This window comes from Choloepus didactylus, chromosome 19 (assembly GCF_015220235.1).
Source record: "Choloepus didactylus isolate mChoDid1 chromosome 19, mChoDid1.pri, whole genome shotgun sequence".
Lineage (NCBI taxonomy): Eukaryota > Metazoa > Chordata > Mammalia > Pilosa > Megalonychidae > Choloepus > Choloepus didactylus.
The window spans coordinates 32,060,625-32,121,572 of NC_051325.1; the positions used below are offsets into that span (position 1 = coordinate 32,060,625).

General features: G+C 49.8%; 5 protein-coding genes across 6 annotated transcripts; 2 read left to right on the top strand and 3 right to left on the bottom strand.

The window, feature by feature from the left end:
- The first annotated feature begins 6,717 nt into the window (after positions 1–6,717).
- Positions 6,718–9,014, top strand: LOC119515423 (vasopressin-neurophysin 2-copeptin). The gene is made up of 3 exons (XM_037811375.1): positions 6,718–7,000; positions 8,400–8,601; positions 8,765–9,014. The coding sequence occupies exons 1-3, from the start codon at positions 6,881–6,883 to the stop codon at positions 8,941–8,943; spliced, it is 501 nt and encodes a 166-aa protein (XP_037667303.1). The 5' UTR covers positions 6,718–6,880; the 3' UTR covers positions 8,944–9,014.
- A 7,180-nt stretch (positions 9,015–16,194) lies between these two features.
- On the bottom strand, positions 16,195–17,148 carry OXT (oxytocin/neurophysin I prepropeptide). The gene is made up of 3 exons (XM_037811718.1): positions 16,946–17,148; positions 16,419–16,620; positions 16,195–16,334 (listed from the first exon to the last, which is right to left on the bottom strand). The coding sequence occupies exons 1-3, from the start codon at positions 17,063–17,065 to the stop codon at positions 16,279–16,281; spliced, it is 378 nt and encodes a 125-aa protein (XP_037667646.1). The 5' UTR covers positions 17,066–17,148; the 3' UTR covers positions 16,195–16,278.
- A 16,490-nt stretch (positions 17,149–33,638) lies between these two features.
- Positions 33,639–35,826, top strand: LOC119515260 (arginine vasopressin). The gene is given in 5 exon segments (XM_037811135.1): positions 33,639–33,763; positions 35,210–35,415; positions 35,580–35,620; positions 35,622–35,717; positions 35,719–35,826. Coding segments are annotated over 5 exon segments (576 nt in total).
- Positions 35,827–41,906: 6,080 nt separating this feature from the next.
- LOC119515646 (oxytocin-neurophysin 1-like) lies at positions 41,907–42,806 on the bottom strand. The gene is made up of 3 exons (XM_037811744.1): positions 42,642–42,806; positions 42,117–42,318; positions 41,907–42,008 (listed from the first exon to the last, which is right to left on the bottom strand). Exons 1-3 carry the CDS (start codon positions 42,759–42,761, stop codon positions 41,953–41,955), a joined length of 378 nt encoding a protein of 125 aa, XP_037667672.1. The 5' UTR covers positions 42,762–42,806; the 3' UTR covers positions 41,907–41,952.
- Positions 42,807–54,511: 11,705 nt separating this feature from the next.
- On the bottom strand, positions 54,512–56,159 carry MRPS26 (mitochondrial ribosomal protein S26). 2 transcript variants are annotated; one of them, XM_037811778.1, is made up of 4 exons: positions 55,914–56,159; positions 55,662–55,808; positions 55,449–55,572; positions 54,512–54,739 (listed from the first exon to the last, which is right to left on the bottom strand). In XM_037811778.1, the coding sequence occupies exons 1-4, from the start codon at positions 56,123–56,125 to the stop codon at positions 54,605–54,607; spliced, it is 618 nt and encodes a 205-aa protein (XP_037667706.1). In that variant the 5' UTR covers positions 56,126–56,159; the 3' UTR covers positions 54,512–54,604. The 2 variants fall into 2 exon arrangements, with proteins under 2 accessions (XP_037667706.1, XP_037667707.1); XM_037811779.1 differs by having other exon boundaries at positions 56,007–56,155.
- Between the last annotated feature and the right edge of the window lie 4,789 nt (positions 56,160–60,948).

Genomic DNA, 60,948 nt, shown 5'->3' on the forward strand with positions numbered 1-60,948 from the left:
GGCCACATTCTGGGCCACAAAAGCAAGTCCACAACAAATTCCAAAGAACCAATAAAACACAGGCCACATTCTCTGACTACAACAATAGTAAAAATCAATACTAAAATAAATCCCAGTCTTACGGAAAATTAACACAACAAAAGCAAAAACAAAACAAAACCGAAACACACTACTCTACTAAATAAGTAATGAGAAACAGATGAATCACTATGAAAACTATGAATGCTTAGAATCAAATGACAAAGAGAGAACTACAAGTCAAAATATGAAACAAAAGAAATGTTAAAGCCTTAAAATACAGATATAAACAAAGAAGAAAGATTGAAAATTAATGGGCCAAGCATTCAACTCAAGAAGCCAGAGAAGGAATTACAAAGTCAATACAAAGGAAACGGATGCAATGAAATAACAAAGATAAAAGTATGAATTAAAGAAACTATAGAGATTCAACAAAACCAAAAGGTGGTTCTTTGAAAAATCAAATAAAAGGCACAAAGAGAGGGGCCTGTGGACAGGCCTGGAGGACGTGCAGCAAAGCTGCCTGCAAGCGTGAACCCAGGGGGCTGGGGACCCCAGTGTGGTTTTCAGTGGGAGGGGACATAGGTGAGGCTCAGACCTGGAGGCCCCTTGTCCTGCTAAAAAGCTTGGGCATTGCCCAGAGAGCTGTGGAGAGCTGCAGGTCAGAAGGAAAGACACCTAAAGAGTTATCAACCCACGCCAATACAAGTGGTGGGGTTGCCAGCAAAACATGACTCACGCAGGGTCTGATGGGAAGATGCTTTATTCACATGGAGAAGAGACAGAGCAAATTCAGTTTCTTAAGAGGGCTTCGGTTCCCCATAGCCTGCAGGTCTCAACCTGAGGCTCTGCAGGGAGGTGTTTTGCATAGCACCCTCTCTTATGTTCAGGAGCTGCACGGTGGAGGGACCTGCTCCCTCCCCGCCAGGGACAGATTACCACAGGGGCGGTGGGGCTTGAGCTGGGTGCCTTAAAACCTGCCCACCAGGGTCAGACTGTCTCCAGTGAATGTTTGCACATGCTCCGGACGATAGGGAAGGAAGGTCCCCACGGGCCGTATCTACTAGGGGATTGTTTTATGCCTCAGGCTGACACACCTGGTCCTGAGCACATGATGTTTGTGGGTTCCAGGGAAAGGCAGCAGGTCGGGCTAGGAGTGCCCCCTACCACAGGAACAGGCTTGGAGCAGGACACACTTGTGGGACCACAGTTCCCGAGACCACCCTCACTACTGGCACCAATGCAATAGGCATTCCCCAAGACCACACTTAGGTTCAATAATTCTCTAGAAGGACTCAAAGAACTCAAGGAAAGATATTATACACACAGTTACCAATAAAGGAAAGGATAAAATCAGCCAAGGGGAGAAGCACAAGGGGTAGAATCCAGAAAAACTACCAAAGTGGAGCTTCCATTGTCCTCACCCCTGGATTAAGCACACGGCTACTTTTCTAGCATCCATGTGTGACAATATGCAGGGAGCACTGTCAACCAGGGAAGCTCCTCCGAGTACGAGTGTCCAGAAAAAAAATTTTGGGGGTGGTGGTGGAGGTGGCTCCATCATCTAAGCATGGTTGATAGCCATGGCTGATCTTAGTTTCCAGCCAAGGAGGCCAAGTTGACACAACGTGACCCAAAGTTCCGACCCTAAATCACCTTGGTGTGGCTCAAAGCTGCCTCCTCAACTCACATTCTAGAGGCCCCAGGCAACTCCCCCGCGCGGGCGAATCCTGTCCCTGCACGATGGCCTCCGCTTCCCACACTCATCCAGGGTCCCTCAGCCTCGGACGCCGGTCCCACACTTTCTGGATCCTGCTCCGAGTACACGGGGCAAAGTGGGGACTTTTCTACGGTCGCAGAACCCCCGATCCGCGGCCGAGGACGTTGACACGTGCGCACAGCCCTCCCAGAGTCCCGCTCCCTTGACCTCCACGCGCTCCCCGCGGCGCCAACGCTCCGGGCCTGTGTCTCCGGCGGGAGCGAGCGCGCACGGGCTGGGCCGGGGGCCTCGGCCCGGGCCGGCTTTTCTCCGCCCGCGGAGGTCCGGCAGGCGGGCGAGTGGGGACCCAGGGCCGGGCGCCGCCTCCTCCAGCCCCAGCCGCGGTCCCTCTCCACTTCTGCCACGCGCCGGGGGCCCCGGGGGAGCTGAGCGGGCCGCCGCCCCCGCTGATGGCGCTAAGTGATTCCGGGCGCCGCGCTCCCGGAGGCGCTGACCCGCGGGACCCGGGGGGCGGCGCTCATGCCGCGGTTAGCAGTCTGCGCACAGCGCGCCTGGGCCGCCGGCTTCCGGCCTCATTAGGGGCAGTCAGGGAGGCGCGGCCCAGCGCGGCCTACTTTGTGCTGGCCCAGGCCGCCGGCTTCAGGCCCGCGGGGTCCCGAAAGACCACGAATTTTCCGATCTTCCTTTCTGATATTTCACTTCTGCTCCCTACGACCCACGGATATTTCTTGCCCCTTTATCTGGCTGTTTCGTGGAGCAGGGAAGAGGTAGATCTGATTCTTCCCAGCCCAGCCAAGGGCAACACCTGTCTCCTCACTCCCCCAACCCCTCAACCCTGTTTTCCAGTCTCCCACCCCCCCATTCCCCGAGGCCGGAGCCATTGTCCCCAGCGGGTGGGGCAACCCGGGTCGCACGTGGGGACTGGAGCTGGGTTTAGGGGTCCCCGGACGTTAGCTCACCCATCTGCCACGGTATAGGCTTTTAATATGTAAAAAGAACTTTGTCAAGAATATTTTACCTACTGTATTTGGTTTTTATTTAGGTTACTTCTGCCAGTAAGAATTTTTATGAGGTCTTTTTAGTTATGATTTCTTTTAAGCTTAATGTAACCCCCTCTAGAGAGCTGATGAATATTTAAATCTAGCTCACCTCTCTTTATGTGATTCTATTTAGCTCTTCAATCCATTTAAGATGTGCTTTGGCATTGGGTGTGGGTATAAAAAAACGTGGGGGCTTTTCTTTTCTTTACTTACCCCTGGAGTGGACCCCTTGCAGTCTTACCCATCTGCTGTCTGCTCAGGTCCCCCTTTTCTCATCTGTTGGTTGTTCATGCTCAGCGCACCCTCTTAGATTCAATTCAGTCAATGGCTCTTGGATTGACTCCTGCACCTTTTGCTTGCTTTTGTTCACCTCTTCACAGTTTACAGAACATTTGTGAGTATACAATATTGAGGGACCTCAACTAAGACAACTGGAAAACAGGTGCATAAAGAGAAAGCTTTACTTGCTGCTAGCCACAGAGTCCTTTGAAAATGAGGCCATTTAAATGAGGCCATTGTGTAGCAGAGATTTCCTGTGGTGCAGACATTGGGCTGGTCCTGAGAAGGGGGGTATAAAAACAGGAGTGGGGGTGGGGTGGAGAGGGCAGATGCTCTAAGATTAGTTAACTGTTACCTCTTTGCAGGAAAGATTGTCTAAGGGTAAGCAAACACTTCCAAGAACATTATGGGATTTGGGATTTAATCTGGAGGCATGCAGCTCTGTTGTGTAAGGACTGCAGAACATCTGAACCCTTTACAGCATCATCATCTGATTCCCTCAAAACCTCAGTGAGATGGGATTGGGGTTAGGGCATCCAGCAAGTAACGTTGGAAGCAAGTGTGACTTGCCCAAGACCACAAAACAAATCCCTGTAGAGCTGAGGCTGGAACCCAGGCCTTTTGCCCCTCCCTCCCATCCTGCTTTCCATAATTTATTGAGGATGAACTGTGCAGCAAGCACTGAACCAGGAGGGGCCACAGCACTGACCATGAAAGATGGAGCCCTGTCTGCCCTGGGAATTTCATTCTAGTGGGGCTACAGCCAAAAACAAACAAATGAACAAACAAAAGATAAACAGAAAATAAATGAATTTCAGGTTAAGTGCTGTTAAGCACAGCAACATACTCCCAGGTTAGAGGTGGGGGTGGGGGTGGGGGTGGGGAGCTCTAGAACGAGGAAACAGAAAGCCCTAAGGTCCCAAGGCTGGAGCAGAAAGAAGCAGAGAGATTTGAGATATACTGCAGAAGAGAAGGAGGCTGGAACGAGCCCTGGGAGACTCCAACACTCAGAGTCAAGGACAAAGAGCAGCTCCCCGCCAAAAAGCAGTAGCCTGAGAATATTGTCCAGAGTGAGAAAAGGAAAACCAGGAGAGTGTGCCATCAATGGAGCCAAGAGAAGTGTGTGTTTGAAGAAAGGACGAGGGCTCACCCATGTCAGATGCTGCCAGGGGACTATGTAAATGAGGATGTGGACATGGCCACCAAATCTGGCAGTTAGTTGATGGCCCAGGTAATAGGAGCCTCAGTGGACTGGGCTGGACAGGAGCAGGAGGGGAGAGGGCTGAAGGGCACATGTTGACTTCTGGATCAAAATGGCAAATGGGCCACAAATGAAAAACCAAGAGCAGAACTAATGCAGGGAACAGTAAAGTTGCACAGAAATGGAAAATTCCCCATCATATACTACATGGTTCAGCTTGGAAAGGCAGATTTGCCATCTAATGTGTTGGACTCATCTAACATTTATGACATCATCATATGAACAAGGTGGTTAGTGGGGAGAGTGCTTGAGTGTGGGATAAAGAGCTACATGGTCTGCTTTTTAATGATGCATGAGTCAGGACCCTTAGCTGAGAGTGGGAAGGGGAAGATGTAAGGATGGAGAGACAGGAAGAGTAGTTTTGGAAAAGGTGTGCAGACAGGGTGTGGGGTGCCTTGAGGGCCCATGTTCTTAGCAGGCAGCCGGGCAGCAGAGCCATGAGACTTTCTCCAGCCAGTGCAGGTTCTGAGAAGGTGGATTTTGGGGGAAGCGTCTGGTGTCTTTGCAGAGTGAGGTTAGGGGTCTTCAAGGGAGCTTAGTGTGGGAGGCAGGTCTTAGGACAATGATCCGGGTATGTACGGCTTGTCGGGGTACGCATGTCCTGGCCTTCCCCCCAGCCTTGCCTTCATTTTATCTAGCCCCATAGTTTTCAGATGATAACTCAGACTGGCTGTCCAGAGAGGGAGAGGTACCGGGCCAAGGCCACACAGCTGGCCTAATCTGGGCCTCTGGCTTCTTCTCTCTGTCCACCCACAGCCCAGACAGTCTCAGCAGAGCAACAGCTTTGGGGTCAAGCTTTGTTTCCAGGCCATGACTGAAAGGAAATGTTCACTTGGGCCCACATCGCCACTGTCTCCAGAGACTGCTTTTCCTGTGTTCATAATAACAGTAGATTACTAATGCAATACTGCTGTTAGCTAACTTCACGATGGGGCAGGCACTTTTCTAAAAGCTTTCAGTGGGAGAGGACACAGGTGGCTCAGCAGGGCAGACCTGTAGGCCCCTTGCCCTGCTGAAAAGCTTGGGCATTGTCCAGAGAGCAGTGGGGAGCTGCTGGTCAGAAGGAGATGTCAACCCACTGGAACTGTGGTTTCAGTCCTCAGTACAACCTTGGGAGGACAGTACAGAGAGGGTAAGGGACGTGCTCAGGTCAGGACATTTCCAGCAGCAGAAGCCAGGCTCACATCCAGGCTCCGGTGTCCCCGTGGTCACAGCTGCCCAGCACTGCCTCACAAAGTGTCCTCTGAGCCCTGAGGGGATGTTCCTGAGAAGCCTGGAGGCAGGCCCTGAGTGGGGGGATTTGGAGATGGTTGGAGGAGCCCCCCCTGCGATGCCATGTCCCTCACTGCACTTGGTGGGGAGGGGGCAGCCACGAGCCCAGAGCTTCCTGTACAGTCCAGCACAGCTCCAGGAGGAGGGTGGGGTCTGCCTGGGGGTGGTGGGAGAGCTGGGCCTGTGCACAGACTGAGAGGCCTGGGGTGGTCAGCCAGAGTCCCAGGAGCAGAGAAGCAGGCTGGTGGCCTGGGGGAGGGAGGCTGCCCCCCGTCACACCTGCCAGCCGGGGCCCCTCTGGGTCTCCCTGGTCATGGACCAAAGGCTGCCTCAAGGTGGGGCCATGTGGTTATCCCCACCCCAGCCCTAGCCCCAGAGCCCCCGGGCACCACTCCCAGCCCAGACCCGCACATGACCTAGTCCCTTCTAATTGGGGTCCACTGGGCAGGCAGAAAACTTTGCTGGGCTTGGATTTCTCTTCTTCATAACAATTGTACCTGCCATGTTCCTGCCTGTGAGGGGTGATGGAGGGCAGAGTAAGACACTGTCCCCAAACTCCAGTCCAAGACCTATGTCCCTGGTCTCTGCTTTGTGGGTGCATGGGGTGGGGGTGGGGGGTGCTGGGGATAGGGTTGGAAGAGTCCTGAGATTCTCCCAGAAGCTGGCCCCACCCACCCACTGGGCACAGCACCCTCTGATTCTGTCTGTCCCTTGATTTTGTGACTATGTCTGCCTGGTCCTGCAGCCTACGAGTGGAAATCCCCTTTCTTGGTGTAGCTGGGGAAAATTGTCTCTTTGCCATCCTGGGTGTGTGCCGTTCTTGGTCGCTTTCCTCTCACAGGGGTGACCCGCACCTGACTGTCTCCCTCCCCACCACTTCCGGCCAGGTACCTCTCACCCACTGGGAAACTAGGCCTGGCGATCCCCAGCCTCTTCCAGGGGACCAGCGGCTCAGAGACTGTCTCCAGGCGACCAAGCCTCTCGCTTGCCCTGTGTCTTGAAAGCCAAAGTCACACTGCGGCAGCTTCAGTGTATACTGCTGAAGGCAGCCAGAGACTTGCCACCCCTCCTCCTCCCCCGCCACAGAGAGGCCCACGTGCGTCCCCAGATGCCTGAATCACTGCTGACAGCTTGGGACCTGGTGGCTGTGGGCTCCTGGGGAGCCACTGGGGAGGGAGGTGGCAGCCACGTCACCTCTGAGAGGACACCTGCGGACATAAATAGGCAGTCAGCGAAGGCAGAGCAGCAGAGCCCACGGAGAGCACTGCTCGCTGTGCCACCTGCACCAGGATGCCCGACACCGTGCTGCCCGTGTGCTTCCTTGGCCTGCTGGCCCTCACCTCCGCGTGCTACTTCCAGAACTGCCCAAGGGGCGGCAAGAGGGCCATGTCTGACCTGGAGCTGAGACAGGTACAACCGAGGCCCATTGGGGCTGTCAGGAGTGTCAATGCCCCAGGGCTGGCACCCCAGGACAGGGGCCAGCAGAGAGGGAAGGCGTGGGAAAAGGCAGGCTGAGGGGAAGTGCCCAGCAGGAGAAGGGAGGCTTGGCATGGCTGGCAGAGGGGCCAACAGGGGATCAGGCTACCAGATGGCCTAGGAGAGGCTTGAGGTTCCTGGGCACTGTCCCCTTCCAGAGAGGAGATGCAGGAAAATGAAAGATGTTTCCCCAGGAAACAGGCTTGGGATTAGCTCAGGGAGAAGCAAGTAGTGAGGCCTGCTCTGTGCACATGGGGTGTTTGCTAAGGACCAGATAGGGTATTGGATGCTCTGTCCTGCCCAGCATTTAATGTCTTCTCCACCAAGCTCCAGCCTCTCCAAGCCACAGGCACCCTAGCCGCATACACAGAATGTCGCCTTAGATCTGAGCTCTCCTGTGCTGGGGCTACCACCCAAGCATCCTGCCAGGCAGTTCTGCTGGATACCTAGTCAAATTCTTTTGTGCTGCATGTCCAGCCGATTGCCTTTAGCCCATTTTCAGCAGAGCTTGAAGGAAACCTGCTCACCATGGTCCATTCTGCACGGGCCACCAGGTGGCTCAATTTGGGGCTGTTGAACATATTAGAGATGGCAGCCGGGCAGGCCCAGGCCCAGCCTTTCCCCTGCTTGGCTCCTTTGAAGGTCCTGGGCCATCTCAGTGCCTTGTGCCCTCCTCTGGGGCTCAGGTCCCTGCCACCCACCAGGTTAGTCCATAGGTGGGTGAGTAGGGTCAGATCCCTGGTTGGGGCCCACCAGCCTGGGGAAGAGGGGTTGCTCTCAGTCTGGTGGCCTGTCATGAGAGGAGGAGCAGGTCAAGTGGGGAGACAGGGAATAGGGAGATTTTGAATGTGTTCTGGTGGGGGCAGGCATGGGGTGGAGGTATGCTAAGGACCATGCTGAAGTAAGGGGAGTTGGGGGCTTGTCAGAAGAGGAAGGTCTGGGTTGTGGGGTTAGTAGGCAGCAGAGAGAGAGTCCATACCACTGAGGGCCCAGAGCTGGGGAGGAAGGTCTCTCCCTGATGTAGCTCCTTCCCCAGAGGGTGAGGACCCAGAGCTAGCTGTTCCGGAGATCTGGTCCTAGGTCACCTGGAAATAGAGGAATTTAGTAGATTTCCAATCACGCTCCCCCCTTTTGGGGGCTGAGAAAGCAGAGGAGTGATCTAGAACCTCCAATCCCCATTCTCTGTCCCCCAGCTCAGAGTGGGCTGGGGCTCCCCCAACCCCAGTACCCTCCCTGCTCCCCCAGCCTGGTCCCGCAGGGCCCCTCAGATGTCCCCTGCCCCAGCCTCCCGGGCCTCGCCCCTCACCCCGGCTCCCCCTCCGGGTCCCCGCAGTGCCTCCCCTGCGGCCCCGGGGGCAAAGGGCGCTGCTTCGGGCCCAGCATCTGCTGCGCCGACGAGCTGGGCTGCTTCGTGGGCACGGCCGAGGCGCTGCGCTGCCAGGAGGAGACCTACCTGCCGTCGCCCTGCCAGTCGGGCCAGAGGCCGTGCGGGAGCGGGGGCCGCTGCGCCGCGGCCGGCATCTGCTGCGACGACGGTGCGGGGCGCGGGCGGGCTAGGGGCCGGGGGGAGCGGGGCGCCAGCGGGAAGCGGAGGCTTGGGGGGCCGGGGCGGGCCTGGGGCGAGGGCGGGCGAGGCCGGGGCGTTGCGCCCCCACCCCGGGAGCGCCTGCCCGCGCGCTCACACCGGCCTCCCCGCAGAGAGCTGCGGGACCGCGTCCGAGTGCCGGGAGGGCGCGGGCTTTCGGCGTCGCGTCCGCGCCAGCGACCTGAGCAACGCGACGCAGCTGGACGGGCCGAGCGAGGCCTTGCTTCTGCGGCTGGTGCAGCTGGCGGGGGCGCCCGAGCCCGCCGAGCCCGCCAAATCCCGCGTCTACTGAGCCGCCGGGGGCCGCCCCCGCCCCGGGCGCTGACGCCCGCCCTGCCCTGGCAGCAAGAACAATAAAGCCTTGAAATGCACTGGCCGCTCGCCGTCTCTGCCTCTGAGTGTGTGTGTGAGGGGGGAGCAGCACGCGGACCCTCCCTCCAGGCCTGGCCCTAGACCGAAATCCGTGGGCGGATCCACCCCAGAGAAGCGACAGGCCCTGCAGGAGGAGAGATCTCGGCCCAGCAGAGGGTTCTAGACAGCAGGAGGGTCTGGGCGGCCTGGGGCTGGGGCAGGGGAAGGGGAGAGGCGAGAGGCGCCCTGGAGGGGGCGGGCTGGGGGATCAGAAGGACACAGAGAAAGAGAGGGGGAAGACAATGGTGGACAGGATAACAAAAGGGAACAGACAGGGACAGCAGAAAGATGGAAGGCCAGACGGAAACTGAGTGACACAGAGGAGGGGGGGGCAACACGTGGCCATGGCAGAAGCAGCCACCTCTGTGGAGACAGCTCCAGAGCCCTTTCCCGTGGCCTGAGTTGAGTCAGGCCTCCCCACCCGACCTTGTTCCTTGGCTGAGAGGAAAGTTGAGGTCTTCAGTGTTATAAGGAGGACAGAGTAGAGACAAGGGTCCCTTTGCTCCTTTTGTGAAAGGGAAACATCTGGAAGGACAGCAGCAGATAGGAATGCTGCAGAGCTTCCCCGTGGCATCATCCTCCGGCGATGAGCAAAGCAGTGGAGAGGAACTCCTGCTCCCACTTACTCCCCAGGAGACTGAGGCACAGCGTCAGGGACCCTCCCAGGGTTCCAGGTCCCCATCCAAAATCTATTTCATGCAAGTGGAGCTTGTGTGAAGGGGGGAGGTGGGGGATGGGGGTGCAGGGAGATGGTGGCAGGGTCAGCCAGGTAGAAACCAGTGGCAGGAGGAGAAAGTCTGCGGTGGGTGCATCACCCAGACCCTGTCTCGGAGCACCAGGGGCTGTCTGTCCAGGATGAAGCTAAGGGCCACCATTAGGGCCCCCCAACCACAGTGGGAGACAGACCCCACTGAGAGCCAAGCTACATGCCCCCCACAGACAGAATCAAACAACCCACACAGCAGTTGCCACAGAATGACAAACAGACAAAGGAATAAGGATTAGGGACATGCCTGGTGTCCCCAGCCACAACCACTAACATAGTCACATACAGAAACACTGACACACCCCGACACAACCCACGGCATGACAGATGGTGGCAAGTACACACACACATGCACACACACCCACACTTTTGCACTCACATTAGCTCTGGAACACGAGGCAGCGCCCTTTGACAGCTGCACCTTCGGAGCTAGGATGTCTGCCAGCACTTGGTCTTTGCTCCTCTCTGTCCCCACTGTCCCCTCTGCCCTACTTCCCTCTTTTTGCTTGGATCCCATCTGCCCCTTTATCCCCTTTGCCTCTCACTCCCATCTTTTCCTTGCCCCTCCTGGTCCTTGGCCCTATCTTGTTTCTCTCCTGTCCCACTATACTCCTCCCTGGCCACTTTTAGTCCCCTCATCCCTTCCATTACCTCCTGTCCTTCTCTCTTCTTTGCTCCCTCTAATCTCTGCATCCTCTCCCTGGCATTGCTTGCTCCATGTTTTGGGACCACGAGAGGCTGCAACTCCTTCGGGATCCTCCCCAGACTGAGAGACCAGGAGGGAGGGCAGGCAGAGAGAAGTCACTCTCAGTCCTGACCCCAAGGCCAGGCCCTGGCTTGAGGCAGAGCCTCGTGGCTCAAACAGCGGAGTCTTAGTCAGCGCTGCCCAAGTCCAGGTGCCAAGCCAAGGTCAGGCCCCTTGGAGTTTCCCTCGGCTCACCCCGCCCTGCTCAGGCAGCCTTTGATGGTGGCGGTGTCCAGCGTGATGAAGTCTAGCCAGGAGGCGGCAGGGACCACGCAGGCTCCTACCCCTGCCCTGACGTCCTCCCTCTCCCCCAGCGTGGCCCACTTGGTGCCAAACCCAGGTCAGTAGGGCTGGGCTAGGACAGGACCAGAACTGATAGGAATTTTTTTTTTTTATTAAATTCAGTATTATTGAAATACATTCACACACCATACAATCATCCATGGTATACAATCCACTGTCCACAGTATGATAACATAGTTACGAGTTCATCACCACAATCTATCTCTGAACATTTTCCTTACATCAGAAAGAACCAGAACAAGAATAAAAAATAAAAGTGAAAAAAGAACACCCAAGTCATCCCCCCATCCCACCCCATTTGTCCTTTAGTTTTTATCCCCATTCCTCCACTCATCCATACACTAGATAAAGGGGGTGTGATCCACAAGGTCTTCACAATCACACTGTCACCCCTTGTAATCTACATTATTATATGATTGTCTTCAGGAGTCCAGACTGCTGGGTTGGAGTTTGGTAGTTTCAGGTATTTACTTCTAGCTATTCCAATACATTAAAGCCTAAGAGGTGTTATCTATATAGTGCATAAGAATGTCCACCAGAGTGACCTCTCGACTCCATTTGGAATCTCTCAGCCACTGAAAATATTTCATCTCATTTTGCATCCCCCTTTTGGTCAAGAAGATACTCTCAGTCCCACGATGCCGGGTCCACATTCATCCCCGGGAGTCATACTCTGCGTTGCCAGGGAGATTTACAACCCTGGGAGTTGGGTCCCATGTAGGGGGGAGGGCAGCGAGTTCATCTGTCAAGATGGCTCAGTTAGAGAGAGAGAGGGCCACATCTGAGCAACAAAGAGGTACTCAGGGGGAGACTCTTAGGCACCATTACATACAACTTTAGATTCTGATAGGAATTTTTTTAACTCTTTATTTTGACAAATTTCAAACTTACAAGACAATTGAAAAAATAATACAAGCCCCATATGGAGAAATCCGACAGATATCCCATCCAGATATCTAGACCCACCAATTTTAACATTTCTCCTCATTGGCCATGCAATTCTTTCTCTATCTATCTATCTATCTGCCTATCTATCTATCTATCTATCTATCTATCTATCTATCTATCTATTATTTTCTAAACCTTGGAGAACTGGGTATATATATTCTGCCCCTTGAACATGTAACACTTCCATCTACATTTCCTAAAAACAAGGATATTCACTTATGTAAGCATCTTAAGTACATTTATCAAGTTATAGAACTTTAACATTGCTATAAAGTTTACTGTCTCTACTCTAATTTTCTCATCTGTCCCAGTAATGTCCTTTTGGGCATTTTCTCCTCCATTATTAGAGCCAGTCTAGATTCATGTTTTGCCTTGTCTCTTTAATTTGTTTTTGTCTCTTTAATCTGTTTCTCATTTTTATATTGTAGAAGCAATATACAACCTAAACTTTCCCATCCCAACCACTCCCAAGCATACAATTCAGTGGGATTAATCTCACTTACAATGTTGTACTATCCTTAACACCATTCCTTACCAGAAGTTTCTCATCACCCCAAATAGAAACTCTATACACATCATCCTTTAACTCCTCTTTTACCCCTTTCCCAGGCCCAGTAACTTGTACTCTACTTTCTGTTTCTATGAATTTGCATATTCTAGCAATTTCATGTAAACTGGATCATGCAACATCTGTCCCTTTGTGTCTGACATTTCACTCAACATCATGTCCTCAAAGTTCACCCAAGTACTAGCATGTAACATTCCATTATATGCATATACCTCCTTTTGTTTATCTGTTCATATCCTGATGGATCTGTGGGTTGTTTCCACCTTATGACTCTTGTGGATAATGCTTCAATGAACATTGGTGCACAAATATCTCTCCAAGTCCCTGCTTTTAATTCTTTGGGGTATACACCCTAGATGCAGGATTGCCAAGACATATGGTAGTTCTATGTGTCACTGTTTGAGGAATGAGCTGCCTTTTACATACACAGCAAATTCTGGATGGCAAACCCAAGGTGAGTCTCCTGGTTCAGTCCCTCAGGCTGCGACTGGACAGACAGACACAGACACCTGCTGCCAGTATGTGTGTGCAGATTATTCTGCTTCCCCTGGAACTGCAGCCATGGACGGGCGCTGGGAGTTGGGAGCACAGGCTCCAGCCAGGATACACAGGTCCATTTTTTAAATTATTGTATTTTATTTTATTTATTTGATCTACCATTTTAAATTGGCATTTTTCTTGATTCAGCACTCTCCCTGATACTGCATCCTTTTAATTGCTTTCTGGAGTTTTTAGAAAGATGGTTCTTCTCACTCTAACTTGTAGCTTACTGCTTCTGTGAGGAGCCAGAGAGAGGCTTGGCATGGCTCACATCACCATCGGGATGACCAGAAATATATTGCAAGCAATTTTATCCCACGTGTGGATGCCTGTAACCACCACCACACCAAGTGCAGAGCTGTTTCACCACCACGAGTTCCTCCTCCTCCCCCGTTGTGTTACACCAATTCCCGTCCTTTCCTGCCCCTCTCCCAGAATCACACTTCATTCAGGCATCCACTCATTTTTTCTCCAACTCTAATTTTGTCATTTCAAAAATGTTATATGAATAGAACCATACAGAATGTAACCTTTTGAGATTGGCTTTCCTCACTCAGCCTGATTTACTTGAGAATTATTTTCATGCATGTGTCTGTGTCTTATTTAATACCTCATTACTTTTTTATTGAGGATTATTCAGGGTGCCACAGTTTGTTTAATCATTCACCCATTTCCAGTTTTGGGCTATTACAAATAAAGCTTCCATGAATATGTGTGTATGCTTATGTGTGTGTGTGTGTGTGTGTGTGTGTGTGTGTGTGTGTGTGTGTGTGTGTGGACATTTAATTTCTCTGAGCTAAATGCCTGGGAATATGATTGCTGGGTTGTAGGATTAGTGAATGATTAGTTTCTTTTAAGAAACTGCAGACTATTTCCAGAGTACCTGCACCATTCTACATTCCCACCCACAATGCATGCACAATGCTCTGTGCTCATCCACACCAGCACTTGGTATTTTCATTATCAAAAATTTTAGCTGTTCCAATAGATGTGTAGCGGTAACTCATCTTGGTCTCTATTTACATTTCTCTAATAATTAATGATGTTGAACATATTTTCACGTCCATATTTGTCAACCATCTATCCTATTTAGTGAAATGTCTGTTCATTTCTTTTTCCCATATTCTAATTGAAGTGTTTGGGGGTTTTTACTATCAAGATTTGAGAATTTTTTATGTATTCAAGATATGACTCCTTTGTCATATTTGTGGTTTGCAAATATTTTCTCAGTCTGCAGCCTGTCTTTTTTCATTCTTTTTCAGGATCTTTGCCAAGCAAATGTTTTGAATTGTGATGAAATTCAATTCATCAATTTTTTCTTACATAGTCTTAAGTCCTGAAGATCTTCTCCTATTCCTTTTTAAAAAGTTATATAGCTTCACATTTTACACTTAAATATATGATCCATTTTGAATTAATTTTTGTATAAGGTATGAGGTTTAGCTCATGGTTATTTTAATTTTTTTTTGTATTTTTTGCCTGTGATGTCTAGATGCTCCTTCACAATTTGTTGAAAATATTATTCTTCTTCCATTGAATTGCTTTTTCACTTTTTCGAAAATCATTTAGGCATATTTGTGTGGGTCTATTATGAAGTCTGTATATTTTTTCCACTGATATCTGTGTCTGTCTCACCCTCAATACCACACGGTCTTTATTACAGCTGTTAGAATATGTAAGTCTTAAAATTGGTTAGAATGAGTCTTCCCATGCTATTCTGAAATTTTAGTATTGTTTTAACTTTCTATTTCCTTTGCCTTTCCATATCAATTTTAGAATAAACTTATCTATATCAGCAAAAACTCTAGATGGGATATGATAGGAATTGCATTAAATGTATACACTGATTTGAGGAGAATTTATATCTTTACTACGCTTAGTCTCCTAATCCATGAACATGGGATACTTCTCCATTCCTTCACATCTTTTTGGACATCTTTCATCAGCATTTTGTGGTTTCCAGCACACAAGTCCTAGGCAACTGTACATGTTTTCCTAGATTAATACATGTGTATTTCATTTTTTAGGAGTGCTTCTAAATGAAATTGTGCTTTTAATTTGTTTCCAAATGTTCATTTCTAGTATATAGAAATAAAATCACTCTTTATCTTTTGATCTTTTTATTTCCTTATCACTTATTATTTCCAGGAGTTTTTCTCCGGTTTCTTTTAATTTTTTCCCATGATTTCCTTTACTTCTCTGAGACTATTTAGGGCAGTTAATTTAAAGACTTTGCCTAGTAAGTCCAATATCATGCATATTTTCTGTCAGTTTCTTTTTCTTTTGAATGCACCATACCTATGTGTTTCTTTGTAGCCTTGTAATTTTTTATTTTTTATTTTTTTGAAATCTGGGCATTTGGCTACTGTAATTCAGTATCTCTGGAAATCAGATTCTCCCCCTACTCCAGGGTTTGCTATTATAATTGCTGAAGACTGCAGCCACCTCTTCAGTGCCTTTTCCAAAATATTTTTGGAAAGACTTTATTCCTTATTGCGTGTAGTTACCAAAATTCCTGTTCCATTCTCTCAGGGATTAGCCAGTGACCCAGCAGAGATATTCTTGGATGTCTGGAGTCAAATTGTGTGTGTGTGTGAGAGAGAGAGAGAGAGAGAATAAAATACTACTCTCTCAGTCTCTGCAGCTTGACTCTAAGCTGGGGCACTCCTTCAGAGATAGCCAGACTGCCCACAGCTCTGCCTTTACCTTCACTTCCTGCTTGCGCAAGCCCCAAATCTGCCAGACCTGCAAGCCTTGACTGGCTCTGCAGCTGTCCCCTCCCCCAGGCACCCAGGACCGCAGGTCACCTCTCCTCTCTCAACTTCCAGGAAGGCCCACAAGTGTGTCTCCGGCCTCACAGTGGCACAGTGACATTCACTCTTCAGGACAGCATCCTGGTCCTCTGCTAGCTCAGCTTTGACCTTTATCTCCTTTTGGACATTTGTCCTTCTAAGACCAGCCTGCTGTTTGGAGTCAGGAACTGGAGGCTGTTTCCATCTCCTTCACTGCCAGACCCTGCAGTCCCGCTTCTTCCCCAGCCCCTAGAGGATTGGGATGGGGGGCCCTGCACCCTTTCCCTCTCCTCCCACCAGCAGGCCAGAGAACTTAACCACTTCGCTGCCTGTGAGGCTGGCCCTGAATTCCTGTTCCTAACTGTCTTGAGCCTGAGATGCCGGCCCTGGTGGCCTCGATGTTCCTCTTGACAACACCCTCCCCTCCCCTTCGTGATACAGAGATGCGATCTGCATTAGAGGGGGGAAATCTGCTTTATTTCGTTTTCATTATTTCTGGGGGTGGATATGGAGAGCGAGGGGTGAGCTCCGACAGTGTCCGGAGCTGATCCGGCTCAGCGCTGGGAAAATGAGACCTCGGGGTCGCAGGCGGGATGGGTGCGGCAACCGTCTGGAAGGACAGAAGCAGATCAGGACAGCCCGCCCCGCGCCCCCCGCCCCAGGCTCGCCCGGCCCGCGTCGCCGCGGGGCTCACCCGGGCTGCAGCAGATGCCGGCCGCGGCGCAGCGGCCCCCGCTCCCGCACGGCCTCTGGCCCGACTGGCAGGGCGACGGCAGGTAGGTCTCCTCCTGGCAGCGCAGCGCCTCGGCCGTGCCCACGAAGCAGCCCAGCTCGTCGGCGCAGCAGATGCTGGGCCCGAAGCAGCGCCCTTTGCCCCCGGGGCCGCAGGGGAGGCACTGCGGGGACCCGGAGGGGGAGCCGGGGTGAGGGGCGAGGCCCGGGAGGCTGGGAGGCCCTGCGGGGCAGGGTGGGGGGTGCGGGGGCAGTGACGCTGGGGCCCGGGAAGTCCCTGCAACTCTCTGCTGGGTGAGGAGGGCGGATCATCGCGGGCCTGGAGGCTCTGGGTCGCCCTGGTGCTTGTGGGCCCCAAAGCGGTCAAGGGAGGGGAGTCGCCGTGCACCAAACTCTGGGTGCCATCCAGGCCCGACGGCAGGGGCGAGCCTGTGCCTGGGGGCCCCCGGGTCCACCGAGCGCCGCGGGGGGAGGGCTCGGGCCGCTCACCTGGCGCACGTCGAGGTCCCGCGCCGCCCTCTTGCCGCCCAAGGGGCAGTTCTGGATGTAGCAGGCGGAGGCCAGCGCCAGGAGCGCGAGCAGGCAGCAGGCGACGCCGGGGCCGGCCATGGTGCGGGCGCGCTGGCTCCGGGCTCGGGCGGCTCGGGCGGCAGTGGCTCCGGCCGGGCCTTTTTATGCCGGGCCCCGCGCCGGCCGAGCCCTGTCTGAGAGGGCGGCCGCATGACTGGTCACAGCGGGTCGCTGGGGGTCAGGCCGTGTGCGCCCGGCGTGCGCCCTCATTTGCAGGGGCCGCGGGCGGGGTCAGGGTCGCCGCGTGGGCTAATGGACCCGGCGCAGATGTGGGGGCCCGAGGGCGAAGGAAGGAGGAGGCTGGGCTGGACCAGCCCGCGGGTGCGACAGGGACGGGGGCTGCCGGACCAAGGACTCGGCAGCCAGACCCGGGATACCTGGTACCTGGGGGCGGGGAGGAGGGAGGCGATGATCGGGCCCCTCCAGGTTGGAAAAGGATCAGGCAGGAGTTTTATTATTTTAGTCTCTGTCCGCCAGAGACTGTCCCAACTGAATCTCCCCCACCCCCTTTTTTTTTTGTTGGCTACTTTAATATCAACCATGTGTCTTGAAGGTGTCAAGGAATTTGAACAGAATCTTCAAACATAGGGCAACAAGAAATTAAACCTATAGACTGATAATTACAATTAAAAGCATAGATCCAAAATGTGCTAGTTGTGCCCATATTTCCTTAACCCAAGAGTCTAGATCATGAATTTAAATCTGTGAGTCTGACTGAAGATATGGAAACATCTTAACTTGTTCTTTTATAATATTTATCAAGTTTATTAAAATAGAAGCAACATTACTGGATGCACTAAAGTGCAAATATCTACTTATTTTTGGCATTGAGATATTTAGAGTCTGTTTTGTGAAGACGTTGATGTGAAGCTGTCAGCTGCAGGTGGGCTGAAGAACACAGCCAGGGCTGGTGAGGCTTTGCTCCATGACCTTCCCTAGAGTAATTACTGCTGGGTCAAGGTCATATGCTCCTAGGTAAAGTATGATGGTCTGTGGGAAAAAATGGAACCAGAGCCCTCTACTAAGGTAGGTCAAAGGACTGGAAATATTATCCCTTTTTTGTTGGTTGGAGGCTCAAACCACAAAGGTTTTTTTTTTTTGTTTGTTTGTTTTAATTTTATTTTGAAATAAGTTCAAAGTTATAGGAACAGTTGCAAAAACAATACAAACCCCATATACAGAACTCCAGCATACCCTGACCCCCCTCCCCTGAAACCCCGATCCACCAACTTTAACATGCTATCACATCGCCAATTCTCTTTCCCTCCCTCCCTCCCTCCCTATCTATCATCCTTCATCTGTTGCTCTGTCTTCTGAACATATGACAGCAAGCTGCACACATCCTTGAACAAACACTATAATTCACATATACAATTCCCATGAACAAGAACATTCTTTTATGCAATCCCATAAGTGCAGCTAAGAAGTTCAAGAAATTCAACACTGATACAAAGCTTACATTCTGTATTTCCTTTTTTTTTCTTTCTTATGTCTCAACTGTGTCCCTTTGAGCCTTGTGTCCTCCAGAATCATCCTTGGCATTCAATTGTCATCTGTTTAGACTGTCTTCTTTTTTGTTTTTTTTTTTAATTGTGGAAACATATATACAGCCTAAATCTTCCCATTCCACCCCCTCCCTAGCATTCCATTAGTGGGATTTATCACATTTAGAATGTTGTAATGCTATCACCTTCCCACCATCCACTACTAGAAATTTCCATTCACCTCAAACAGCAACCCTATACTCATTTCTTAACTCCCCATTGCCCCTTCCCTTACTTCTCGTAACCCATACTCTACCTTTCATCTCTATGGTCATATTCTCTGATAATTTCTTTGTGTTTACTGTGGGGCTTAAAATTAGCCTCTTAAATCCCTTACAATCTTGTTTTTCTTTGATACCAACTTAACTTCAATAGGACACATAAACTATGTTCCTATACTCCTCCATTCTCCCACCTTTATATAATTCTTGTCAAAAATTACATATTTTACATTGAGTCCAAAACCACTGATTTGTCATTAGAGTTTGTGTATTTTATCTTGTAGGAAGTAAATAGTGGAGTTACAAATCAAAAGTTATTGACTTCTATTTGTATTCCATTGTGGTCAGAGAATGTGCTTTGAATATAGTCAATTGTTTTTTTTTTTTGTTTGTTTGTTTTGTTTTTAATTTATTGAGGCTTGTTTTATGTCCCAGCATATGGTCTATTCTGGAGAAAGATCTGTGAACATTAGAGAAAAATGTGTGTCCTGGTGATTTGGGATGTAAGGTTCTATATATTTCTGTTAAAATTCTCTATGTCTCTCTCTCCTTTCTTTGTTTCTCTGTTGGTTGGGCCCCCTTTAGTATCTGAAGTACGGCAGGTATTTTATGGGCAAAACCTCTCAGCATTTGTTTGTCTGTGAACAATTTAAGCTCTCCCTCAAATTGAAGGAGAGTTTTGCTGGATAAAGTATTCTTGGTTGGAAATTTTTCTCTCTCAGAATTTTAAATATGTCATGCCACTGCCTTCTCACCTCCATGGTGGCCGCTGAGTAGTCACTACTTAGTCTTATGTTGTTTCCTTTGTATGTGGTGAACTGCTTTTCTCTTGCTGCTTTCAGAACTTGCTCCTTCTCTTCAGTATTTGAGAATCTGATCAGAATATGTCTTGGAGTGGGTTTATTTGGATTTATTCTATTTGGAGTTTGATGGGCATTTATGCTTTGTGTATTTATATTGTGTAGAAGGTTTGGGAAGTTTTCCTGAACAATTTCTTTGAATACTCTTTCTAGACCTTTACCCTTCCCTTACCCTTCTGGGACACCAATGAGTCTTAAATTTGGATGTTCTATTTTATCTATCATGTCCCTGAGATCCATTTCAATTTTTTTTTATTTTTTCCCCATTCTTTCTTTTGTTCTTTCATTTTCTGTTCTGTCGTCCTCTAGGACACTGAGTCATTGTTCACCTTCCTCTAATCTTGTGTTATGAGTTTCCAGAGTCTTTTTAATTTGGCCAACAGTTTCTTTTATTTCCATAAGATCTTGTATTTTTTTTATTTACTCTTGCAATTTCTTCTTTATGCTCTTCTAGGGTCTTCTTTATGTCCTTTATATCCTGTGCCATGTTCTTCTTCATGTCCTTTATATCCTGTGCCATGCTCTCATTCTTTGTTTGTAGTCCTTTGTTTAATTGTGCCAAGTACTGTGTCTCTTCTGATATTTTGATTTGGGTGTTTGGGATTGGGTTCTCCATATCATCTGGTTTTATCATATGCTTTAAGATTTTCTGTTGTTTTTGGCTTCTTGGCATTTGCTTTGCTTGATAGTGTTCTTTCAAGTTGTAAAAAATACCAATCTAATTTTTCATATCTACAACTTGGTGGCGTACACTTTCTCTAACTAACCAGCAGATGGCGGCTGCGAGTCACCTATTCCCTTCAAGTCAGTTCTCCTCAACTTTGTCTTTGTGGTGTGTGGGGAAATGATTCTTGTGGGGTTCAATTGGTGAACTTAGTTTGGGTGTGTTGTTGGTGCTGTCTGCCCTGAATGTGGGGCGTGTGTCTGGGTGGTTAGGGAGGGAGGCAGGGCAGCTTTAATAATCAAACCTTCCAGGTGTTCCCAGAGATTCAAGGCTGTTGCAAGAGTCTAAGCCTTCATTTCAGTTTTGTCCCAGATTCTCTCTGCCGCTGATCCACAAGTCCCTGACATTAACGTAGCATCCCTGGGTTTTCCGAGTGGGACCCCTTTCTCAGCTGTGATCTTCCAGGACCTCTGCTGAGGGAAGGTTGTGCTACGTCACAAGTGTGCACCATCCCTCAAGGGAAGCCCCGGGCCGCCGGGCCCTGCAGGGGCGCTCCCAGCCTGACGCAAAGATGGCTGAATGGGGCGTCTCAACCCCCCCCCCCTTCATGCAGCTCTGCCTTCCCAGCTGTGGGACAACTAGCTGTGGGTGCACCCAAGGCCACTGTCTACGGCCGATATTGTGGCATGTGTGCAGTGCTGTGGAATACACTCCCCATCACAGTGGGTTTCCTGGTGCGGCTCTGGGCTGTGGGTATGGCCCCAGGCAGGAGTGTCTCCAGCCCTCCGGGGAGCTGGCTGCAAGCAGCATGGTTTCTTTCTCTTTTTGGCTCTCCCCTCTGCCCCCCAGGCCCTGAGGGAATCAGCAGTGGTCTATCCTCCACACTAGACACAGAGAGGCTGGCACAGCCCGCTCCTGCCGTGCTTCATTGCGCGGTTCTCACCGTCGTAACTGCAGCCGCTCCTGGCTTTTTTTGTTTTTTTTTTAAAAAAGAACTAGTTCGTCTCCAAATGCCAACCCTGGGTTTCCCCACACCGCAGGGCAGCCGTGGGACTTTCAGCTGGCTCACTCACTCATTTCAGAATACAGACTCCCGGTTTCACCAAGTGCACGGTCCCTGTGGTTTTAGCAGACCATGTCCAGCTGATGCATCACTGAAACTGGTGTTCTGGGTCACTTTCTGGTTTTTAATCTAGTATTTTTCATGGAGGTGTTTTTTTGCCCTGTCTCACCTAGCCGCCATCTTAGGCTCTCCTCCACAAAGGATTTTAAGTTAATTATCTGACTGGCATTTAGGGTAGAAAGGTTTGATATGGATGGAACAAGATATCCTACTCCACAGTTTCCTGACCAACCATGGGGAAAAGCTTTATATATATTTTCAGCGCCAGAAACAAACAATGCCATGTGATCTGTTGTTCGGCTAGGAGTAGATCCAGAAACCCACCATGGATCTCTCTCTGTTTGGGCTTCTCTATCTTTTGAGGAGGTCATACATTTGTAATTAGAACATCCCAAACAAACCTAATTATTCCTAGCATCTGTCATTTCACAAGGTGAAAGAACAAATCCTTTGTGATTTAACAGGGTCTACAAGAATATGCCAAAGACAGTCTGAAACCAAAAAGTTATTACTTAGGCTTTGATTTTTAGAAGAGAAACTGTCAAATGTTGTCAGATTTGGACACTTGGTTAAGTAGAATCGTAGGTCACTGTGAAATAATTTTTGGCTTTTTACTTAACCAAAGTGACAAAAAGATTTTTAGAGCCATCAAGTCCTGTTCATTCTCCCCTAAATAGCTCTCAGATCAGTCCTTTCTGTTCCATTCCCCTCCTCCCACCCTGACCCCAGTCCTGTTGCCTCACCCAGACTCCTGTAGTAGCCCCTGCTGGCCGCCCCACAGTCACCCGTGCCGGCCCCAAGCCCACCGTCCTCATGGGAGCCACAGGGACCTTTTTACCTTGTCGGCAGGAGCCTAGCACTCCACATCTCTATAGTCCTTCCATGGCATCTCTTGAACTTCAAATAAACTCTCAATTCCTCACTGTCACCCATGAGGCCTGCATGCCCTACACCCTGTCCCCTTTCCCCTCAATCTCATCTTGAGCCACACTCTCTCTCACACACTTCTCCTTGTCTTTTCTTTTCTTTTCTGGACCTGCCCATTCTTTGTACTTGCTGTCCCTTTTTTGCATGTCTGGTCCCTTTGCATTCTGATCCCTCTTTATGCAAGAGGCTATCCTTGACCACCCTGTCCACAGTAGGATGCCTTTCTATTCTCTCTCCTAACCCCCTCAATGATGTATCTGCTTGTTGACTTGCTTTTCGATCTTTTCAACTATAACTCCATGAGGGCAGGGATCATCACAGGACCTGGCCGTAAATATTCTGATGAGGAAAATCTAGGATGAGAAATAAAGAAGGATTCTGTGTGCATGTAAGGTGCTTCCAGGTAAAGCTCCTGCATTTTGCCTGCCTTCACAGGCATATGGCACCCAAAGAAGAGAAGTGAAAGTCCTGCTGCATTCACTTGGCAGGTCCAGGCCCCAGGCAGGGAGTTCCCAGTGTGCCTCGGGAGCCGCCATCCTTTGGCAGGTACCTGAGGTGGATCAGGAATATGGGGCCACTGAGAGTCAAGTTTTTACTTGGGCTGCAGAAGGGCTTTCTGTTCCAGAATGGCCCAGGGCCCCCTCCATGGGGAGGAGAATAGTCTGTTATGTTTCCTGAGCTATTTATCATTTCTCTTACTCTTCTTTCATTCTGATGTTCCCAGTTCCCCTCTTATCATTTCCCTTCCACCTGAAGAACTTCCTTTAGCATTTCTTTCAGCGCTGGTCTGTTGGCAGAGAAATGTCTTGGTTTTCCTTCAACTAGGAAGGTCTTTATTTCACTTACCTCCTGAATGATGTATTTTCTGGATATAGAATTCTGGGTTGACAATTTTCTTTCAGCCTTAAAAGAAAATATTCTAACACCCTTCGTTCTGTGTTTTTGTTGAGAAATCCCCAGGCATCTGAGTCATTACTTCCCCATAAATAGTGTCTTTTTTCTCTGGCTGGTTCTAGGTTTTTTTTGTCAATAGTTTCCTCATTCTGATTTTGATTTGTCTGTTTATGGATTTCTTCATGTTTCTCCTGTTTGTTGTTCCTTAAGCTTTTCGAATCTGTAAGTTTGTGTGTTTCCAAATTTGGGAAGGTTTCAGGTATTATTTCATTTTTTTCCCTCCATACTCTTTCTCCTCTTATTCAGGGACTCCGATGACAGGAGTGTTAGGCTTCTTGGTATTGTCCTGCAGTTCCCTGAGGCTCTGGTTTTTTCCCCATCCTTTTTTCTGTCTGTTGGCCAGATGCTACCGATTTATCTTCAAGTTTACCAGCTCTTTCCTTTGTCCTTTATTCTGCTCTTGAGATTATCCTGTGTGTTTATTATGGTGATTGTGCCTTTGTAAAATTTCTATTTGGTTCGTTGTATTTCTTTACTTAGACTTTCTTCCCCTTTATTTCCAGAGTGATCACTTTACTTCTTTGAGTGTGGTTATAATAGCTGCTTTAAAATCTTTAATATAGTTCTTGAAATCTTTCATAATTTCAGCATTTTTTATCTCAGTGTTAGTGTTTCATTGTTTGATCAACATCTTCCTTGCAAAGTTGAAGCTTTCTTGGTTCTTTTTATGGGGCTAATTTTCTATTGTATTTTGGACATTTTGAATGACATGTTAGGATATTGTGGGACTTGTTAAATTGTAAGGAAAGTTTGATTTTGCTTCCTTTTAGCCAGCAAACAACCTGGTTGGAGTCAAGCCACAGGTTATGACCAGCTTTCTCTGGGCTGTGCTTCCAGTGTCAGCTCAAAGCCTTAGCAGTGCTATTGGGAGCTGTCCTGCCCATGTGTGTCCCATGGGCCAGTTTGGCCTGTGCTATGGCTGATCCTATAGCTAAGTTCTCAAAGCCTTTGGTAATGCTGTTTAGGGTCAGATCCACGTATGCACAGCTGAGTCCAGAAGTTTGTACACCACTTTGAGGTGGGGGGGGATCTCTCTCTCGAGCTCCCTAATCTCCATAATGTCCCCAACACTTTTCAGCTCCCTGGGTTTCCTGCCCCTTCCCAGTTGTCTGGACAAAAAGCTGGGGCAACAAAAATTGGTGCCCTTCATCCCAACATGCCACATTCATGACAAAGGCAAATAACAAAAAGAAAATATAGGACCACATTAAACACACAGGTCAAGGCTCTGTTCCAGCTCTTCATAGTGGAGAGAGAGTGCCACCTTCCCAAGGCCTGGAAAGAATCTATTCGGCTTTGAGTTTCCAGCCTATCCTGAGCACAGAGGTTTCCTCCTAATGACCTTTTTTTCTTCCTTGGTCACTGAAAGTGCCCCTGTGGCCCCAGGCCTCTGAGACCCTTCACTACTGGAGAGAATTGGAGCCCTTCCATATGGCTGTGACCCGGAGCAGCCTGCCTGGCTTCACACCCCTGCTTCTCAGGCGGGGTACGTTCTCCACGCTAGGGCCTTGTTCCCACGGGCGGACCCCTCCTCCGGTGAGCAAACGCTAGGCCTGACCTGAGGGTAGCAAGCAGAGGTGTTTGCCAAGTCCATGGACAGAGCTTAGACGTGCAGGCCCTGGGTGTTGGCGTGAGTGGACGTGAGGCCCTTGTGGTGTGGGGCAGACCCGGGCTGCAGGGGGAGGCGGCTTCCCCAGCTGCCAAGAGCTGGTGCACAACTCCAAGACTACGAAAATTCTAAATTTGAACCTGGCCTTCCAGATCCTTACAAATGCTTATTAGTCAAGGTAGGAGGAAGATAAAATATGTTTTATTTAATGTTTTGTTATGTTGACTTACAACCTATAAAACATTTTGTTGTATTTTAAATCCCAAGCCCCAGAAAAAATGAGGTGATGCTTTTTCCAAAAAACTTTTTATTATGGAAAATTTCACATATACATAGAACTAGACAGATTAGTATAAGGAGCTTTCATGTACCCTTCACTCACTTTCAACAATTCTCATGGCTGGTCTTTTTCTTCTGTACTATACCCACCCAATTGCCCCGTCTCATTATTTTGTAGCAAATTAGGGATGCACCAGATTAACAAATTTAGGGCATGGCAAGGGCAGGTGGGAGCACCTGAGGTTCCCTCTTCCTATCAAAAGGGTAGATCACAACCTGGGGGGAACCCATCAAAGACTTGAAAGATGCAGGGCTGGTGCCTCCTTGCAAGGTGGCTTTGGAATCAGGATGCTAAGTTTGGATCCCGATTCTGCTCCTTTCTGGCTATGGCAGTTAAGGAAATTTGCTTAACCTCTCTGTGCCTCAGTATACATATCAATAAAACAGTGATAAATGTCCACCCCATGACGTGGTTATCTGGCTTAAAACACGTGCCGAGAACATATGTCCTGAATGCAGGAAAGGTTGGTGATTCTCCGTTACCCCTGATCTTACATTTTTCTGTTGAGTGCAGAAGACAGACATGTTTGGAAAATGAAAGAGGATATTCTAAGTTTAACTGGGTAGAGTCTATTGGAATAAGCAAATTCATAGAGACAGAAAGCAGAATAGTGTTTACCGGGGAGGGGGGAAGGGGTAAAGGGGAGTTATTGCTAAATGAGTATGAGTTAAGGTTTGGAATGATGAAAATAGAGTGGAAATTGTGGTGACAGTTACATGGTATTGTCAATGTATTTAATGCCAAAGAACTGTTCCACTTAAAATGGTTAAAATGATTTTTTTATGTCATACCACAATTAAAAATAAATAAAATTGTTTTTAAAAATCAATAATAAACTAAATCCCAGTCTCATGGAAAATAAATACAACAAAAGCAGAAACAAAACCCACCATGCTTCTAAGTAATTACTGTAGAAAGGATAAGTCACTATGGACATTATGAAAAGTTTAGAACTGAATGAAATCAAAATTCATGGAACAAAGGAAATTTTATAGCATTAAAATACATGTATTAACAAAGAAGAAATCTGAAAAATAATGGTCCATGCATTCAACTCAAAAAGCAAGAAAAGGAAGTACAAATTCAACCCAATGAAAATGGAGAAAATGAAAACAAAGATAAGAGTATAAAGTGATGAATCTATGGCGATTCAACAAAACCAGAAGTCGGCCTTTGAAAATTCAACTAAAAGGCTCCAGTTTGGAGGATGCAGAGGAAAGTGGCCTCCAAGTATTGCCTCCAGCGTGGCCTTTGGTGGGAGTGGACAGGTGGGGTCAGCAGTGCAAACCTTCAGACCCCTTGGACATGCTGAGAAGTTTGGGCTTTGTCCAGAGGGCAGTGGGGAGCCATGGAAGGGTGTTGAGCAGGGAAGTTGCAACATTTGCGGGATCACAGCCCACACCACCCTTAAGTTTGACAATTCTCTAGAAAGTCCAGAAAAAATGAGGTGATGCTTTTTCAGAGTCACTGATGTCTATTATACTCACGGTTACAATTTATTACAGGGAAGGTATACAGATTGAAATCAGCCAAGGGAAGAAGTAAAAGCAGAATCCAGGAAAAGTACCAAACACAGAGCTTCCAATTATGCTCTCCCTGTGAAGTCAGGTCATCTTTATGATTCTAGAATGGATGTGTGAGAAATGAATGGAGTATTGCCTGCCAAGAAAGCTCTCCTGAGCCTTGGTGTCTAGATTTTCTTGAGGCTCCGTCATGTGAACATGGTTGACTGCCCACGTGGCTGCTCTCAGTTTCCAGCCCCTCAAGGGGTCAAGTCAATACCACATAACTCAAAGCCCCCACCGTAATTCACCCTGTTGACATGGCTCAAAGCCCCCTCCCTAAATCACATCGTAGTATGGCTCAAGGTCACCCAGACAAAAAAAGTCCCTCCTATCAGGCACAACATTCCAAGGTTTTAGAGATTACATCCCAGAAGCCAAGTCAAAGATCTCTTTGGGCAAGGATAAATTAGTGGTGTGGTCAGTCTGCAGGTGGGATGGGATAGAAGTCGGAAATGCGATTGGAGCCAGGGCTCTGAAGGTGACCCAGCCAGAGCAGAGCCAGCGGTGAGTGGCAGGCCAAGGAGCTGAAGACAGGTGCTAGCAGGGGCAGTGGAGGAGGACTTGGGGACCAAAGGGTTCTCCTCCCTGCCCCTCTTCTGCCTGGTTGCGTGACCCTGGGCATTCCACTGACCTCTCTGTGCCACAGGCCCTTCACATGTAAATTAACCTGTACAATTCTGCATGTCTCCCCCAGCCTGGCCTAGTGGCAAACACTCAGATAACTGACCCAGCAGCCATTGCCTCTTCCTCACTCAAGAATTCCATTGGGGGGCAGGCGAGCAGCCAGGTTCTTGCCCAGCAGGAGTGGGTGGAGGTGGGGACACTAGGAAATTTCTCCTCCCTAGGAAAGGACAGTATCATTTTGTCACTGTCCCCCTTGACATAAGGAGAGACATCCTGATGTGTGGAGGACATCAGAAGGGAGTAAGGAAGTCCCTGTGACATCCCTGAGCCCAGAGCCAGGCCTGGGGACCCAAATCTCCACCTGGAATCTTAGAACAGGCCCACATCATTTTATTGCGCTTCTCTCTATTGTGCTTTGCAGATGTTGCATTTTTTTACAAAGTGAAGGTTTGTGGCAACCCTGTGACAAGCAAGTCTATCAGCGCCATTTTTCCAAAAGCATGTACTCACTTTGTGTCTCTGTCACATTTTGGTAATTCCCACAATATTTCAAACTTTTCATTATTATTATATCTGTTATGGAGATCTGTGGCCAGTGATCTTTGATGTTACTATTGTCATTGTTTTGGGGAGCCATGAACCATACGAACTTAATCGATAAATTGTATGTGTTCGGACTGCTCCACCGACTGGCTATTCCCCATCTCTCTCCCTCTCACTGGGCCTCCCTATTCCCTGAGATACAACAATTTGAAATTAGGCCAATTAATAACCATAGAATGACCTCAAAGTGTTCAAGTGAAAGGAAGAGTCTCACATCTCTCACTTTAAATCAAAAGATAGAAATGATTAAGCTTAGTGAGGAAGGCATGTCGAAACCCGAGACAGCTGAAAGCTAGGCCTCTTGCACCAGTTAGCCAAGATGAGAATGAAAGGAAAGGTTCTTGAAGGAAATTAAAAGTGCTAGTACAGTGAACACACAAATGATAAGAAAGCTAAACAGCCTTATTACTGATATGGAGAAAGTTTTAATGGTCTGGAGAGAAGATCAAACCAGCCACAACATTCCCTTAAACCAAAGCCTATCCCAGAGCAGGGCCCTAACACTCTTCAATTGTATGAAGGCTGAGAAAGGTGAGGAAGCTGTAGAAGAAAAATTTGAAGCTAACAGAGGTTGGGTCATGAGGTTTAAGGAAAGAAGCTGAGAGTCTCCATAACATAAAAGTACAAGGTGACGCAGCAAGTTATCCAGAAGCTCTAGCTAAGATAACGGATGAGAGTGGCTATGCTAAACAACAAATTTTCAGTATAGACAAAACAACCATCTATTGGAAGAAGGCACTGTCTAGAAATTTTATGGCTAGAGAAGAGAAGTCAATGCCCGGCTTTAAAGCTTCAAAGGACAGGCTGACTTTCTTGTTAGGGGCTAATGCAGCTGGAGACTGTTGAAGTCAGTGCTCATTTCCCATTCCAAAAATCCTAGAGCCCTTAAGAATTATGCTAAATCTACTCTGCCTGTCTCTATAAATGGAACAACAAAGCCTGGATGACAGCACAGCTGTTTGCAGCATGGTTTACTGAATATTTTAAGCCCACTGTTGAAACCTGCTGCTCAGAAAAAAAAGATTCCTCTCAAAATACGACTGCTCATTGACAATGTACCTGGTCACCCAAGAGCTCTGACATACTCTTATGCATACTTTATAGACTATGATATAGCGTGAACTATATATAAATAACTTTTATGTGCACTGGAAAAGCAAAAAATTTGTGTGCCTCGCTTTCTTGCAATATTCAATTTATTTAGTCACTGTTAGTAAACAGCTCTGCTGTTTATTATCTGGATGTGGTTGGGTGAGTTACCCAACCTGTCTGTCCCTCAATTTCCTTTCTGCAAACGGAGGATAAAATATTACTTCATCCTTCTCGGGGGTTCATGTGGATTAGAGGAGGAAGCATACATAAAAGGCTGAGAGCAGGGTCTGGCACAGACGCGATGCTCTGGAAGTCTTGACTGTTGCCTGCGACTGACAATGCCTGAGCATCCTATTTCTGTTCCTACGCGCACACCAGCTCAGCCAGGCTTGGGCAGACCCTGCTCTGTTACGACTTTGCATAAGCCGTTTATTCACTCCTCTCTTCCTTGCGACTTCCCATTCAGCCTTCAATCCACAAACCGCAGGCACCAAAAATACCTGGGACTGTTTTCCCGAGAGGTCCCAGGCAGGAACCTCTGCGGCTTAATTATTTCCCAGCACGGTGGCCTCTCCTTCCCACTTGCCACCAGACCCCTCTGGCCCCGACGCTCGACTGGGATCAACTCCCAGATTGCAAGTAAGACGGTGGCTTTTCTACGGTCGCAGAACCCCCGATCCGCGGCCGAGGACGTTCACACGTGCGCGCAGCCTCCCAGAGTCCCGCTCCCTTGACCTCCACGCGCTCCCCGCGGCGCCAACGCTCCGGGCCTGTGTCTCCGGCGGGAGCGAGCGCGCACGGGCTGGGCCGGGGGCCTCGGCCCGGGCAGGCTTTTCTCCGCTCGCGGAGGTCTGGCAGGCGGGCGAGTGGGGACCCAGGGCCGGGCGCCGCCTCCTCCAGCCCCAGCCGCGGTCCCTCTCCACTCCTGCCACGCGCCGGGGGCCCCGGGGGAGCTGAGCGGGCCGCCGCCCCCGCTGATGGCGCTAAGTGATTCCGGGCGCCGCGCTCCCGGAGGCGCTGACCCGCGGGACCCGGGGGGCGGCGCTCATGCCGCGGTTAGCAGTCTGCGCACAGCGCGCCTGGGCCGCCGGCTTCCGGCCTCATTAGGGGCAGTCAGGGAGGCGCGGCGTGCTCACGGCCCAGCGCGGCCCAATTTAGGGTGGCGCCGGCCCTGCGCTTCAGCCCCCTAGGCTTGGGAGAACCACAAAGTTTCCGGTCTTGGTTTCTCATATTTTACTTCTGCTCCCCACGACCCACGGGTGTTTCTTGCCTCTTTGCTTCGTGGGGGAGGGTTTGGATCGCTAGGTCTGACTCTTCCCCCAACCCAGTGAAGGGGGCAACACCTGTCCACTCCCCCCCACCCCGCCCCGGGCAGGAGCCATTGTCCCCAGCGGGTGCGGCAGGCCGGGTTGCACGTGGGGACTGGAGCTGGGATGGAGCATCCCCAGATGTCAGCTCATCCATCCGCCCAGTATAGGCTTTTAATATGGAAAAAGAGTTTGTCAAATATATTCTTCCTACTTGAGTTTTTTTTTTTTCTTAGGTTACTTCTGCGAGTAAGAATTTTTATGAGGTCCTTTTACTTATGATTTCTTTAAAGCTTACGGTAACCCCCCTCTAGAGAGCTGATGAATAGTCAAATCTAGCTCAACTCCCCTCCTTTTATTTTTAACTCAGTTTTGTTGAGATATATTCACATACCATACAGTCATACATGGTATACAATCAACTGCTCAGAATTCCATCATATAGTTGTGCATTCATCACCACAATCAATTTTTGGACATTTTCATTAATCCAAAAAAATGAAAATAAGAATAAAAAATAAAAGTAAAAAAGAACACCGAAATAATTCCACCCCCCCATCCCACCCTATTTTTTCATTTAGTTTTTGTCCTCGTTTTTCTACACATCCATCCATAGCCTAGATAAAGGGAGTGTGAGCCACAAGGTTTTCACAATCACACAGTCACACCATGTAAGCTACATAGTTACACAATCCTCTTCAATAATCAAGGCTACCAGGTTGCAGTTCGATAGTTTCAGGTATTTCCTTTTAGCTATTACAATACACTAAAAACTAAAAAGGTTACTCTAGTTAGCTCTTCAATCTGTCTAACATGTGCTTTGGCATTGGGTGTGGGTCAAAAAAGACCTGAGGGCTTTTCTTTTCTTACCCATCTTTCTCATCTGTTGGTTGTTCCTGCTCCACACACCCTCTTAGACTCAATTCAGTCAATGGCTCTTGGATCAACTCCTGCACCTTTTGCTTGCTTTTGTTCACTTCTTCACAGTTTACAGAACATTTGTGAGTATACAATATCGAGGGACCTCAACTAAGACAACTGGAAAACAGGTGCACAAAGAGAAAGCTTTACTTGCTGCTAGCCACAGAGTCCATTTGAAAATGAGGCCATTTAAATGAAGCCATTGAGTAGCAGAGATTTCCTGTGGTGCAGACCTTGGGCTGGTCCTGAGGAGGGGGTTATAAGAACAGGTGGGGTGGAGAGGGCAGAGACTCTGCTGATATTAGTTAACTGTTACCTCTTCTCAGGAAAGATGGTCTCATACTTCTAAGCAAATACTTCTAAGAACATTATGGGATTTGGTGCTTAATCTGGAGGCAAGCAGCTCTGTTCTGTAAGGATTGCAGAACATCTGAACCCTTTACAGCACCATCATCTGATTCCCTCAAAACCTCAGTGAGATGGGGGTTGGGGTTTGGGGTTAGGGCATCCAGAGAGTAACCTTACCTGCCCAAGGTCACACAACTTCCTGGAGAACTGAGGCTGGAACTCAGGCATTTTGCCCCTTCCTCTGGTGCTGATTTCTATAATTTATTGAAGATCCACTATGTGGCAAGCACTGTACCAAGAGGGGCTATAGCACTGATCATGAAATCTGCCCTGGGATTTTCATTCTAGTTGAGCCACAGCCAATAAAATAAATAAAATAATAATAAACAAATACATAAATAAATAAAATGAATTGCAGGTTAAGTGCCATAAAGCACAGCAACATAGACCCAGGTTAGAGGTGTGTGTGTGTGTGTGGGGGGGTGGTCTCTAGGGAGGGTGGTCAGGGAAGAATCACCTGAGGACACTTAAGCCAGCCATGTCCATCCTGGGAGGTGGGAGGGGCTCTGAGCCTTCTAGAACAAGGAAGCAGTAAGCCCTAAGGTCCCAAGGCTGAAGCAGAAAGAAGCAGAGAGATTTGAGATATACTGCAGAAGAGAAGGAGGCTGGAACGAGCCCTGGGAGACTCCAACACTCAGAGTCAAGGACAAAGAGCAGCTCCCCGCCAAAAAGCAGTAGCCTGAGAATATTGTCCAGAGTGAGAAAAGGAAAACCAGGAGAGTGTGCCATCAATGGAGCCAAGAGAAGTGTGTGTTTGAAGAAAGGACGAGGGCTCACCCATGTCAGATGCTGCCAGGGGACTATGTAAATGAGGATGTGGACATGGCCACCAAATCTGGCAGTTAGTTATTTTATGGCCCAGGTAACAGGAGCCTCAGTGGACTGGGCTGGACGGGAGCAGGAGTGGAGAGGGCTGAAGGGCACATGTTGACTTCTGGATCAAAAAGGCAAATGGGCCACAAATGAAAAAACAAGAGGAGAACTAATGCAGGGAACAGATAAAGTTGTTCAGAAATGGAAAATTCCTCATCATATACTGCATGGCTCAGCTTGGAAAGGCAGATTTGCTGTCTAACACGTTGGACCTATCTAAGATTTATGACATCATCTTATCAACAAGATGGTTAGCGGGGAGGGTACATGAGTGGATCCTGCTCTGTGGGAGTGGGTGGGGGGGGGTGAGGGTAGGGATGGAAGGGTCTTGAATGTCCCCAGAAATCAAACCCACCCACCTGCTGGGAACGGCACCCCTTGATTCCATGTCTGTCCCTTGATCCCATAACTGCAGCTGCCTCTTCCACCAGCCTGCAGGCAGGAATTCCCTTTCCTGGTGCAGCTTGGACAAAGGTGTGTTAGTGCCATCTGAGTGTGTGCTGTTCTTGGTCACCTGTCCTCTCACAGGGGTGGCCTTCCTCATGGGGTCCCCGCACCCCTGCCTCTTTCCCTCCCCACCACCCCTGGCCAGGTACTTCTCATCCCCTTGGTGGGGCTGTGTTGGATGCACTAGGCCTGTAGACCCCCAGCCTTTTCCAGGTGACTAAAAGCTCACAGACTCCCCAGGTGTCCAAGCCTGGCCCTCGCCCTGAGGCTGGAGAGCCGCGAGACAGCCAGAGGTCTGCACACCCTCCTCCTCACCCCCTGCACACACAGGCCCACGTGCATCCCCAGACGCCTGAATCACTGCTGACAGCTTGGGACCTAGTGGCTGTGGGCTCCTGGGGAGCCACTGGGGAAGGAGGTGGCAGCCACGTCACCTCCGAGAGGACACCTGCGGACATAAATAGGCAGTCAGCGAAGGCAGCGCAGCAGAGCCCACGGAGAGCACTGCTCGCTGTGCCACCTGCGCCAGGATGCCCGACACCATGCTGCCCATGTGCTTCCTCAGCCTGCTGGCCCTCACCTCTGCGTGCTACTTCCAGAACTGCCCAAGGGGTGGCAAGAGGGCCATGTCCGACCTGGAGCTGAGACAGGTACAGCCAAGGCCATGGGGCTGCCAGGAGTGGCAATGCCCCAGGCTGGCACCCCAGGACAGGGGCCAGCAGAGAGGGAAGGTGTGGGAGAAGGCAGGCTGAGGGGAAGTGCCCAGCAGAAGGGAGGCTTGGCATGGCTGACAGAGGGGCCAACAGGGTACCAGGCTACCAGGTGGCCTAGGAGGGGCTTGGGGGTTCCTGGGCACTGTCCCCTTCCAGAGAGGAGATGCAGGAAGGTGAGAGATGTTTCTCCAGGAATGAGGCTTGGGATTGGGTCAGGAGAAGCAAGTAGCAAGGCCTGCTCTGTGCACAAAGGAACTTGTCTGAGGTCTGACTGGTAATAGCAACAGCTTTGTCCTGACAGCATTCAATACCTTCTCCACAAAGCTCCAGCTTCTCCTAGCCACAGGTAACACCCCCTCCCCCCACCCCACAGAAGGTATCCTTTGCTCTGAGCTGTCCTGATTAGGAGCTGCCACCCAAGCATCCTGTGAGGCAGTTCTGCTGGATACCTAACCCAATTCTTTCATGCTGCATGTCTGGCCAATTGCCTTTAGCCCATTTTCAGCAGAGCTTGAAGGAAACCGAATCACCATGGTCCATTCTGCATGGGCCACAAGGTGGCTCAATTTGGGGCTGTTGAACATATTAGAGATGGCAGCCGGGCAGGCCCAGGCCCAGCCTTTCCCCTGCTTGGCTCCTTTGAAAGTCCTGGGCCATCTCAGTGCCTTGTGCCCTCCTCTGGGGCTCAGGTCTCTGCCACCCACCAGGTTAGTCCATAGGTGGGTGAGCAGGGGTCACACCCCTGGTTGGGGCCCACCAGCCTGGGGAAGTAGGGTTGCTTTCATTCTGGTGGCCTGTCATGAGGGGAGGAGCAGGTCAAGTGGGGAGACAGGGAATAGGGAGAAGGTTCTAGATGTGTTCTGAAGGAGGCAGTCCCCTCTCAGCATGGGCCTGGAGTGGAGGTTTGCAAGGTCCAAGCTGCAGTAACAAGAGTGGGGGTGGGGAAAGGTGGGGAAAGGTGGGGATGGGTGAGGGTTGTCAGAAAAGGAAGGTCTGGGTTGGGGGAGGGGGTTGGCAGGCAGCGGAGAGGGTCGGTACCACTGACCACCCAGAGCTAGGAAGGAAGGTCTCTCTCTGATGTAGCTCCTTTCTGGGAGGGTGAGGACGCTGAGCTCTTCCTGAGATCTGGTCCTAGGTCACCTGGAAATAGAGGAATTTAGTAGATTTCCAATTACGCTCCCACCCTTTGGGGGCTGAGAAAGCAGAGGAGTGATCTAGAACCTCCAATCCCCATTCTCTGTCCCCCAGCTCAGAGTGGGCTGGGGCTCCCCCAACCCCAGTACCCTCCCTGCTCCCCCAGCCTGGTCCCGCAGGGCCCCTCAGATGTCCCCTGCCCCAGCCTCCCGGGCCTCGCCCCTCACCCCGGCTCCCCCTCCGGGTCCCCGCAGTGGCCTCCCCTGCGGCCCCGGGGGCAAAGGGCGCTGCTTCGGGCCCAGCATCTGCGGCGCGCCGACGAGCTGGCTGCTTCGTGGGCACGGCCGAGAGGCGCTGCGCTGCCAGGAGGAGACCTACCTGCCGTCGCCCTGCCAGTCGGGCCAGAGGCCGTGCGGGAGCTGGGGGCCGCTGCGCCGCGCCGGCATCTGCTGCGACGACGGTGCGGGCGCGGGCGGTGCTAGTGGGCCGGGGGGAGCGGGGCGCCAGCGGAAGCGGAGGCTTGGGGGGCCGGGGCGGGCCTGGGGCGAGGGCTGGGCGAGGCCGGGGCGTTGCGCCCCCACCCCGGGAGCGCCTGCCCGCGCGCTCACACCGGCCTCCCCGCAGAGAGCTGCGGGACCGCGTCCGAGTGCCGGGAGGGCGCGGGCTTTCGCTCGTCGCGTCCGCGCCAGCGACCTGAGCAACGCGACGCAAGCTGGACGGGCCGAGCGAGGCCTTGCTTTGCGGCTGGTGCAGCTGGCGGTGGGCGCCCGAGCCCGCCGAGCCCGCCAAATCCCCGCGTCTACTGAGCCGCCGGGGGCCGCCCCCGCCCCGGGCGCTGACGCCCGCCCTGCCCTGGCAGCAAGAACAATAAAGCCTTGAAATGCACTGGCCGCTCGCCGTCTCTGCCTCTGAGTGTGTGTGTGAGGGGGGGGGAGGGGAGCACGCGGACCCTCCCTCCAGGCTGGCCCTAGACCGAAATCCGGGGCGGATCCACCCCAGAGAAGCGACAGGCCCTGCCAGTAGGAGAGATCTCGGCCAGCAGAGGGTTCTAGACAGCATCAGGGTCTGGGGCGGCCTGGGGCTGTGGCAGGGGAAGGGGAGAGGCGAGAGGCGCCCTGGAGGGGGCGGGGCTGGGGGATCCCAGGACAGAAGGACAGAAGCAGAGGGAGGGAGCGGGAAGAGAGTGGTGGACAGGATAGCAAAAGAAGCACAGAGAGAGCCAGCGGAATCATCATATCCTAATGGATCTTTGCGTTTTTCCGCCTTTTGGATAGTTTTAATAAAACTGCAATGAACGTTGGTGCAGAAATATCGGAGTACCTGCTTTCATTTCTTTTGGGTGTACACTTAGACGTGGACTTGCAGTAGATACGGTAGTTCTATATTTCACTGTTTGAGGAATGAGCTGCCTTTTACATACACAGCAAATTCTGGGATGGCAAATCCAAGGAGAACTGCTGGTCAGTCCCCCAGGCTGCGACTGGACAGACGGGCACAGACACCTGCTCCCAGTATGTGTGTGCAGATTATTCTGCTTCCCCCTGGAACTGCAGCCACGGAACGGGCGCTGGGAGCTGGGTGCACAGGCCACTCTGGGGCCAGCCAGGGAGGGGATGGGGGAGGCCAGCCAGGGTACATGAGATCCAGCTGTTTTTTATTTTATTTATTTTATTTGCTCCTACCATTTTTAAATAGTCTTTTTCTTGATTCAGCACTGTCCCTGATCCTGTATCCTTTTAACGGTTTTCTGGAGCTTTGAGAAAGATGGTTCTTTTCACTTTAGCTTGTAGCTTTCACCACCTGTGAGGGGCCAGAGGCCTGGCATGGCTCATGTCGCTATGGTGATGATGGAAAATCCATTACACGCAATTGTTTCCCATGTATGTGTGCCTCTAAACACCGCAACACCAAGTGCAGAACTGTTTCACCACCCAGAGTTCCCTCCTTCTACCCGGTTGTGTTATACCCATTCTCTCACTTTCCTTCCCCTCTCCCCCAACACAATTCAGGCATCTACTCATCTGTTCTCCAACTCTAACTATGTCATTTAAAGAATGTTATATAAATGAAACCATATAGTATGTAACCTTTTGGGAATGGCTTTTCTCACTCAGCATAATTTCCTTGAGGATAATGTTCATCTGTGTGGTTGTGTGTATTTAATAGCTCATTCTTTTTTTTATTGATGAGGAGTATTCAGAGTGCCACAGTTTATCAGTTTATTTAATCATTCACCCCTTGAAGGACATTTGGGTCATTTCCAGTTTTTGGCTATTACAAACAGAGATCCATGAACATATGTGTACACTTATTTGTGTGTGTGTGTGTGTGTGTGTGTGTGTACATTTAATTTCTCTGAGCTAAATTCCCAGGAGTGTGACTGCTGGGTTGTAGGATAAGTGCATGATCAGTTTTCAAAAAACTGCAGACTGAAGAAGATCCAAGATGGAGGCATAGAGAGGAGTGGAAGCTAAGTAGCCCCCTGGAACAACTAAAAAAAAACAGAAACAACTAGTAAATAATCTGGAAAAACTGCAGGGGGACAAACGTGACTGTCAACTCATCATACACTAACCTGAATTGGGAGGAATGCCCGAGATCACAGCATAAAATCTGTAGGTAAGAACTGTGGATCCAAATCAGGAGACCCCTCCCCCACAGCCCGAGCTACAAAGCCTCGTGGTGCCAGAGAGAAGCTTTCTCCCAGCAAGGGAATATAGCTCAGCTGAGCTCCAACTGGGGTTTTAATTAGCGAGTGTGAACTGCTCACTATGAGGTACGAAACCCCAACAAGTAGACAGAGGCTTTGGGTGACGACTGACCTTGGAGAGCTGGAGGGTCACCTCGGACTAACTCTGTTCCTTTCTTGACTCAGTGGAGAAAGCCTCAGCCATTTTCAGTTCCCAGTTCTGTGACCCAGACAGGGGTGTGGCACAGGCAGAGAGAGACCATTGAAATGCTAATGACCTCCCCCTAAGGCGTCTATCTTCTCTAAGAGGAAAAGGGTGGGGCCCAGCTCTACTACCTGCCTTTCATTCAGAACTTACACCAGTCAAGAACTATATGCTAATCTTTGCGTCTGGCAGAGAGCGCCCCTGCATGGCCCAGCGGCCCGGGGCTTCCCTTGAGGGACGATGTGCACTAGTGACGTAGCACAGCCTTCCCTCAGCAGAGGTCCTGGAAGATCACAGCTGGGAAGGGAGGCCTGCTTGGAAAACCCAGGGACGCTACTTCAACGCCGGTGGTTTGTGGGTCAGCGACAGAGAAAATCTGGGGCAAAACTGAAATGAAGGCTTAGACTCTTGCAACAGCCTTGAATCTCTGGGAACACCTGGAAGGTTTGATTACTAAAGCTGCCCTGCCCCCCTGACTACTGAGACACATGCACCAAGTTCAGAGCAGACAGCTCCAACAACAAACCCAAACTGATTTCACCAACTGAACCCCACAAAAATCATTTCCCCACACACCACAGAGGCAGAGTTGGGAGAACTGACTTGAGGGGTATAGGTGACTCGCAGACGCCATCTACTGGTTAGTTGGAGAAAGTGTATGCCACCAACTTGTGTTTATGAAAAATTAGATTGGTATTCTTTTTTACAACTTGAAAGAACACTATCAAGCAAAGCAAATGCCAAGAGGCCAAAAACAACAGAAAATCTTAATGCATATGATAAAACCAGATGATATGGAGAAACTGATCCCAAACACCCAAATCAAAATATCAGAAGAGACACAGTACTTCACACAATTAATCAAACAATTACAATCGAGGAACAAAAACATGGCACAGGATATAAAAGACATGAAGAAAACCATGGAGCAGGAAAAAAGGGGCATAAAGAAGACCCTAGAAGAGCATAAAGAAGAACTTGCAAGATTAAATAAAAAAATAGAAGATCTTATGGAAATAAAAGAAATTGTTGGCCAAATTAAAAAGACTCTGGATACTCATAATACAAGATTAGAGGAAGCTGAACAACGACTCAGTGTCCTAGAGGTCCACAGAACAGAAAATGAAAGAACAAAAGAAAGAATGGAGAAAAAAATCAAAAAGGATCTCAGGGATATCAGTAGGTGTGTAGCAATATTCAGTAGGTGTGTAGGGATATTCAGTCAGTGTGTAGCGATAACTCACTATGGTCTCTATTTGCATTTCCCTAATAATTAGTGATATTACACATATTTTCACATCCATATTTGCCAGCAGTCTATCCTCTTTAGTGAAATATCTGTTCATGCCTCTCACTTTTTTATTGAAATGTTTGGGGTTTTTACTGTTGAGTTTCAAGACTTTTTAAAATATGTATTCCAGAAATGAGTCTTCTGTGTTATATTTGTGGTTTCAAATATTTTCTCTTATTCTGTGGCTTTCTTTTTATTCTTTCCACAGGATCTTTTGCAGAGAAAATGTTTTAAACTTTGAAGAAGTCCAAGTTATCAGTTTTTTCTTATCACAACTGTGCTTTTTGTGTCATGGATAAATATTCTTCACCAAGTCCTGGATCCTAAAGATTTTCTCCTATGTGTTTTTCTAGAAGTTTTAGAGTTTCACATTTTACACTTAAATTTTGATCTATATCGAGTTAATTTTTGTACAAGGGTGAGGTTTAGCTCAAGTTAATTTTTTTTTTTTTTTTGCCTATTATGTACAGTTGCTCCTGCTCCATTTGTTTAAAAGACTATCCATCTTCTGTTGAGTTGCTTTTGCACTTCTATCAAAAATCATTTAGGCATATTTATGTGGGTTTATTTGTGAACTCTCTATCCTGTCCCACTGATACCTGTGTGTGTCTCAACTCCAATACCACACAGTCTTCATTACTACATCTGTATAATAAGTAATTCTTAAAATTTGGTAGAATGATTCTTCCTACTTCATCCTTATTTTTCAATATTGTTTTATCTATTTTATCTTCTTTGCTTTTTCACATCAATTTTCAAATAAACTTGTCTATATCTGTAAAAATGCTTACTGGGATTTGATAAGAATGGTGTTTACCCTAAATATTGATTTGCATCTTTACTATGTTAAGGCTTCCAATCCATGAACATGGTATGCTTATCCATTTCTTTAGATCTTCTTTGAAATCCTTCATTGGCATTTTGTCATTTTCAGCATACAAATCCTAGGCACCTGTACACGCTTTACTAGATTAATACCTGTGTATTTCATTTTGGGGAGTGCTTCTAAGTGAAATTGTGTTTTTAATTTCCATTACTACATGTATTTCTATACATGTAGTAGAAATACAATTGATATTTGTATGTTGACCTTGTACTTACTACTCATTTATTTCCAGGAGTTTTCCTCCATGGTTTCCTTTAGCTCTCAGAGCATATTTAAGGTAGTTGATTTAAAGGCTTTGTGTAGTAAATCCAATGTTTGGCCTTCCTCATGGATATTTTCTGCCAATTTATGTTTTTCCTTTGAATGGGAAATACCTTCCTATTTCTTTGTATGTTGAAAACATGCATGTTTTCTTTGTTGAAAGTTCTGGTTTTTTTTTTTGGGTGGGGGGCATTTGGCTATTGTAATGTGGTGACTCTGGACATTAAATTCTCTTCCTAAACCAGGGTTTGCTATTATTAATTGTTGAAGGCTGCAGTCACTTGTTTAGTGATTTTTCCAAACTTATTTTTGTGATGACTTTATTCCTTACCGTGCTTGTTTACTGAAGTTTCCAGTGAGCTAGCAGAGGTTTCTTTGAATTTCTGGATTCAAAAACTGAGAAAGAGAGAGAGAGAAAAAAAAAAGAGGGAGAGAGAGAGGGAGAATACTCTCCCAGTCTTTTCAGTTTGACCCTAAGCTCTGGCATTCCTTGAAAGATACGCCGGACTGCCCACAGCTCTGCCTTTACCTTCACTTCCTACTTGTGCAAGCCCCAAATCTGCCAGACCTGCAAGCCTGGGGTGCTCTCAGGTCTCTTCTGAGCAGGTGTCCCAGTCCTGGGCATGCGTGTTGCACTCCCTCCTCCCCAGGTATACGTGGCAGTCCTGCTAAGTCCTGATTCCAGCTAAACATGTCTTCCTCTGCCCCCTTCCTCCCAGGCCTTTGAGTCTGTCTGTCACTTTATTTGTCTGCTGTCCCTCATTCTGGATGGGCATGGGCAGTTTATGTCTTTAAGTCTTTTGACAGACCCAGATGCCTTCCAGAAGGCCCCTCCAGTCTGTGTGTCTGCGTGTGTGCGCACAAAACAAAGTTCAGCCCCTGCTCTAGTCCCACAGGTCAAAACACACAACCACATTATAACTTTTCTTAATATTTTATTTGTTGAAATGATTTCAACCTTCTGGAAAGTTGCAAAAATAATACAAAACCCACACAGCCCAGCCTCCCTTAGTTTGGGCTCCTCTGATTGGATCAGTGACCACCTGTTGCCTGTCTGAGCAGCCACCTCCTTGGAAACTTGACTGGCCCTGCAGCTGTTCCCTCCCCCAGGCACCCAGCACCACAAGTCGCCTCTCCTCCCTCAACTTCCAGGAAAGCCCAGTGAGTGTGGCTTCTGCCTCCTTCCAGTTCTCAGAGTGTCATTTGCTCCCCAGTGATGACTCCTCCATCCTCTGGCTCATGTCAGCCCAGTTTGGGGCCTTATCCCTGTCTGCTGAACTTTTGAATGTTTCTCCCAATACCAGCCTGCTGTAGACTCCCAGATCGAGTTTAGAAAAGGAAACTGGTTGTTTTCACCTCCTCCACAGTCCGCTCTGTAGTTGCCAGCCCCTTCCCCCGACTCCCGAGGACTGGGGCGGCGAAAGCACCCTCTCAATCCCCTCCCGGCAGCGAGCCTGGGTGCTTCTTTCTCCCTTTGGCTGGCTTTGAGGCTGGTCTCCGAATTCCTGCTGTCACTTACCAAAAGCCAAAACGATCTTCCCTTCCCCAACACCCTCCCCTCCCATTTATGACACTCCGGTGCAAGGCGAAGGGGGAAATCTGCTTTATTTCATTTTTACTGTATCTAAAGGGTTATGGTGAGAGGGTGCCGGCACGGATCCCTGCTCAGCGTGTGGAGAAGTCGGCTTCTGGGTCGCAGGCGGGATGGGTGCGGCAGCCGTCTGGAAGGACAGAGGCTGGGTCAGGGGCCGCCCGCCCCTCGCCCCTCGCCCCCCGCCCACCGCTCACCACCCCAGGCTCTGCCCGGCCCGCGTCGCCGCGGGGCTCACCCGGGCTGCAGCAGATGCCGGCCGCGGCGCAGCGGCCCCCGCTCCCGCACGGCCTCTGGCCCGACTGGCAGGGCGACGGCAGGTAGGTCTCCTCCTGGCAGCGCAGCGCCTCGGCCGTGCCCACGAAGCAGCCCAGCTCGTCGGCGCAGCAGATGCTGGGCCCGAAGCAGCGCCCTTTGCCCCCGGGGCCGCAGGGGAGGCACTGCGGGGACCCGGAGGGGGAGCCGGGGTGAGGGGCGAGGCCCGGGAGGCTGGGAGGCCCTGCGGGGCAGGGTGGGGGTGCGGGGCAGTGACGCTGGGGCCCGGGAAGTCCCTGCAACTCTCTGCTGGGTGAGGAGGGCGGATCATCGCGGGCCTGGAGGCTCTGGGTCGCCCTGGTGCTTGTGGGCCCCAAAGCGGTCAAGGGAGGGGAGTCGCCGTGCACCAAACTCTGGGTGCCATCCAGGCCCGACGGCAGGGGCGAGCCTGTGCCTGGGGGCCCCCGGGTCCACCGAGCGCCGCGGGGGGAGGGCTCGGGCCGCTCACCTGGCGCACGTCGAGGTCCCGCGCCGCCCTCTTGCCGCCCAAGGGGCAGTTCTGGATGTAGCAGGCGGAGGCCAGCGCCAGGAGCGCGAGCAGGCAGCAGGCGACGCCGGGGCCGGCCATGGTGCGGGCGCGCTGGCTCCGGGCTCGGGCGGCTCGGGGGGCAGTGGCTCCGGCCGGGCCTTTTTATGCCGGGCCCCGCGCCGGCCGAGCCCTGTCTGAGAGGGCGGCCGCATGACTGGTCACAGCGGGTCGCTGGGGGTCAGGCCGTGTGCGCCCGGCGTGCGCCCTCATTTGCAGGGGCCGCGGGCGGGGTCAGGGTCGCCGCGTGGGCTAATGGACCCGGCGCAGATGTGGGGGCCCGAGGGCGAAGGAAGGAGGAGGCTGGGCTGGACCAGCCCGCCGGTGCGACAGGGACGGGGGCTGCCGGACCAAGGACTCGGCAGCCAGACCCGGGATACCTGGTACCTGGGGGCGGGGAGGAGGGAGGCGATGATCGGGCCCCTCCAGGTTGGAAAAGGATCAGGCAGGAGTTTTATTATTTTAGTCTCGGTCCACCAGAGACCGTCCCGACTGTTCCACCTCCATCTCTGTGGGCACGTTGATTAGCTACTTTAAGAGCAACCATGTTATCTTGAAAGTTGCAAGGAATTTGAACAGAATCTTTTATATATATATAAATATATATATATATATATATATTATTATTATTATTATTAGAGAGGTTGTAGGTTTACAGAAAAATCATGCAGAAAATTCAGTTCCTATAAAGCCCCCATTATTAATGCCTTGCATTAGTGTGGTACATTTGTTACAGTTGAATATTGTTGTAATTATACTATTAGCTATAGTCTATAGTTTACATTAGGGTTCAATGTGTTGTACAATCCTACGTGTTGTTTTTTTAATTTTCATTCTGGTAATGTATGTACAATCTAAAATTTCCCCTTTTAACCACATTCAAATATAATTCAGTGCTGTTAGTTAAGTTTACAAAGTTGTTCTACCATCACCACCAACCATTACCCAAACTACTCCATGACCAAATAGAACTTCTGCACCAATAATTCTTAGCTGCCCATTGCCTACTTCTGCCCCAGCCCCTGGTAACCTGTATTCTAGTTTCTGGCTCTATGAATTTGTTATTCTAATTATTTCATAACAGTGAGATCACATAGCATTTGTCCTTTTGTGTCTGGCTTCTTTTACTTTACATGATGCCTTCAAGGTTCATTCACGATTTCACATGTATCAGAACTTCATTCCTTTCTATGGCTAAATAGTATCCCATTGTGTGTATACACCACATTTTGTTTATCCATTCGGTTGGTTGATGGACACTTGGGTTGCTTCCATATTTTAGCAATTGTGAATAGTGCCAATGTGAACATCGTGTGCAAAATCTGTTCAAGTCCCTGCTTTCAATTCTTTGGTGATAAACCCAGATGCGGGATTGCTGGTTCATCTGGTAATTCTATACTTAACTTTCTGAGGAACCAGCAAACTATCTTCATAGTGGCTGCATCATTTTACATTCCCAACAACAATGAATAAATGTTCCTATTTCCCCATATCCCCTCCAATACCTGTAATTATCAATTTTTTCACTTTTTACTGTGACTCATAAGTTTTAAGATCAGGAAGTATGAGTCCTCCTACTTCTTTTATCTTTTTCAAGATAACTTTGGCCATTCAGGGCCCCTTACCCTTCAATATAGATTTGATGATTGCTTTTCCATTTCTGCAAAGAAGACTATTGGAATGTTGATTGTGAATGCATTGACTCTGTAAATCGCTTTGGATAGAATTGACATCTTAACAATATTTAGTCTTCCAATCTATGAACACAGTATGTCCTTCCATTTATGTAAGTCTTTTCTGATATCTTTCAGCCATGTTTGATAGTTCTCTGTGTACAAGTCCTTTACATCCTTGGTTAGATTTATTCCTAGATATTTGATTCTTTAGTTGCTATTGTAAATGAAATTCTTTTCTTGATTTCCTCTTTAGATTGTTCATTACCAGTGAATAGAAACACTGCTGCATTGAGTTCTACAGGCACTGAAAGTTCAAAGGGTCCCCTCCACATCAGGAACATGTTTTTTAATAGCTTTTTTGCCATGGTTGTAGCATACCCTTTGCTTTAAGAGAATGGTTCCTCCCAACAAGAGAACGTGCAAACCATGACTAATACATAATTGTAACCCAAATAAAATGCAAGTGGAATAAAATCCACCTGCCACTGTTGAAATGGTCTGGGAGAGGGAGGAGGAAGTGAAGTGCTGGATGATACTTTAATGGTTTTGCCTGGATTATGGGCCTGACATGTATGATATTGATTATAGATTTTTCGAAGTAGTTTATAAAAATCTCCCCACCAATATTTTGCTATGACTATATATATATATATTTATTAATGGGTAATTTCATGGCTTGCTCTTTTTCTTAGGGATTCTTGGTTGGCCAGGTGGCCATCTGGATCTTCCCAGAATCTGTTTCCAGAATTTATTTTACAACACTGCTGATACTACTTGTCTTTTTTAAACTCAGAAGCTTTCATTGAGTGTTAGTTAAATCATTTATTGAGATCTTATGAGGGACTTTATTTAAGGCACAGATTTTTGTTGTTGGTACAATTTGTTGAATTGCTAGTTTTTCATAATTATCAGCTAATGTATTTCCCTCATACGGTATTTTGGTTCAGTTTTGTGAGTGTGAGCCTCTATTTTTATCACAGCTATTTTTTTAGGTGGTAGTAATAATGTTTCTAACAGTTCAGCTACTGCTTACCATTTCTTATTGGGGTTCAGAATATAATCCATCCCTGGTCATTGTCTCTGAGCCTTCAACAGGCCATTCTACCGCTAAGGCCAGTGGCTCCCGATGGACGGGAGCGTGGAACACCAGATAATTCATTGCCCTCTTTCTTTTCCTATAAAGGGAGTTCCTTGATCAAAATCAATTCGGTATGTTCTCCATGATGCTGAATGAGGCATACAATGTGCTAATGAATGGTGGAGCTAGTAGAAGTATAAAAAAGAAAAGGAAGAAAATCCAAATCCAGAAGAAGTGCCTATTCCAGTGGACAAACTGTTACCCCGTCTGTGATGGAAGGGGCTGGCTGGGCCCCAGGGAATGGTGCCCCACTTTGGTCTCTACCACCGATGGTTAGGCACTGAGCAGCGGAGTAGCCAGGTCATCCTTGGTGAGGGAAAGGCCATGTGGTTGAGCCCATGCATAGCCTCAATCCCTACCACCTTGGTCACTTTGTTCACAAACCCAGTGGAGTAGGTGGAGAAAGAGGCTGTCTGATAATCACAGGACAGGCCTACTTGTCTCCTAATTTTTGACAGCCTCCTCTGTGTTGGGTCCTCTTGGTGAGCTTCAAAAGGGGGCACAAATAGTCTCCAACTTTAGATCCATTCTGGGAGGTCCATCCACATACTCTTCCACAAACCTCCACGTTACCAGTCTTCCAATCAACTTCCTGCCCCATCCCTCTCACCCAGGCAGGTCATTACACACATGTCTATCTCTAGGTCCAGGCAAACTGGTTGAGATGCAACACTTCAGGTTTGCCCAACCAGAGAGGTAACTCTTTTTTGCTGTTCTTTAGGGCTACCCAAGAGGAGGACAGCCTTGTGTCATCTGAAAACTTGGCTCCCTTTTTTCCTCCTTGGCTAACTGTTACAGGCAGGAGTCCCCGTGAGACCATAGGTCTGAGCTGAGGAATGGGTATGACTTCAGGAAGAGTGCATCAGCTTGGGCCACGTCTCTGTGCCTTCAGGAAAAACTTGGGTCCACACGTGCACTTCCGTCTTATGTGGTACAAGTCGATTACTGTCAGGAGATGGTTCTCCATGAATGTCAGGCCTTCTGAGGATTTCTCTCTGACTTTTGGAATCCTGCCTAGTCACCACCATGGGACTAGGCCTGGGCTGGCCTGCTGAAGGGGAAAGACCATGGGGCAGAGCTGAGCCACTCCAGCCAAGGGTGTCCCCTAGATGACCCACAAGCATGCAAGGAAGCCCAGGCAAGAGCATCAGAGCTGCCTCGATGACCCACAGCTAACCTGAGATACAGGAGAGTGGAAGAAACATCCAGCTGACTCATAGGCTCATGAACAATAACATATATTTACTGTTTTAAGTCCTGAAGATTTGGGGTGGTTTGTTATGCAGAAAAAGCAAAATGATACACAACTGGAAGTCTCAATGCCAGACAAGGGCAAGACAAGAGCAGTTTTTCAAAGAAGCTAGTGACTTGCCAAAGAGGATAGAGCTTCACTCCAAAACTCTAGGAGGCCGCTCCTGGAGCCTGCCACTGACTCCACAAGCACATCTTGAGCATCACTTGCTCCGCTGGGTCACGCAGCCCAAAACGGAGGTTTGCTTACCCTAGACCTGAGTGTCCTGTGGTGTCCTCTCCTGTCCTAGACACCCCTCAAAGTTGACACCCCTTCCAGTGTCCTGGTAAAGTTTCAGAGCAGAACAATTAGATGTGGCCATGTGTACTCTAAAATCCAAAGACATTCACTGTGCATTGTGTCTCTTTTGTTTAGAGATGAAGGATGCGAGGTAGCAACTTGTCCATCACCTTTTTTCCCCTTTGGTAGAAAAACAATCTGTTTTGCTATTACTCTAAGAGCAACTCATATTTATATAAAAGAATGCATTCATACGATGCCTTTTCTAGTTACATGGCTAACAAGTGTGTGCCGATCACTTCATACTATGTCATTTCATTCTTGTGATGGGAAATAGCTCATTTAAAAAAAATCAAGTTAAGCAGCTTTATTGAGGTAAAATTGACATACCGTAAACTGCACATATTTAAAGTATACAATTTGATAAGTTTTTCTCATATGTATACCACTGTGAAACCATTGCTACCATGAAGATAATGAACATTATATTAAATGAAAAAATGCATGTGAATGGAAGCCATTTGTTTCAGTTTGCTAAAGCAGCCATTATGCAAAATACCAGACATGGATCGGCTTTTATAAAGGGGATTTATTCGATTACAAATTTATAGTTCTAAGGCCATAAAAGTGTCCAAACTAAGGCATCAACAAGAGGATACCTTCACTGAAGAAAGGCTGATGGTGCCTGGAACACCTCTGTTAGCTGGGAAGGCACGTGGCTAGCGTCTGCTTGTCCTTTGCTCTTGGGTTCTGGTTTCAAAATAGCTTTCTCCAAAATGTCTCTGGGCTTCTGCCTCTCTTAGCTTCTCTCTCTCAGTTTGTGTGCATCCTTGCTTGTTCTCCCAGGGCGTTTCTCTTTAAGCATCTGGAAGTCCTCTTTTAGCTTCTCTGGGGCAAACTCTGGGCTTCATTTCTTAACTTAGCACCTCCAAACATCCTTCCGTCTCCATCTCCAATCGTCTTCAAGCACCTAGGTCTGTGTGGGCTCTCAGCTCTCTTAAGGACTCCAGTGATCTAATTAAGACCCTCCCTTGATGGGCAGGGTCACATCTCCATGGAAATATTCAATCAAAAGGTTACACCCAACAAGAGTGGATTAAAAAATCATGGCTCTTCTGGGGTCCATAACAACTTCAAACCGCCACACCATTTACACAAGATTCAAAATTGGTTTAATCAGTGTATGGGGTTAGAAGCTGGAGGAAAGCGGCTGCTGTTGTGAGAGGGCATCAGAGGTGCTTCTATTTCCTGCTCTGGTGATGGTTTCAAGCTAAAAATGTGAGATTAACACACTTTTCTATATGTGTGTTGTACTGAAAAGTTTCAAATAAAACAAGAACGCTCCCTGTTCTGCAGAAGAACTCCCCTCTGCCCAGCCCACCCAGTCTCCCTCACTGACTGTGGCTGTAATTCCTGGACACAATCCATGGAGCAGCTCTATGAGGTGTCTGGAATGTAACTAGTAGCAGGCAGATTGGAGAAGGAGACGAAAATTCAAAGTTCCACTGAACTGGCAAGGAGTTTGCCATTTTTCCTCCTGCCAGTATTGTCCAGCCAGGACTCTAAGGTAGCCTGAAACCTGGAGGCAGGCACCAGACGTGGATGGAAATTGCTCAAAGAGAGAACCTCTCTTTCTGGCCCGAGGAGTGAGAACGGGGTCTCCTAAGGGTCAGCCATCAGGGAATACCACGGTGGCAGCGGAAACAGCCGAGAAGGCAGCAGCAAAGGCAGGGGCCCCCAGCCAGGCATCTAAAACCGACCAGAGGGCTGTGGTGCCCAGAGCATGGGGGCGACTCTCCAGTTCTTTTTACCTCGCTCTGTCTTTTCCCCACGTGGCCCTGGACACAGAGTGAAGTGCGTAGCAGAACAGAGAAAGTAAAGCGCCAGCTTTCTGACCAGAGGACCAGCAAGGGAGACCCTAGGAGCCAGAAAGTGTCAGGAAAACTTCTGAAAGTAGGAAAATCAAGAGAGAAAACCCACAAATTTGGGGACGCATTCCTGAGCTCATGTCCAAGCTGTACAGGCATGGATCTGACCCTGAATGGGCTTTGTAACTCATACATGCAATTCCCTGATCAGCCACTGGGTGGCACACGTGAGGACTGAGCCCAACAGCTCCGCAAACGTTTTGAAAATTTGACCGACATTGGAACCAGAGCCCACAGAAGACAGGACAGACATTGTAGGCTTTCACATATATGAAATAACTAGAATATGCAAATTCATAGATACAGAAAGTAGAGTACATGTTGGAGTGGGGGTAGGGAAGGGGGAGTCCATGCTTAATGGATACAGCATTTCTGTTTGGGGTGATAGAAAACTTTTGGTAATGGATGGTGGTGATGGTAGCACTACATTGTGAATATAAATAATGCCACTGAATTTTATGCTTGAAGGTGTTAAAATGGAAAAAGTTTGTATTGTATGTATGTTTCCACAATTTGAAAAAAAGACTGAAAAAAAAAAACAAAAAATATGTGTGAGGTGGGAGGGGGTTGGGGGTGGATAAGGTACTAGATTAAAGGAGACTAAAGTGACATGACAACAAAACACAATGCATGTTTTTTTACTGGACCTTGATTTTTTTTTTTTTTTTAAGTTATAAAGGACATTATTGCGACAATGCAGGAAATGGGCTGAATATTGGCTCGATATTTGATTTCTTGGGTAATGACATTATGGTTATGTTGGATAATGACCTTGTTCTAGGACGAGATATGCTAAGTATTTAGGGGTGAAGCGGCACCATGTATGAGAGCCGCGGGTGTGGGGACTGGGACTACAGATGCGCAGAGAGCAACATATTTAAGACGGGGTGGGGGTGGGGGGTCCCAGGAGAGAGAGACTGAGAGAATAACAACCACCTGGGTTTCTGATGCCCTTCCTCCCTCCCTTTCTTTCTGTTTTAAAAATGTTCAAACTTCCCCAGCTTATCCTTTAAATTTTTGAGCACTCTGCCACTATCTGAGTGAGAACTGCCCTCTGCTGGAGTCAATGGAGAACTGCAGGGCAGATCTCGGCTGCCTCTGGCAATTCCACTGTATTTGGCAGGTAATTAATTCTCCTTGGTTCACGGTATGAGTTTGAGTCCATTCTCTAATTTCATTACAAATAATAATAGCATCTAATATGTATTGAGAACTCACTATGTCCCAGACAATGAGCTTAGATTTACATGAATTTCTCATTTAATTGCCACAGTAGTATTACAGGTAGGTACCAGTCTTATCCCCATTTTATTTTTGAGGAAACTGAAGCAGAGACAGACTAAGAAACATTCCCAGGGATACTCAACTAGTAAGCGGGGAGCTGGGATTCCAACCCAGGCAGCGTGCCCAGCCTTGTAACTTGAAGCTCTGCAGCCTCTCACGGTGCTTTCTCTGTTTCTGATTTATTCACATGGATTTCAGTGTAAAGACAGTGAGATGGCAAACATGCAGACACTGTTCCATCTCCTTTGGAGATTTATTTTCACGGGGTTTTATTTCAATTATAAACCCACAAAAGGACCCAAAAGCAGAGGTGTGACTCGATCAGCTTATGTCTCCCCCAAATCAGTTTTTCCCCTTAGCAGCAGTTAATATACATGCAAAGATCATTCAAAAACCAACACAAACTTAAATTTCATCATTGCAGAAAGTAACTAAAATACCAGAAATCTGTTATTTAATTTTTTTCCCTAAGTGCTGACTGTCATAATCAGCAGCAAAATATCCAGAGGAAGAAAACCATGTGTTTTATAAAAGGATGCAACAATCCTGATAAATAATAAAAGGGAAAAGGGATAAAAAGCTGCTTCTAAACTTCTGTTTTCAAAAATATATATTTTAATGACTTCTGCCAAACCCTAATTTAGAGATATTTTATATGAAAACTTTCTTAACAAATACATTTTGTATCTTATTATGTTAGAATTAAACTCTACTCATCTTTAGAAAAAAATCACATTTAAAAGTATAAGAATGTGTTTTAGATCAAAAGCATAGCTATTTCCAATTTTTGCAGAATTTCAGAATCCCCCGTCCAGCACCAGCAGCAGCAGGGCCGGCAGTGACCACGCTTGTGGGCTCCAGCTCTGGCAGTGACAGGCGGAGGTGCAGGAGCCGTGGATGAAGTTTGTAGCTCAGCTACAAATCTCCCAGACACAAAACCCCATGCCCAAGCCATTTCTCTCCCTCAGTCGTTGGCATTAAAAAAAAAAAAGTGGTGAAATGTAACACAACTTCCCAAAGAACTCCTATCACTTAGCTGCATGTTTTTACCCTCAGGGAAGGGAAATGCCCCCACACTTGGGGTAGATTATTAGCTATCTGGGACCAAGAGCCCCGGGACCATAGGTGAGGCGGAGCCTTTGACAACTGCGTCTCTAGGTCAGCTCCCTGGGCCCTTTCCAGGCACTAAGTGGGATTCTTCCTTGCAGGTTCTTGACCTCAAGGTCTGTAAACTGAACCATGAAATGAACGCAGGGAGTGTTCTATTTCTTGACCCTGATGTTCATTTTATAATTCATTATACTTTACCTGCTTACTTACGTTGAGGAAATATTCACTAAGTCACCATCAGCAGAAATGACCAGCCTCACTGCTAGGCCTGTATGTCTCAGGTTTTTCAGGTTGCAATATTGCTTTTGACCTCCTGTTTGGGAAGGAAAAGAGTCCAAATCTGCCTCTTCCTGCCAGTGTTGCCCTTATTTCATCAGTCAACGAACCACTGTGGGGACCGGGCTTGTTCGCCAGGTATCTATTTCAACTGTGTACCTAAAAGCCAGGGAAACAACCACAGGTCAAGTTCAAGGGGAACTTTCCTGAGGCTTTCTGGGAACGTTGGATGCCTGTGACTCTGTTCCATGCAGCAAAATGGGAGGAAAAATATGGGCTTCAGGCTTAATTGGGTCTAGTGTGGCTCCTTGGTGGCACACGGCACCCATTAGCCTGGTCAGTTCATTCGTCTCTTTTCCTGCCCACTTAGACCATTATAAGCAGTTTTCCTTCACCTTGCAGCAGTAAACCCTCACCACCCAGCCCAAGAGATGAACAGCTCTTCAGTTTTGCACAGTCTAATCCTCAGGAGCTCAACCACCTTACCATCCCACCCAGGACATCATGGTGGTCCACCTCACTGATGTCAGCTGCTTATCCTGGAGAACCGGAAAGGGCAAGAATCCTGGGTGTCTCGGTAAAACATCCATGCTTGATGGGGGAGATGAATTCTTGGGAAAGTTACCCACTCAGCAAAGTTCCTGTGGGTTGGCATATCTCCCCACCCCAAGTGAAACACAAATTGCACTTTTGTCCTGATGCACCCTCTCTCTACCCAACAGTGCACAAAGCATGGTGAGCCTCCTCTCGGCCTGGGGAAAGCATCTATGTTGGGTGTCCTGTGTCAATGCTTTTACTGGGTAGCGCCTGTGTCTACCACCCTCAAGGTGGGGCTAGAGTGAGAGGCTTCTTCAGGTGGTCCAGGCTGCAGCAAGTATGACTCAAGTCTAGCCCTTGCAACCCTGCAGAGCCAACGTCTGTAGCAGACCCAAATTCTACCTAGAACTTGAGGTGAGAACCAGAGGGAGCTGGTGTCTTGGGCAAGGCCATGCATGACAGGTTAGCTGTCCAGCATTCTGCCTTAGAGCAGGCATTCTACTGTGGGAAACACGCAGTTCTCCGACAAGACCTAGGTGGGACCTGAGAGCCTACCTGTGCGTCCAGCAGCTCCAGGACAATCAGGTGGGATTGGGCCCAAATCAACCCTGAAGATAACAGTAAGCTGCTATTTGTGCCTATATCAGCAAGGTGGCTGTGGGTGGAGAATTAAAACATAGACACTTGGTTTATGGGTAGCTTTGCGTAACATCAGCATCGCCCCATCCAGGACACTGGACAGCAGTGAAGGGAAATCAGCCCCAAGGCAGAGCTCCAAGGAAGCATCAAATTGTTCTCTTTACTTGAAGAGCTGATGGCCTGGGTCTGGATCCTGGTGACGAGGGGTCATGGACTTGGAAAAATCCAAACTGGAAGATTGTGATGGGAGGCTTAGGAGAGGACCTTACACATGGCTGAGCTTCCTGCCACAGGCTGTGGCCCACCTGAAAGCTTGCCAAGGGCTTCCATTGTAGGGGAACCAGATGGTCCCCCTTTTTACCATGACAAAGCCCAAGGCTGAGGATGAAATTGACAAACCATGGCCTACAATGTGTGCCCATCAGCTCTGGCCCTGGAGGTAATGCTGAGCCCTGACCTCAGGACTCTGCTGTGCTGACCAGACCCAGTGCAGTGCCAGGGAAGAGAAAACAGTTACTAGCCTGAGGAGGGAGGCAATGCCCTGATGTGGGCTGGGCACAAGGCATCAGGGCACCACTGGGCCCGTTTGCACCTCTGTACTTTCTTCCTCACCTGGAACACCAGGAGTCACCCACATTTCCTGAAAGAAGTTTCTTTTTATTTCTTGGGGGTTCCCAGGCCCTCACTTCAATGTGTGAGTCACAGAAAGCAGCTGAAATTCCTTCCTTCCTCTGTTGGTGTCTCAGCAAGTTCAGGGGCAGCAGCTCTGGCTCAGAGGAATATGTCCCTTCAACCTCATTGCACATTGGCTGAGGGCCTGCAGCTGAATAGGCAAGAGTCTGTAAGCTCATCCACTCAGCCCTCAGAACCTCAATCACAAATGTTCCCAGTACCCAAAAGGGTCCAAGGTTTTGACAAGTCACATTGGTGTTACAAAGCCTTGGTCCACCAGGCCTCCCCTGCCACCAGTCTGGTGGGTGTTCCCAGGTAGCTGAGTGTCAGGGCAGATGAGTCGCTGAGGCCATGGGTAGAGGCCCACAGGAATGGATGATGCCTCCTCCATGCCTTTTGTGTCCTGGGCCACTAAAACCCAGCATCAAGCAGGAGCAGACCCTTGGCCAATGGTCAGCCTGTGGCCCAGAGGCCAGGTGAACCCTGTTCCCAGCTGGTGCCCTGAAGACCTAGATATGGGGTCAGTGAACTTTTTCTGCAAAGGGCTATATAATAAACATTTTACACTTAGAAGGTCTCTGTTGCAACTACTCATCTCTGCCTTTGTTGTGTGAAAGTAGTCAAAGAATGGGTGTGACTGTGTTCCAGTAAAATTTTATTTAGAAGCTGAGTTCAAGGGGGGAAATCTGCTTTATTTCATTTTCATTATCTCTGAAATGTTATGGGGAGCGAGGGTGTGCTCCGACAGTATCAGGAGCTGATCCTGGCTCAACACATGAAGTCAGCTGTAGTTCACTGACCCTGCCCTTGATGATTCTTAGGGGATGGCCTGGCTGCCCCAGTGCATTCCACTTCCCTGTGAGATGTAAACTACTCTATGGTCTGTGCTCTGCTGAGAGTTGTACAGGGGGCAGAACAGGACACTGTGTTTGGGAGTCCTGACCAAGTGGTGGGTGCAGAGGCCAGAAATGTGAACTGTGCCGAAACAGGTGGAGTCATCCTCAAAAGAAGCACCAGCTGCTTTATTCCAACCCCCCTACCCTCATACACACACGGTCCCTGGGCCCCCAGAGGGCATTGTTCTTACTGGGCCCCTAGGAGCCCCTGTGCGTTGGCTTGACCACCAGTCCTTCTCTGGTGAGCGCCCAGTTGTAGCTCTTTGGTGAGTCCAATGCTTCTTCCACCCGTGCATCCAGGTTCTCTCGGGTGATGAAGTTTTTCGCCTCCTCCTATTGGGAGAGAGAAGGCCAGCTGAGTGGGAGCCCTGAAAGGCGCCAGGCTTTAGGCAGGGGAGAGGCTCCAGTTCTCCCTGGGGAAGGATCGTCTAGAGTCCATGTCCTCTTTTAGGGTCTCACTGATCTCCCAGTGGAATAACATCAGGCAGCCATGAAACATTCCTCTTTCTTGGACAATCATCCCCTAGAACTCTAAGTACCAGCTGTGACAGTCTCGTGTCCTGCTGGGTAGACTCAGTCCCTCAATGTTGTAACCCCTCTCAAATTCTAACTTGTCTTTTCACCTCTATGACTTTAATTCAAGCCTCATCCATTCTCTTTTGATTACTCCCAATTGGTCTCCCCACTTTTAAGTCTCACACTTTCCAGTCCTAGCCTGGAATATTTAACTTTTCAATAACTTTAACACCTGCAAGACAAAATATAAACTTGTGGAATGTGAGGGTCCCTCCCTGAGACACTTGCTTACCACCAGCTAGGCATCTGAACAATTCCCACTTTCAGCTCTCATCTCCGGGTCATTGCTCCTGACAGGTACTCTCCTTGCACTCTTTCCCCAAATCCTCACCAGGTGACTCTCAAAACTCAAGGCTGCGCTGTGTGCAGGTAGCGAGTGCCCCCCTTCACTCTAGCAAGACCTGGCTCCTCTGAGTTCCTACTGCTGCACTACGGGGTCTGTCTCCCTCGCAGGCTGAGTTCCTACCTGCAGCTGCAGCACTTCTTGCTCCTTGAGCTGCACCCAGGCCTGCGCCTCGCGGGCCTGGCAGGCTTTCTCCTCGGCTTTCCGCTGCTCCTGCTCCCGCGCCTCCTGCTGCAGCCTCGCTATCCTGGGAGGGGCAAGAGGTCAGGGCTGAGCGAGGCGAGGGTCTCTCCCTGGCGGGGCCGGCAGCCCCGCCCCGCCTCCCGCCCCACTCACCGCAGCTCGTGCAGCCGCTGGTTCTCCGCCTGGTTCCAGGCCATCAGCTCCCGGTGCTCAGCGGCGTCCTCCAGGGCTTTGCGCTCTGCCAGAACCCCGGCCCGGGCGTCGTGCACCTTCTTCCGCACCTCGGCCACAAACTGCAGCCTGGACGGAGACGCGCTGAAGGTCGGCACCCTCCACGCCACCCCCACCTCAGCTCACACACCCACCCGCGGGCGCCGACGGCCACCTCTCCCCTCCCTCACACACCTAAGGGCGCCCACCGTCTGGCGGTACTCCCGGTAGCGCTCAGCCAGCACGAAGAACTCCGCAGGGTCCACCGTAGGCAGGGGCTTCACATACCCGACCTTGGACTTGGCCGGGGGGTCATGGCGAGTCTTGCGGCCGCGCGCGGGAAGCAGCGACAGGACTGGGGGCCGGCACCAGGGCCGGGCGCCCAAACCACTCAGCGCGCGCAGCATGACTTGAGTCGCAGCCCCGCGTTCGGCGCGCAGCCGTGGCGTCACCCGTGACCCGAAAAGGTCGCGAGGCACCATGGGACGTGTAGTCCTGGGATTTCGTCGTCCCGCGCTCGCCTGTGGGCCACGCGGGCGCGCTCTCGGCGCGTCTTCACCCTATGGAGTCCGCTGGGGGCTGCGCACGTGGCGCTGCGACCCTGGCGACCTCTGCGGCCAGCACCTTGCTCCCCGGGCTCTGCCAGCAGGGACCCGTTCGCCCCATTTCCCCTCCTGCCGTCGGGGCCCGGCCCGCGTCCCTCCAGCCCCTACGCGGGGAAGCGTCCCAAGTGGGAGGGGGAGGGATGGGGAGGAAGAAGAGAACTCGAGGCGACAGCTTCGGATACCTCACACTTTTATTGGCGGGCAGGCGGGGCGGGGCGTGGCGCTCGGGGTTCGGTCTGCGGAGGGAAAGGAGCGGTCATTCCACCAACCGCTCTGGGCACAAGACCGCCGAGCTTCGGTCTGCCTGGTCCCGGTCCCTCCCATCCCGTCCTGGCTTCCGGGAGCAGGACGCGGCCACCGGCGGCCTGCCTGCTTCAGGGTCCTGCGGACGCTTTTCCCATCTACAGGCTCGTGCTGGTGGGGATCCTGAGGACCCAGTGTGGGAATCTTCAGCTCCTGGGGCTACGGTGTTGCCCACCCTCGACAATTCTAATATGCAAAAACCCGAGCTCACACTGATTTAAGTTAGGCGATGAGGCTTTGCCTTATAGGAATTTATCACTGACTGTTTTACTCTGCACCTCTGGTGTACTGTAAAATATGTTCAGTTTGCAAGATAGTAATAATAAACCATCTGCCTGCACCTGCTATGGCCCGGGGAGCTCTGCAGTCACTGAGTCATTCCTGGCACTTGTCAGTGACCTCCTGGTCCTGGGACCTGCTGTCTGTGTGTGTGAAGTCACAACCCTTATCCCTTCTGCTACCTTGTGACACAATGGCTTCCCATTTCTGCCAAGAAGGCTGGGAGACCCCACTGCTGCCATTGTCTTATTTATGGAGGGTTTTAGTACAATTATGTCTTTCTACTAATGATTTCTTATCTTTTACTTTATCATAAATATCTATCATGAATTGCCTAGAATTCTCCTGGGAAATAAGGATAGCAGAGGGCACACTGCTCTGAGTGCAGTAGGGGCACAGAGAAACAGAGCTGGGGGGTGGGGTGCTGTGGCAGGCTGCATTACAGTGATGGCTCATTTCCCTCTTGCATAGCCCCCAGCCCTTAGCCCTGGTGACCACTGGTGACCAGTGACTGGGATCAAAAACTAGGGCCCTCACCCCACTCACCAGTAGTGTCTGCATCAGGTGCTGCTTTCCGCGGAGGGACCACTTTGCCATGGCCCTGCCCACCCAGGGCACATTATTCTCCGGGAGACCCAGGGCTTCGCTGGGGAAGTGACGGGCAGTCTGGCTTGGGCTGCCTGCTGCAAGTGCCCAGGACCCTTCCTCAGAAGGGAGCCTGGACTACAGCTGCCCCCCCCCCACCCCCAGGCTCAGGGTAGGTGGTGCTGGGGTGGTCCATCACCCACCTGGAAGCCCACGGGCCTGCTGGAAGCCCCAGGGTGAGCCGGAGGTTCGCTTCCCTCCAGGGTACCAACCGTGGGACCAGTGTTGAGACTTTGAGGGTCCAGGGTGGGCTGTCAGCAGCAGCAGCAGTAGCAGGAGGCCTAGACTGTGGCTGGCCATGGCAGGGCTGCTCCCATGGACAGTGGATAGCACTCAAGGGGCCTGACACTCGTGCATGTCCCCCCTTCCTCTTCTTCCAGGGTCCCCTTGGACAGCAGGCACCTCAGGGCTGGCTCTAGGGTCTCCTAATGCCCTTCCCTCTTCTGTCACTGCTCTTCATTCCAGGCCTACAAGGGTCCAGCTGCTCAGGACTCCCTGCCTGGGCTGGGAAGGAGGGTGCTCCAGGGGACCTGGGTTCTCCCAGATGCTGCTTCTGCACCTCAGGCCTCCCCCGCCCAGGGCACAGAACCTGGTCAGCTCTGTCGGGCTCACCCCTCCTTCCTTCAGGGAGTTCCAGAAATAGAAGGAAGGTTGGGGAGGGGAAGAGAAGCTTCAGGCCAATGGATGGATGGATGGACAGGGAGTTCTCCATGGGGACATGAGAGCTTGGGGTACCTGGTGCTGGGGGGTCTGGGGAGCAGGCCCTCTGCCCCTTTTCTCTGTGGCCTGCCATACCTCACCTGGCAGTTTGGGGTGTGCAATGGCTGTATGGTGGTGGCAGGGAGCAGCAGGCAAGGGACAGTGGAGTGGTGGGAGAGAGAGGAGGAAAGGGGCTCTACTGGGCATGAGTGAGGGTTGGAGGGGCGTGGGATCAGGGAGAGGGGCAGCGCGCCATGCACCCAGGATGGAGCTCAATCCAGGAGCCCCCAGCCCTTGGGGAGGACAGCCGTCTCACTCACCGAAGTAGGTCTGTGTGTGGACAAGGTGGCTCCTCTGGGCGGCAGCGGGACCCCGTCCGACAGCTCTGGGATTTATTGGTCAGGTGGCTCCACCCCCTGCTCCCAGCCCACAGCCTCCAGTGACGTCTTGAAAGTGGGGAGGGGAGCAGCTCACCACCCAGCCCCTTCCCATCTTCACTCCACGAACACACACTAGGTAGACGCTAGTCTTGGGGCCACCAAGGTAGATTCCCCCTCCTCCATCTTTCCACTCCCCAGGCTGTCCTCAAGCTCCCACTCCTGAGGCCTAGAAGAGCCCAAAAGGACACAGTGTCCTGGAAAGGGGTGATTTCTAATGACACCCTGACTCCCACCTAGCTCAGGACTCTCCCCAGTGGAAAAGGCGAGGACCTGAGAGCGGGGAGGCGCAGCCTGGTGAGAGGTCTGAGGGACGCGAGGTTTCCGTTTGTCCGCCTGTGAAACGGGCTGGGTGGAAAGGTTTTCTCGCACGCATGGCACCAGGGCTGGGTCACTCCAGGTGAAGTGGGTTTGGTTGGGGCAGTACCTGTCCATGAGTGGCCACCCTGCTCCAGGCAGGCCAGCCTCTGTGGGGCTCTCAGCAAAGGGTAGGAGAAATCCTGCCCCTCCAGGCCCAACCCTTCGCCATCCTGTGCTCAGCTGGGGCCCAGAGGTGGATGCGGGGACGGCCGCCCTGGGTTGCTTGAAACAGCCTCTGGCCTCCAGATCTGCGTCAGAGGCTCAGCTTTCCACCCGGGCCTGGCCGCCTCCGGGGTCAGAAGCTGTTTTCAGGGTTAATAGCCAATCTCCACATTGGACTGAACAGCAAAGGGAGGCCCAGGCTCAGGCTTGGCATTGTGGTGGCTAACATGATTGGGAGAGCAGATGCGTCAAATCCAAAGTTGGGGGTGTGTGGGGGACGGGGAGGTGGTGGTGGTGGTGGCCGCTTAATGGGCACCAGTCAGTCATGGGCAACTAGACTTCCAGCTGCCCAGGCTGGATGGGCATGTGTGAATATTAGCTTGACTTATTTAGCAGGGACTGGAAAGGGATGAAATACTTGTGTTTGTGTGTTTGCTTCCATTGTTTTGGGAAATACAGACTTTGTTCCAATATGTATTGGTTAACCGGATTATTTTTAAGAAAACATTTATTTGCTTTTTGGTTTAGTGGGAATGTCCCCCGAAGTTCAATAAACTAGCTTAGTTCTGGTTTTGGTTTATAAGATATTTTATTCAAACTCCCTGGTGCTTATTTTGAAAGAAGAATGGGGATACCTTTATTTTTTCTGGTAGTTTGATTATAGCTGCTTGGCTGGAGGGCTTTGCTTCTTCCAGGATCTCTGGTCCCTTTCTTTCTGGCAACATACTTAGCTTTTCAGGTGTGTCTGATATCCCCTTCCAGACTCATCTTTGGGATTCATCTTTGTATCCCTCTCAGCAGTGCTAGAAAGTCATTTGTTTACAATGAGCCCCTCCCAGTGCCTGGCCCAGAGGATATGAGATCATTACTGTTTGGAAGTTGTTTATAGTTAACGTGGAAGGCTGAGGTTTCATGGGAAACTGAGGTTTTGAGTTGAACGCACTCAGGTGATGTGGCAGCACAGAGGAGGGGCACTAGACCCTGGCCAGGTGGCCCGGACAGAGGATGAAGAGTTAGCTGGAGGTGTGGAAACAGGAAACGGCAGTAGTGGGGTGCTCTAGAGTAAGGAATGAAACGGAGAAAAGCCAACATAAGAACTACCAGTGTGTCTGTGGGCTGAAGCATGGCTGGAGTCGGGGGCACAGAATGCTTGGGGGCTGGAGGAAAGGATGGTGGGCTCTGAGAGACTGAGGTGGAACCCACAGGGCAGGTGAACCCCTGGGCACGGAGAGCTCAGGAGAGGTACCTGAATGACCTCAGTGGGGTCATCCAGCAGGAAGCAGGCCAGGTGGACCTGACACTCAGGAGCAGCCTCCAGGGACCACAACATGTGAACTGAGGGAACACAAAGCGTGGAGCCCAGGAATCCCCGGCCTCTGAGGAGGGAGACCGTGGAGGAACCGCTGAAGAGTGAGGACCAAAGTTAGAAGACAGTCACTAACGCTAAGGTGGGGTGTACGTGTCAGTGAACAGAACAGTGGATGAAGAAACATGAAAACCCAGGAAAACAGAAGTGAGGTCTTGGAGCTTTGGGGGTGGGAGTGGGCACTGGATGTCACTGTTCCCCTTCCAAGAAATATTCCTCCCGCTTTCTAGCCCCTGTGGTCACAGGTGGCTGGCCAAGGGGTGGGCAAAGGATGAAGCAGTCACCCAAGCCCTTCCCTCACAGTTGTGCCAATACATTTTCCTTTTAGCCTAGACTAGTTCCTCTTGGGTTCATGTCTCCTGCAAACCATGTGA

Excerpts from the sequence above, each read along its gene's own strand:
- LOC119515423 (XM_037811375.1), top strand. The coding sequence starts at position 6,881 with ATGCCCGACACCGTGCTGCCCGTGTGCTTCCTTGGCCTGCTGGCCCTC. Across the intron at positions 7,001-8,399 it reads CTGACCTGGAGCTGAGACAG|TGCCTCCCCTGCGGCCCCGG; the intron begins GTACAACCGAGG and ends GGGTCCCCGCAG. Across the intron at positions 8,602-8,764 it reads CGGCATCTGCTGCGACGACG|AGAGCTGCGGGACCGCGTCC; the intron begins GTGCGGGGCGCG and ends GCCTCCCCGCAG.
- OXT (XM_037811718.1), bottom strand. The coding sequence starts at position 17,065 with ATGGCCGGCCCCGGCGTCGCCTGCTGCCTGCTCGCGCTCCTGGCGCTG. Across the intron at positions 16,621-16,945 it reads GGGACCTCGACGTGCGCCAG|TGCCTCCCCTGCGGCCCCGG; the intron begins GTGAGCGGCCCG and ends GGGTCCCCGCAG. Across the intron at positions 16,335-16,418 it reads CGGCATCTGCTGCAGCCCGG|ACGGTTGCCGCACCCATCCC; the intron begins GTGAGCCCCGCG and ends CTGTCCTTCCAG.
- LOC119515646 (XM_037811744.1), bottom strand. The coding sequence starts at position 42,761 with ATGGCCGGCCCCGGCGTCGCCTGCTGCCTGCTCGCGCTCCTGGCGCTG. Across the intron at positions 42,319-42,641 it reads GGGACCTCGACGTGCGCCAG|TGCCTCCCCTGCGGCCCCGG; the intron begins GTGAGCGGCCCG and ends GGGTCCCCGCAG. Across the intron at positions 42,009-42,116 it reads CGGCATCTGCTGCAGCCCGG|ACGGCTGCCGCACCCATCCC; the intron begins GTGAGCCCCGCG and ends CTGTCCTTCCAG.
- MRPS26 (XM_037811778.1), bottom strand. The coding sequence starts at position 56,125 with ATGCTGCGCGCGCTGAGTGGTTTGGGCGCCCGGCCCTGGTGCCGGCCC. Across the intron at positions 55,809-55,913 it reads CAGACGGTGGGCGCCCTTAG|GCTGCAGTTTGTGGCCGAGG; the intron begins GTGTGTGAGGGA and ends GTCTCCGTCCAG. Across the intron at positions 55,573-55,661 it reads CAGCGGCTGCACGAGCTGCG|GATAGCGAGGCTGCAGCAGG; the intron begins GTGAGTGGGGCG and ends TGCCCCTCCCAG.